This window comes from Pangasianodon hypophthalmus, chromosome 10 (genome assembly GCF_027358585.1).
Source record: "Pangasianodon hypophthalmus isolate fPanHyp1 chromosome 10, fPanHyp1.pri, whole genome shotgun sequence".
Classification (NCBI taxonomy): Eukaryota; Metazoa; Chordata; class Actinopteri; order Siluriformes; family Pangasiidae; genus Pangasianodon; species Pangasianodon hypophthalmus.
The window spans coordinates 14,817,266-14,889,354 of NC_069719.1; the positions used below are offsets into that span (position 1 = coordinate 14,817,266).

At 38.2% G+C, this 72,089-nt stretch overlaps 1 protein-coding gene across 5 annotated transcripts; it reads left to right on the top strand.

Moving 5' to 3' along the window:
* The first annotated feature begins 26,107 nt into the window (after positions 1-26,107).
* Positions 26,108-54,003, top strand: kiz (kizuna centrosomal protein). Of its 5 annotated transcripts, XR_008302542.1 has the most exons (16): positions 26,108-26,326; positions 27,014-27,076; positions 28,062-28,224; positions 30,515-30,595; positions 32,604-33,138; positions 33,327-33,543; positions 36,775-36,894; positions 37,357-37,524; positions 38,067-38,217; positions 39,708-39,873; positions 42,882-42,944; positions 44,984-45,088; positions 45,857-45,911; positions 50,964-51,089; positions 52,366-52,415; positions 53,635-53,709. XR_008302542.1 is itself a non-coding variant. In XM_026934055.3 (15 exons), exons 1-15 carry the CDS (start codon positions 26,262-26,264, stop codon positions 53,736-53,738), a joined length of 2,103 nt encoding a protein of 700 aa, XP_026789856.3. In that variant the 5' UTR covers positions 26,108-26,261; the 3' UTR covers positions 53,739-54,003. The 5 variants fall into 5 exon arrangements, 4 of the variants coding, with proteins under 4 accessions (XP_026789856.3, XP_026789855.3, XP_026789853.3 ...); XM_026934055.3 differs by lacking the exon at positions 50,964-51,089 and having other exon boundaries at positions 52,369-52,415; positions 53,635-54,003; XM_026934054.3 differs by lacking the exon at positions 50,964-51,089 and having other exon boundaries at positions 30,518-30,595; positions 53,635-54,003.
* The last annotated feature ends 18,086 nt before the right edge of the window (positions 54,004-72,089 follow it).

Consider the following 72,089-nt stretch of genomic DNA (forward strand, 5'->3'; position numbering starts at 1 on the left):
TCCTCGCTTAATGAAAGACAAGAAAGAACAGAGTACTGCGTTTCTTCCTTCTTTCTCCTCCTCTGCATTGTCATTGTCTCGGGTGCAGTTAACTCATGCCTGTGTTTTTGCTAGGCTCTGTCCCTTGGCATGAGCAGGCCTGATTTGGCAGAGGAGAGCACTGAGAGTGTGCCTGCCCAGCAGGGGAGGGCCTTTTGATGCAGACCCCTGGGAGCTCACCACTGAGCCAGAACTGTGTGTCACAGATGTGACAGCTTTCATCTAATAGTTAACTTTTTCCTAATTAAGTCACCCAGCTAATTACACTCAGATCTATCTGATCGGAATGGAACAGGATAAGGAAAAAAACGCTTGCCCATGTCGGATAAGATCATATCATAAGATTTTTTAGAGAGGATGATAAGGGTGGGGAGAGGGACAAACAGGACTCACCTGGGTACAAAAACGCATCACACACCAAATGCAGCAAGGCCCATCTCATTTGCGCCAACGCCTTCCTTGAATGCTGAGGCGTAATTATGAAATAACAGGGGGAAGAAAAAATGACAAAAGGAAAAAAAATTCCATAATTAGTAAGGCAACTCCCGGCACAAGAAATGGAAATTAGTCACAGTGTAATAAATTAGCCTATGCATACATTATGTGAGATGAATACCCTTGGGGCTACGAATTAGCGCTTTTGGACTTGCACCCTCATGTATCTAAATAAACCATTCAGTCCTGGCTTATTATAGGCTCACAAAGAGACAGCTCTGAAACCGTCTTTCCTTTCAAATCAGCCACACACACACACACACACACACACAACATTTATAGGAAGGGCTATATGCTTCAGTGGGAGGGGGATGATTGAAAGGAGTGAGTCCGTCATATTCTGGTGTGCTCTCATGCTACCTTCACTTATGCATTTGTAAACTATTGCATATTTCTTCCCCATTTTAGTTTGATTAGTGCTGGCACTTTCTAGGACTATCACATTTTTTCCCTAGACGACAGTAAACAAACACAAAATTAAGCCGAGCTGAGTTGAGCTGGGGAAAATTTGCATCAAAATAATATAGCAGGCTACAAACCAGCAGAATCAGATAGCAGCAACAAAGGCAGGCAAATTACAAATTAAAAGGAATGATGTGAATTGTATTTTGTCACCAAGCTTCACAGGCCATTTGGAGGATAGAGGAAAGAAAGAAAAAAAAAACATGGCAAGCGGCAGCGCCGTGTTTTGATGAGTCTTATCTAGAGCGATTATTCATACTTGTCCTTCTGCTTGAATTAAAGCAAGAGTGCTGGAGCCCGTTAAAGCCAAATACTTGAATGGCTAGTGAACTCTCACCTTTGCGCGCATCCATTTAGCTTGCAAATGAAAGCCAAGTACAGTCGGCGAGAGCCATAATGGGCCTTTCTTCTTGCAGAGTGCGGTCATTACATACTAATTTCTCCTGGAAGCTCTTCAGGAATTGAAATACTTGGCTGTGGCAGCCCTGCCTCGTGCTGAAACGCACAGGCCTACAATGCCAGCACACAAGGTGTTTGTTCAAGGCCTACTCACAGCAGCTGACCACAATCAGGCTCGATTGAAGAGGGCTGATTGCAACTTGATGCAGCACTGCTTTCAGATAGAGGGAAAAAATGAATAAAATACTGGCAGTGTGATTTTCATCATGATTAAATAGATTCTTGATTCTAAAAAAACACTCCAATTTCTCATATTTTAGCGGGACAGCAAGTAATATGTAAATGACACACATAGTGAGGGAAGATTTTAGTGAAGGAATTTAAACAGTAGTCTGTAGAAAATATTGTACCTCCATCATAATGAGCAATATTGCAATTGTTAGCAATGTCATGACGTTAAAAATGATCAAAATCTAAATGAACTAAGAGAGGAATGTAATCTATAATTAAATCGTATAAGTAAATAATCCCAATTGTGTTTGATTGCATATAATAGTTTACTTACACTATATGGAATAAGTTAGAACTGTGTCTAATTGCACACATTCTTATATTAGAGGCCAAAGGGAAAAGAAATAAAACAAAACACCATGAAATTTATATGTTAAAGGTTATTCTGTGAAAATTACTTAATTTGTTTAGTTCCAGGTACACCTCATAAAGACTTAAATGCACTAATTTGGCTTGATCTACTGAGTTGATGAGTTGTACCTGGCAACGTTTCGCTTAGAGTGGGAGGAACATTTGGAACCTGTACAGCAGACTGTTAAGCACACATCAGTTGTTTGGAGGGGCCAGTGATTTAATTAAGCAATTAGGCAGGTGGCTGATTGAAAAGCTTAATTAATAGAGCGAATGATTGGTTTGACCAATGTAATAGCTTACAGTACATACAGTACAGTGTACTTTATGCTTAATGTAACATTTCGTGACAAGTGCTTAAATATAGTAGTAATGCTTTATACAAGCCCGAGGCAATAAAATGACCATGGTCATTTCAATCAAATAAAATAAAAATAATAATTAATTGAAAATAAAATATAAGTATTTAAATATAAGTATTTAAATATAAATTATTAAAACATTTTTAAAATAATGCAGCTAAATATACATAACAATACAGTACATAAATAAATGCTAATATTATTCAAATAAATACATAAATGATTATTTTATTAATTTATTGGCTTGTACAGAGCAATACTACTCCAATCTTCCCCCAAATTCAAAAGTGTTATCTATCTGAGAATTGCTAAAATATTTTCCCAGGAAGTCAGCAGACGGCATGGTGTGTCAGCCTGCCACAGCGTGATTGAGACATCCCACTAATCCATGTTTAACCTGCTGTCCGTCTGTGTTTGTGTGTGGGTTTGGCATGCTGCAAAGAATAGGGTCTCAGAGGACCCAGGAGGTTTTCTACAGTGTTGAAGAGAACGATGTAATACTATATATATAAATAAAATAATAATAATTTTATATATATATATATATATATATATATATATATATATATATATATATATATATATATATATATATATTTGTTTTTAATAAAATGTATATATAATATGTATACATTATATGCACAATATAATATATTAAAATACTATATACTGTGTGTGTGTGTGTTTTATATATATATATATATACACACACACACACAGTATATAGTATTTTAATATATTATATTGTACATATTATGTATACATTTTGTTAAAAACAAATATTATATATGTTAGACTGTAAAGTATTGCATTTCTATGCCCTTTTTCATTTGCGTTATTTCTTGTAAGACTCTCTGTACTAGGTCGGCTTTGACCCACCACAATCCTGACTCCTCTCGTGCTCTGCCTCTCACTGCCTCTCTCCAAAGCTCTCAGTCTTTCTAGCATTCTCACTTTCCCTCTCTCCCACTCTCCTCCCTTCCCTTTCTTCCCCTTTCTCTATCTCCCTCTGCCTCCCTCTCTCCATTGCTTGCTCAGAGAAGCAGCCTGTGTTTACTTGCCCTTATCCGACTGGCTAATCCCTGCAGCAGTGAAAGACTCCACTAAATAGGTGCTGGAGAAAAAAAAATGAGGCGAGAGGGACAGGCAGGGCCATTAGAGGAGAGTTTATCAGAGTCGCTCAATCTGTTATCACCCCTGTCCCTCTGTCCCCCCCTACCAGCTCACCTTCCCCCACTGTCACAGAGCCACTGATTACAGCCCACCACGATGCCTGGCTCCAGGTCTGTGTGTGAGAGAGAGAAAGAGAGGGAAAGAAAGTGAGTGAGAATGAAGAGACTCGCACTCTCGTGAAATGTGTGTGAGGCAGAGACAAGCAGTGCTTCTAAGGGATGCTTGTCTATCTCTGTCTACAGGTAAATGAATATGGAATTTGTTTTCATAATCTTGAAACATAAATATTTCACATAATTTAATATATAATTTAAAGGACAGGCATATTGAATTTTTTATATATTATTGTCTATAATTTCACAGAAGTCTGTATAGTTATAGTAATTTATGTTTCAGGTGTATTTTATCTGTATCAATTAAATTAAATGCATTTTGATAGTTTAAAATATATTGTCTTCTATATTTGTTGATAAAAATACAGCGACAATAATAATCATATTTCTCATTCACTCTATAATAAACCATATTATCAAAAGTGATAATTATCTTATATTTCCATGTCACAACAAGCTTTTAGCACCTCTGTTAGCAGCCCCGCACTGCATTATGGGTTAAGATAAAAGCAACAAACACCACTGAAACCTCATAGTGTAATCCAGCACTGGAGACTCACATGTGTGGTTTTTAGAGGGTCAGTGATCCAATGCCACAGCCATCAGGGCTACTGAGAGAAAAACACATCAGTGCGTATGAAGAGGCCCAGGGTGTTAGCTCCACTTTAGGTCTCAGGCTTTACTGTACTTGACTGCTCCTCTCCACTAAGACTAGGACACAATAAGTATCGTTAAGGGGCATCAACTTAGCACGTCTGTCAGAGCAGAAGCTGAGACCATTTCACTGTCTGTGAGTGTGGAAGACCTTGAGCCAGTCCTTAATATCAATAGTGTACATTGTTTTACATAAAGAAAATACAAATACTGTGTGTTCTGTCAACTAACACACCACACAACCGATGCTGTTTAAGGTGGTTGGTAATACAAATATCTGTTGTTTTTTTGTACAGATTCAACACTGAATGATTCGGAAGCATTTATTTGAAGTAGTCACTGTAAAATATTCTGGTACAGCGTTCATCCATGTTTTGTTTAGTATTGGCACAAAATGTCCTGTTTCTATTATTCAGAGTAATATCCAAAATGTGGCTTATTTGGAACAGCTTTCCCAAGCGGAGCAACAGAGAAATGCCCTGGTCCCTGGCAGCAGCGGGGAGACGGCTTCCAAACGCAGTATACATGGCCATACGCGCCGGCTGCTGTTTAGCCTCTAATGGCTGGTAATGTGGGCTCTATGTTTACCAAGCAGTGGGTCTCCAGCACACAGGCTGTGACAAATTATGAAAGGCGGGCCTGTGTAGCCAGGCTGAATTTCATTAAACTTTAACTGGCCTTATCTGCGGCGCGACAGAGGACAGCATAATAAATGCTGACAGGTATCTAAAGACCTGTGTTTGGCCTGGGGAGAGCGAACAGCGGGAAAGGCGCTGCCAGCTTTGTTACCAAAGAAGGGACATATGTTGTTGGCTATAAAATCCTAAAGCAGATGTCGCCTTTTTTTTAAGCAACTGCTGCCATGTTTAACACATTTCATGTATTCTTGTTCTCCAGTTTTCTGAATATTATATAATTTAGAATTATATATATATATATATATATATATATATATATATATATATATATATATATATATGCAAATTAGATACTAAGTATAAACTGTTCAAACCACAAAGCTAGTTAAATTTCCAGAAATTGCCAGTTAAATTTCTCCAACATAATGTGATATTTCTACCTTGCTTATCCTTTCCAATCACATTAAAATTAACCTCTTCATAGAAGTCTGCTTATAGAGTAAGAAAAGAAAAATGGGTCTCAAATTTCCTAACTAACATCTAAGGAGAGATTTGAGGATGAGCATACAGAGACAGAGAAGGACACAGACAGCAGATTTAGTAGAAGCTCGTCCATAAAGGCTAGCAGGTTAGAGAAATCGTTAAAGCCCTAAGTAGCTGAAGCGAGGCTCTGTTTCAGGCTATGTGCACTTCATAGGGCACTCTAAAACCCTAGCCAAAAGCCACTTCATGTTGCTCTGAATGGGTTTAGCCACAATAACACTACTAGGGGTGCCTGATAAATAAAAAAAATCACAATGCTTCAAGACTTTATCATGGTACAACATGTATTACAATATTTACCAACAAGGTTACCAATTATCTCCCCAATGTTACTCAACACCTGTTCTCACCCTCTGGTTCTTCTCATCCTCTGGGCCTTAGCCAACATTAAGTATGTGTGAATAACAGCTAACGTGAGGGTAATTTCAACCTGCCCCTCTGTTGAAGGGTACGCTGATATACACTGAACTCCCAATCTTATTATTATTATATGCTTCAGATTCAGATTCAGGAAAGTGTTGTGAGAGTATTATTTTTTTCATGATAGATGAAATATTGTCCATGTAAGACATTAAAAGGTTATATATAATGTGGTCACAGTTAAAGGATTTTTAGATCTAATCCTGTAAAAAAAAAGCCACAATAATACAGATACTGATCATTTTGTTTTGAGATTAATACATATTCTAAATCATTTTAGAAAGACATAATCATTGCTGATAACATGCTGTTTGAATTAAAATAATATTTCAATATTTTAGGATATTCTATTTTTGTGACAGTCCATAGTGAGTTCTTGGTTTCAAGGAAGGCTGAAAAAAAATGTTGCTCTATCATGAGCAACATCAGCAAAAGAAGTGTCACCCAGATGAGAGGTCACTCATAGTGGACAAGACCCTCGAGCCAAGCCTAACCCCATACACACACATACAAACATGTGCTGCCACTCAAGTGTCCCTGAGTTAATCCAGTTGGTTGTGTAGTTTTCCAGTTTGCACAGGCACCTAAGACCTTCTACAAACAATCTGAATGAGGACTTCTGCCCTGCTACAGGAATATTTGCCTTCCTCTGACCACTCGGTCCACTCTGACACTTAAAAGGGGTGTGTGTGGGGGAGGGAGGGATGGGGTGGGATGGGGTTGAAGATAGGCTGTCTACAGATTTTAATGGCTGCCTGAGAAAAAAAAAAGTGCAAAAATAACCTCGTCTGAGTATGCTTCAAATTCCATGGCCACTCTTGCTTGTTGTCATGGCTTGTGTGCAAGAGAAAAGGCGATGTAATCAATAACACACAGCCTTGAAAATGTCTCCAAACAGATGGCCCATTGAGAAAAGAATTCCAGCGCCTGTGTGCCTTAAGCTTCAGCATTTACGGGCTTTAATTCATTGACAGGCAACAAATTCTTCTCCATCTCAGGTCTGAGGAAGCTTTAAAAAAACTGGATTGCTTTACAGATACCAGCTTTGTTGTCTCTCTTTCTCTCAAATCTGTGCACTTAGAGATCAAAAATGTATCATTGCAAGCCTCATCAGACAAGTAGCATTTGCTAAACAAGTGACTAGACCATGTACAATGAGACCAATTAAAACACAGTAAAAAAAAAAAAAAGCACTGCCATTTTCCTTTAGTGTCAGACTGTTTCTAGTCTGGGCAAACACTCGCTATGCTCTTTTCTAGCACTGCTACTCAAGCTTTAGTTCCTCCATCCAGAGAGACGAGTCAGCAGCAGACCAAATCCATGCTCTCTATAGACACCTGCTCGGTTCTGGAGAAGCGCGAGATATTGACCTTCAATTCAGCCCGATATTCAGCAGTGATGAAAGGAGATAAGCTCTCTAATCGGCCCTCCATCTCCGGCACCTCTTTATTGACTAACTGACACACACTCTAGCTCTGGTGCAAGCGCCACTGTCGAGACAGCCTGGCAGATGCCACACACACAGTCCAAATAGATATTTGAAAGGGGGCTAATGTGAAAATTGCCACTAAAGGAATACAAATCAATTTGCTCCATCAAAAGGCAATTGTATAGAAATGTGTGCTTATTTATTGGGACACAAAGCAGATCTCCTTTCCAGATAGGTCAGAATGTTCTTTAAACCTTCGCAGCACAAGCTTTTATGGTTCTTTCTTTCACAGGAACACTGCTTTATCAATTGTTTGACAAAGAAAGAAGCCTTGAATAGATGACAGAGACTACTGCGGTTAAAGACATGGCCAAGGATTCATGTTGGATTTAACCTGCGATCGTGTTGTAGTGTTTCTCCCAGCACTCTGGGTTTTGGAGGCTTAAGATACTTGAGGATGAGTAGCGGAGTGAGAAAAGGCGTGATGAGTGCTCTAGTCTAAGATAGAAGTCTGCATGCCCACTCACTCTCAGTTACAGAGCTTCAGTAGGAGCCCACCTAACACTGGGAACCATTTACTACATATACACACACCATATACACATCCCATCCAACCCCTATATTACTCTATATTAAAGATCGTTCCAGCCATTTTTATATTTATATTCACTTGTGCATGAGGGTCTCCATCTACTACAATATAAAGCATGGTGTTTGAATTCCAGCCCAAATCTGTGTTAATACTTGCCTGGCCAGATGCAGTGGTGTATTTATTTGATTGACATTGTCTAAATTGAAGTTTGACACTCTTTACTACTCTAACCTTTATGCAAATGCAAAATCATCCAAATATGATGGACAGAATTCAATTAACTGAGATGACAGAGAATAATCTACTGAACTGAATACATCAGGCAGTTGAAAGGTAACATAATCATCATGCTGGTTTGGTGGTGGCAGGAGTGAGAGAGCACAGGAGAGAGAGAGAGAGAGAGAGGGAGGGAGAGAGAGAGAGGGGTGCCTGAGGATGTAGATATAGCCCATTTCCCTCATCTTATCTAATGGTGCAAGCTCTATTTCTCCAAAGCGGAGTCTTCAGTCCAGTAAACTCTTGATCTCAAATTAGAGGTCTGAAACACTGTTGCTAAGCAATTAGGGGCCTTTATTGAGCAGCTGATTCCTGGCACTCAGTGTCCATCAGTGTGATTTCGCCTCACCTAATAGACTTCTATACTCATGAGCAGAATAGCCCTGTGCTCAAAGAAAATGGCTCAGGATCAGGACTGCAAATGAAAGTGATGTAAGCAGTTTCCCCTTCTTCACATCAGGACTGTCTAAAACAACTGTTGCTCTCTATATAGGTGTTTAAAAACACTCTGTGTGAAATCTATATGGATAAGTGTGGAGACAGGAAGAAGACGGGACAAATCATAAAGGGAAAAAAGAAACCTATGTTATGCTGTTTTATAATTTATCACTCCACCCAACAAAAAGGCATTAATCACTGCTAAGGATAAAATACTTCAGATTTGTCTTTGTGTCTGATTCTAAAAGAGAGTTTTTTTTGGCTGATTTTAAAAAATTCTTGTATACTCTTGTATTTGTCACATGTGCCAACTACTCTCATTAAAAACAAGTGTGTATGCATGAACTGTTGAAGCCAGTCATTCTGCATCAGACACACACTGGACTTGTTGCCAGCTGGGGGCAGCCTTAGCTAAGTTTTAAACTCCTTCACTGCATTTGCTCAGCACAGCCAGGAAACAAAAATCTCAACTCAATAAACATCCATATATGCTGATAATGCTATTAAATAGACATATTTACCCCAGGCACACAAATAAATAGAAAATGTAAATATTCCCATTTAATTCAGGAATAAATCCCGAGATCTTATAATTTTCAAAGCTCACAATTAATTCATAAAAATATTAACTTCTGCAAGATTTTTTTGAAATCCCATTCTGCAAGCTGTACAAGTGAAATACAATGATGGTTTGCTATTCTGAGAGGTATCCCTTAGACATGGATACTTTTAGTACCATTACACATACACTAGATGTCTCTGTTGTGATGTAGAAGTGTTACTGGCTGCTCTTTATTTATGTGCTTTTTCATATCCAGTATGTCTTTTTTGCCATTTGTGGTGTTTTGCAGATGGATTAGTTCTCTTTAAAGTGTCTTGAGTCATGGTAAATTAAATACTCAGTGCCTTTATTTTGAAATTATATGCCATTTCAAAACCACTGACATGAAAATCACTGTATCTGTAAATTCTCAAATGAAAAATATTGTGTAGTATCCTATTCATATTTGTCTATCATTGATCCTTCTTTATTGACATGGTAAGATCGATTTTTTTTCTTGAACTGAACATTAATCAGCATTTCAATAAATGCCATGGCAATTCATCAGTTTATTGATGCGTTAATATCTTCCATTTGCATCCTTAACCTGCTGATTCAGTTAGAGCATGGTTCACAGTCATGTCCTTCTCCTCACTCAGCTTGTTTTTATTCTTAAAATGAACCAGCAAAGAAATGCTGCAAGGCCAAACTGCATCCATTAACGATGGGTAAGTGATTCCCCACCATATCTGTTACATATAATGTAGATTCCATTTACCCTCTAACCTGCTGCAATATGCCATTTAATTAAAGACAGCGCTTGAAAAACCCATGCAAGCAATTTAGAGAGCAACACACTGGAAGCTTGCAGGAGGTTACTAGTGTTTTTAACTACTGGTATGAATGCATTAACTGTTAATTAACACATTTAGAATTAAGTAGATTTGTAATGCACTGATCAGTCCCTAATTGTGTAAGAACTATACACTGGACAGCAATCACAGTTGCAAGGGCCTAAATATTACATAATAGTTAATTAAATTCCACATATTAAATCATTTTAAAAAAATTACACAAAGCTCATAACTGTGATTGAGGGAATAGCTGGGCAAACACTTTTTTTTTTTGCTTCTGAGTGAATTTGTGAGATTGTGCCAAGTACACAGACCTAGGGCATCTGCTCAGATTAGAATTCATGGAAAAATCTTACTGAGAAAGACATACTAGCAGCACCACACTGATACACACACACAATATATATATACATATATATATATATATATATATATATAGAGAGAGAGAGAGAGAGAGAGAGTGGTATATATATATATATATATATATATATATATATATATATATATATATATATATATATATATATATACATATATACATATATAAATATATATATATATATATATATATATATATATATATATATATATATTAATAACTATTCATAAGTGAAAGCCAAGTGCAGGTTCTTGTGTTCTATTGTTCTTGCCAACAGATTTGCACAGATCACATAACCTTAGTAAACCACGTTTGTTGCATGCTTGTAAAGGGGTGACAACTCTTTTCACAGATGGTGATCTACTCAGATCTCTGTGCTGGTAAAGAAAGAGCACATCCTGTCCAGTCCTCTCTTTTCCAATCATATTTCTATTTATTTCCAATAGTCTGTCTAGCATTCTCTGCAACTGAGCTGAACTTTCTTTTTAACAGAGTGGCCCTGGCTTTCGGTTTAAAAGGGCAATTCTTCATTTGCTGCCAAGTCAGCCTTGACCCCTCTGATCTCAGTAACATGGACCAGTATTGACGTGCAGCTGCCCATTGAGCGCTGCAGTCTGCTGAACAGGCCTTACACTAAAACTCTGCTTTTTCTTTATCCAGGTGAGCTTGAGAGACTCATGCAGGGTACTCCTACTATCAAAGCTTTCTTTTCAAAACCACACTCTGTGTAAAAGAGAGAAAATACACCTACCCTTATTGTAAAAGCAACCATGAAGAATAAGTCTACAAGGTAAAATAAAATTCAAAACACGCTTAAATACCAGAGATGATCTGATGCTGGTGGAGGTGAATCATCATATATACATTAAACTACACACATAATGACATTTAGCCATATTCTTTTAGATAAAAAAGAAAGCAGTTTAAGCAGTCCACAGTGCATGATGGAATACAAACCCCTCAGAACACCGCAATGCTGATTATACAGCAAAGCAAGTGAAGCTTATTAATAATGCCTGTGCTGTATTACAAGCACATACTTCAGTGAGATTTACTGAGTGTCCTGCTGGGTTGGATCACGTGCCATAGAATGAATCTGAAACAATGTCAACACACATATGAGCACAGCAGGAGTATGCTTCACTGCAGACCACACACACACACACACACACACACACACACACACCAGCATTTCAACTGAACTGTGCAGCTCTTCTGTAGCTTTGAAGCAGATTCTAATTGAAATGAACTGCTGCAGAGTATCAGAGTGCAGACATACACTTATATTTCAGTTAGAAACTATGAGCCTAATGACTACAATGGAAAAAACAAGACCATATCGAATAGAAGAGTCTTAAGTGTGCCATTAAGTGGCTTCTTCTTCTAAATACGGAGCTTTAGAGAAAAATCAATACACTGCTGTGAGAGTGGTAAGTAATAAATAAAAATTATTAAATGATGTTTGTCACTGACTGTGATTCCTAAATATATAAAATTGCATCAATGTATTTTAATAATAATATGAATATGAAACAGTACATTTTAAATAGGCATATTATTATTATTATTATTATTATTATTATTATTATTATTATTAATAATAAATAAATAAATAAATAAATTACTTTTGCTTTGAAACATTTGACTACTGAGCCCAAGTAACTAAGTTTGTAGGGAAAAACATACACTTTGTCTAGATTTTCATACATTGTCTTTGTTGGTGATGTATAGAATGATTAAGATGGAGGTTTTAATCTTTACATTTTTTATCTTCTACCTCAGTCAGAGTGTCTTTTTTTGAATAATATAATCTGCCTGCAACTTCCACATAAGTTTCAAGGCAAACACATTTGCTCAAAATCTTGACAAAAGAAGGAGGAAACCCTCTGCTCAGATGTGCCAGGTTGGATTTATGTTAGTAGATGTGGAGTAGGTTGTGGAGGCCTGGTATTACCTTTAGAACTCTTCACTTCTCCCTGTTGCTAATAGAGCAGGGTCTGCTTAACACCACTGAGTGTTAAAGGAACATGAGAGCTAATTTGTTTGACTTCCTCTCAGTCTCTGAGACACCAGCAGGGTCTGGTAATGAGTCAGTAAACAGGACTTGCAAGGGACACTATGCCACACATGCGAACTTAACTTCCTCACTTCCCTGAATAACAATGAAAAGGCTCAGGTTGTTGCTAGTTCTGACACAGTTTTACCAAAAGACACTTAACATAATGTGCAATGGGTGTGAAAAGAAGTGTGAGGTAAATCCATTGTTTTATCCAAAACTCTTAGTGAGTTAGCCATACAGCCAGGTGACAAATTAAAGGAAAAATGTATATAAAGTGTATTCAGTTAGGTGTTGCACTACCATAAGCTGCCAGAACAGCTTCAATGTACCTTGTCAGAGATTCTACAAGTCTCTGGAACTGTAATAGAGGGATGAAACCATTCTTTCAAAAGATATTCCGTCAATTGGTATTTTGATGATGGTGGAAGAGAACACTGTCTAACACATCGGTCCAAAATCTCCTGTAGGTGTTCAACTGGGTTGAGATTGGGTGATAGCACAGGAGGGCTCTCTGATTGAAAATGTTTCATCATAGTATAAAGGTGATTGTTATGAATAACTTTGTCTAGATTTGCAGTCATCCTTCCATCTAAGTGGACAAGTGGACCTAGCAAAATGTATTCAACAACACAACAGAACTACTGTTTTTTTCCCCTTTATTTTGTGTGTACATGAACGCCCCCTGAAACAGACATTATTGAGATTCTAGTATGGCTACCTTTTGTTCTATTGTTGTAACATTTGTATTAATTTAGCAAGAGTTAGTCTGGGTGTGGGAATTTTGCTCTTGGTATGTAACTATCTATGGTAACATATGCAACCACAAAGATGTCTTAGCACATTTAAGTTATAAATGGAATCCATGATATTTACAATTTCTTAGTATTTTAGGTATAAGAGAAAGCATTCTTTAACACATGGAAAAAAGATTTCAAAACAAAACCGTATGGCAAATAACAGGTCCAAAAGGAGCTTGTTAAAAATCCTCCCTGTTGGAAAAGGAGCGTTATTGCTCTACCTAAGTACACAAAAACAGATCAAATAGGACTTGGTGCTGTGTGTTAGATGCTTCGGAAAGCTGGTAAGCTGCTGCTTTATTCATGTGCATGAAGGCTCTGCCAGCCGAGAAAACCCCTGCTGTCTCTTCCAGCACATCAAGGTTTCACGCCTGCACACGTCTAGGCCCAGGTTGCCGCTCTGACAAACCATATTAAAAAGCAACAGGGATTAATGCGCCCCAAGTCACTTTGAGGACTGATTGATGGGTCCTCTGCAGCAGCACAGTTACAGCGTAAAACAGAGTCCAGACCACCAGGGTAATCAGAACACACTCATTCTTCTCATGGAGGTGGAATTCAAAAAGACTGGGTTCTAATCTTTTTGGGGGAGGCAGAGTAGGATTTTAGGAAAAGACAGAAATACAGGCAGAGGATGTAAAGGATACAGGCAGCTTATCATCTGCCAATTGCGAACACTGGAAAAGATAGGCTACATCTTCAGAAATAGCTTTGGATATTCAAGACAATGTGAGTTTCAAAGTTTCACCACTCATAGCACAACAACGTGCAGAAATAAAGCTTTATTTTCCATAAGCGCCATATGCTGCATAAGCTGTTCTTTCCTCTGTGTGGATAAATAGAGCTGTGCTTGGGTAATTGCCTCTTTTTAAAACATTTATTACGATCCTGAAATCTGTGTAGTGTTACACAACAGGTGTAAACAATAAGTGTGGAATCATGCTGGCACACTAAAAAACCTGACACACACACAAACACACACACACAAAGATGTGCAAGCAGGCCTGACACTTAATAAGCAGAGAAACAAACACAAATGAGTCACTTTGCCAGTGAGAGGAGAAATAATTGGTCCACTTCCCATTATGTTACTAAGCAAATAATAATGATAAACAAAGTTCTAAGACTGGTACAAAAAAAAGGAGAAATTCCTCAGCAGGTGGACTACTGCACCATCCTCTCCTCCCCTTTCTAAGCAATTACATGTATCTCACAAGGTGAAACAACAATCTAAAGATTTTTTTTCTTCCATCAGCATTTACAGTTTAGAGGACATCCCTTAATTGCCCTCTCTGAATTTACCATCCCAAGGCCCCCTGTCATTATGGCTGCACTGAAGTCCTAATGAGTGGAATTGTCATCCACAAAGACGCCCCCCTTTTTTCCCTGCTGTGTGAGCACATTAGGTCCAGACAGCTCATTTCCATTCCCCTGCCATCTCTCCAGAAATGACGTGCGATGCTCGAAACTGTTTATTTCCAAATTCAGACCTCCTCCGCGGCAGCCATCGGCTTCAATTACCAGTTTTCCTGAGCGCAGCCATCAGGCAGCCTGACACTGAGGTCCAACCTAATTCCCACCTTCTCCAGAGTCAAGAGCATAATGTGCAGATAAAAAAGGTGGAAAATAGCCTGCGCCTCATTAGCATGCAGCGGCTGCCTGTTCATTTGCTCGCTCGCGAATGAAAGTTCTGACACTCGGGTGCCTTCCGCAATATGAGAATGATCCTCTTCAGACAGTGTGCTGTCCTTACTGCAATGGGAGGTCACTGAGGGAGGGGGCTGTACTGACCCCAGCTAGCTGCTCCCTGCTACAAAGGGGCTGGTCAGGAGAGAGCTGGAGAGAGGGGGGTATTGATTCTGGGAGCAGCTCATTACCTGCTGAATCAACACATTACAGCTGTATTTGTAGCGCGTGCAGCCGAATTGTTTACAAGTGTCTTTAGCACAGGCCAAAAGCTAGCACTGGCAGGGCACGATCGCACTCATTAGCTTGTGACCCATGCGATTAGATGTTATCCGATACAGTGCAATCTGCAGCGTCTGTTTGACCAGGTCTCATGCCCTGCATTGGCCTCAGCCTATTACTGCCCCTCACTCTCTATCCCTCTCTGCCTCGCTCTCTTCTACCCTTCACTCACCACTATCCATGAATGTATCCATTAGTCCACCCATGTGTAAATTGTTTTCACCTGCACCGCGGGCAGACAGGGGAGCAGAGGCACTGGACGTGTGATTTGCTATGCATGAGCTTTCTAATCAGCTGCAGAGTAACACAATTCTTCTGCTCCTCACGGATATAGTGGGTGGGGGGAGGGGAAGGGTCTCTCAAATGCACAATCTGCAATCACTATGCATGCTACGATTTGGGGACGCAGGGAGACTGGTGACTGAGTTCATCATATGAACTTGCCTTATATAATGCAGATGGCTTAATGCAAGAGATACAGCGCTCAGCCCGAGCTCATTCACTGGAGCTGGAGGATTGGGTGGTAATTTGACCTAGGAGACACAGCCCACATAAGCACATTTGCCAGTGACAGTGTCAGCAGAAGGTGAGCCACAATGAGTGAGAACGTGTACACACCCTCACACACATAAATAAATGCTGCTTGCTGTCAATCCTCCTTATAACCCCACAGTGTTTTTTAGAGCAGGTCACGGTGTCAAATAGGACCTTTGGGGTGGAACTGATTGACCAGGAAAGGTCAACAGATACTGCACAGAGGCATGGAAAAAGCACATCTATTAGTTCACTAAGTAGGGTCTTGTAACAATGGACCATATACAGAATCTGTAGTGGAAAAGTTACATCAATATTTATGCAGAGAAATTTCTCTGTATTTAGAGTCGGGCTATGCAGCTGCTTAAATTGTTCTCTTCTTCCAGATTATTGAACTTACTGACAGTTTTTTTTCAGGTCAGGAATTTCTCAGCAGCATATAGACCATCCCTTTAAAACACACACTTGTCTTTAAGCCAAGCGAAAAAAAAAAAAAAATCAGTGAAAAACAGTAAGCAATTGTCTATATTTATAGCCAATATAGAGGCTATTGTTTCAGAATAGTTCTAGTCATGATAATACTGTTAGTTTGCTATCACTGCAAATTTCTATTGGCCACCAGCCTATAAAACAGCACTATAAAACACCACAGTAGTATGCAGGTCCTAATAGCATAACAAAAGCAAGCAAATCTACAGCTGGCACACTCATTAATACTATTTATGTGAATGGAAATTGCTGTTGTGTGTGTGTTTGTTGTACTCAATATTGCCATAAAATAATTTTTGATATTGGATTTAATACTGGATTTAATACAAGAAAATTTGACAAGATCAAGGTCATGACAGTTGTGTGACTGAGACACAACTCAATTTACCCAATTTTAATATTAACTCAATAAAAAACTGTACATGAAAAAAGGCCAAGCATGTTTATTGTTTAACCTACCTTTCATGCACACTCATGAATAATGCAGATTTAACCTTCAAACCAACAGACCATGGACTATGGACAAGGCACTGTCACTTAAATAATCAGTTCTCACCTCACAAACAAAAAAAAAAAAATCACTAACAGCCTTCAGTAACACTACCAACCAAATCATCACTGCATGTGCATGTTGCTTGCTCACACTGTTCTTCTCTCACTGTCTCTACTCAGTTCTGACAGTCTGATAAACATGTCTACTGAAATGAGAGTAAGAGACAAACATTGGGACAGAAATGGAATGTACTCATACCATTTTAACACACAATGCACATGTTATTATCATCTTTAAAATGATCCGCTGATCCCATTGAGACATAATAACAGAATCAATAAAATCACAAGGCCTGGAAATGTTTGTCTCATGCTTTAGAAATGTTCAGCAGAAAATTATGAGCCTTTAAAATTCTTAAGCCTCATGCAATTCTAATAATTGGTTGCTATCAGTGAGCACAGCAGCAAGCTGTATTCAGCAGGTCAACCTTTATTTTACTCGCTGATGTCTGAAAAGGCAACTTTTAGCTCACCTCTAGCTAACTGCCTATATATCTATTTAGACCCTGAGGTGTGTCCACTTCTCAGATGTTCCGCAACACTTCCAGGCTTTTTGAATTTGTTGGTAGGTTTGGCAACAGTGTCGTGTGAGACGTGCTTGCCATCTTTCCTGTTAAAGTTTATGCGGGTTAATTGGTTACCAGTTCATTTTTAACTATTATTATCTGTATTGCAGGTTTCAAATGGTGTCATATTAAAGAATCTGCTGTACTGGAATATAGATCATGAGATAAGATGAACATCATGCATGTAAAGGGTGTGACACCTCACAAAGTCAGACTGGTTATGTCTAGCTAGGCAAAGAAAGTAAACATTGATGTTAACAGAAACATTGATATTTAAGTACAAATATTTCCGAAGCACACTTAGGTACATTAACAAAGTATTTCTTTTCTTACTGTGTGTCACTACCAAAAGACATGTTGAAGCACGAGTTACTCTTCTTTTGTACATGGTGCATAGAACTAATCAGTCTGTTCACTTAATTCTGCAGGAAATAATCCTAGTCCTAATTACCACTTCATGGTAGATGGAAGAAAAGCTTTACTCTGGGAAATTAAAATTGCTTCCTTGAACACTCATGTACACTCACAGCAAACTAGTGTATTTTAAAACTGGAATAATTATGCACCTTTATGGATTGTAATTAGCTTCAGAAACTCAAAGAAACAACTGTTAATGGTTTAACGCTTCAGATTGTGTCCTTGAATTTAAAAGAGAAATGAATCTCGTTCTCTCACTCATTCACTTTCAGTAACTGCTTCATCCTGGCCAGGGTCACAGTAAATCCGGAGCCTATCCTTAGGACACTGTGCGTGAGGTGGGAATGCATTGTGAATGGAATGCCAGTCCATTAGAGGGTACAATGTACACACTTTCACACACTCATTCACATTTAAGGGGCAAATTATCTTAGCCAGTCCACCTACTGGCGTGTTTTTGGGAGGTGGGAGGAAACAGGAGAACCTGGAGGAAACCCAAAAGGAGAACATGTTCAGAAACTCCGCACAGACAGTAACCCAAGCTCAGGCATGAACCTGGAGATGTGAAGTGGCAACACTACCTGTTGCATCACCGTGCTGCCCCGATTCCTGTCCTGTACATGTTGAGTAATACCTCAACATGTCATTTCAGGACCAAGGAGAGCAACTGTTTACAAAAACATCAGCTATCCAGCATTGGACATGGGCCAAGTGGGAAGAGACCAACAGGAAATAGCACTGAAACATGGTGGGTGGCTCCTTGCAGACTGTCCACTTCAGTTCCAGCTACATCAAACCGAGTCAGCTTGTTTGGGACTAGACAGGGGGAGAACTACCAAAATTTACGTACCCATTTTGTGTTTCCAAAACAGTGAGAATACATGGATCCAGATTTACAACACCTGCTGGACACCATCATTAGTAACAACATGTTACCCAGAATTCAGGCCTCATAACTTACTTTCCATCGTCAAGATGAGAGAAGCGTCAAGTGGTGCATTCTCTCCTTACTATCTTACACTAGATGATGCAGAAGCCTATCTGAATTCATTTAAACAGGATAATTACTACACATGTGATGGACAGGGTAGCTGCCAACTGCTACTTGGTTCAGTCCCATAGTCACTGTACTGATTACGTTTCTACAATCACCTTTGGAAGCTCTTCAAGGTCTAGGAGTTTGAGAACCACCCTACCCTTGCATTTCATGTGATGTCACATGAAAATTACTGACTGCCCTAATACACTTGACCGCATACAACACATCTTCAACAAACGGCACTGCAGCAGATCCTCCCTGTCATGCTGCCTCATAGGTACCTTAGCTAGTTAGCTTGTTTATGGGACAGCTATGATGTTTTTCTTGGCAGCAAGTATTGCTAACATTAGCAAAAGTTAGTTAGTTAGCCAATATCCCTATAATAAAGAGTTTTTTCTTTCAATCTGGTCAAGCATCTGTAGGCTTTGAGGTTGTCTCCAGAATAGGGATAGAGTTTATGTATGAGATAATCAGGAAATATATCGGGAAAACACAAATTTGGTAAATTTTAAGTGGAATCAGTAGTTCTGGGGAAAGTACGCAAAGATCACAATCTATTTCATCATTTGTCAAAGTACCCTTTATTATCTCTTAAATAAGTTGAGTAATTTTTTGCCATAAATTTTTCGCCTCTAGTTATGTTCTCATTGTGCAGCGAAGCAAAAAAAAAAAAAATCCAAATATGGAGAACACAACAAAAAAATCACATGACTGTAATGCTAGAATACAAGTGTACATATTGTCTTCCCATTCCCTTTGTGATTCCAGACTAAGGGGTAGAACATATACTGGGACAAAATCTTGTAACGCTTGTTTCACCACACAATTTCAATTCCTTTTGACAGTTGAAAAGCACTAAACATTGTGAGCGTTTTTGTTTTGATTTATTTATTTTTTTTATACTTAAAGGGAAAAATTACTGAATAAGAGTGATATTAGCAGCATGCCCTTTTGTGAAATGTATCCTAAATGAATCAGATGTAATTGATGGATTTAGGCTATTTGCTTCGAATAAATGACATTTGTCCACACGTTAGTCAGTGATTTTTTTATTTTTTGCATTTCTCCAGTAATGGACAGCTTTCACACCTAGGTGTTACTGGGCAGAGTCTATGTTACCTTATTGTGACATTGTCTGCTTTTAGCAGAGTCCTCTCCATTCTAATCAATTTGGCCCAATTAAAATGCTTTACATTCACAAGCGCATGTTTTTCAGCAGCATTTCAAATTATCTCTCATAATTAGACACAATGACTTCTCCAATCTACACAAGCCTTTGTTTAGCTTTATACCACAGCAATTCAAAATGAGAGAGCTTCTATTTTGCAAGTCTATTCTACAAGTCAACGAATTCTTCTATTGCCAATTGTCCAAGGACAATTACTGCCACTGGCATGGGTGTCATAATGTCTTGACATTTGTTCAGGAGACAGGCTGTGACCAATTCCTTCTTAATCTTGGGTTTTGAAGAAAAGCTTTCAGAGAATCAAGCGTCTTCTCATGAAGCACCAATCCATTTTAGTTCATTGATGTTTCAACCATTAATTTAAAAAAGAAGGCTTTTGCACCTTTTTATCCACTTGACAGTACCTCACTAATTGCTTCTACACCTCTTTTCCTCTCACTCGCAAATACACAGACAGAAATTGTTACATGAGTATATAGGACTTATAATTGCACACATGTCTGCACACATACTTTCTGCATATTAAAAAATATATTATGTACAGAAATGTATGTACACATATTGATTTTGAAGCGTTCAAAAAAACTTTTTTGGTGTGGTAAAACCACACCATATTTTAATTTTTGTCAAAAAGGTACAAGATCTTTAACTAGGCATTTTAGAGGATGTTTATTATTGCAGGTGTTTACTCTTATTCCACATTACATCACTAAGACATCCTAGTATATGGTAAAATAAAGCAAGCTTAATATAGCTTAATATAGAGTTATGTTTAGATAATGACAAACATACTGAAAAGGAAACTTGAGGCCATGCAGATGAATGAATGAATGAATGAATGAATGAATGAATATATTAGAATTGTATGTTTTATACTAGGAACTCAAATCATTACTTGCTAATTACGTATTCAACCTTTTTGATATAGCTATGTCAAAATGATACCTCAATGGTGCTAACCACAAGTGTCCATTTACTGGAACAATGATAAAAGCCTGGTCAAATTCACTTTCCTGATGGCATAAACCTATTATGAAACAAGTGACCATTGAATTAACACAGAGAACTTGAAAGCTTTTATACTCGGATGTAGAATACATTCAGAGCAAAAATTAATTCACCTTATTTGCAATTGCTCTGGGACTCTCTTGAGCTTCATGGAGACAATTTACTCAGATACAGAATAAAAGAAAAATCTTCATTGTGTGCTTACAAAAAAAAAATTGTATTGTAGCACACACGGATGTACACACATTTATATCCATTATTTCTCACTAAAAAAATATTCCTGCTGCAAAGAATTTTCATTTAAATGACCAATGATAAATTGTACGATGCAGCCCATTTTGTATTCTTTAACAATAGAACATGTTTGAATTTTTCCTTATATACAGGGTTTTCAATGAAATCTAGTTTACATTCAGCCCTGGACCCCCTTTAGGATCAGTCCCAATTGTGTGAAAAGTGACCAAGAGTGACAGCCCTGAGCATCAACACTGAAAAATCAGTTGGATATACAGATAAAGCTAAGGCATTCAACTGAGCTTCACTGGAGACAAATTTTTCACTGGAGACAAATGAAAGCCTTTAACAGAGACAAGTTAAAGACTATTTGCACATCCTGGTTGCACATCGACAGCCAGATGTTTCTGACGCCTTCATTCTTGCACCCTAGACAGAGAAACAAAGGTGTCAAGGAATCATGTGTTACGTGCCTGAAACATAAACTCAGTTTATACTATACACAGTGTCTGGGGAAAAAGAATGGATTGATAACGAATACATCAAATAGACAAACTGCAATGAAACGCAGGAGAAAAGTTTCAAGGTCCCCAGTAAACTCTAAATATGAAGGTACTATTGATGTCTAGGATTACAGATTTTTATCACTGACAGTAATATGTGTAAAAAGTCAAGTCAAGAGGGTTTTTATTGTCAGTTCACTATATAGCGTATACATTGGAACAAAATGTCACTTGTCAAGGACCATGGTGCAACACTTAACATTACACAAGACTACATAAAGTGCAAATACACAACAGTGTTAGATGAGTGCAGGACAAAAAAATACACAGAACAATATGCTCAGAACAATAAATACACAGGACAATAAATACACAGAACATGGGCAACAAACTGTAAACTATTGAGTATTGTAGCAGCAATAAGTAAATCAACAATACTGGCAGCAAAAGGAGTTCCATAAATAAAAAGTGTCTGATGCAGCTTTGTAAGGTGCAGGTGTGCAACGTTTTTGAGTTGTACTGGGTTAGGTGTTTGACTAGCCCGGGTGAGTGTTGGGTGGCAGCAGGGTGTTGAGTAATCTGACTGCCTCAGGGATGAAACTGTTGCGGAGTCTGGTGGTGGTGGCACGGATGCTCCTGCACCTTCTGCCAGACCCCCATGATCTTTTTAGCTGTTCTTACAATTTGCTGTAGGGTTTTGAGGTCGGAGACGGTGCAGTTCCTGTACCACGTGGTGAGACAGCTGGTCAGGATGCTCTCTATTGTCCCTCTGGAGGAGGGAAATTTAAGTAATAAGTAATATATTTAATATAGGCAAGATTCAGAGTTTTAATAAATGTACCATAACAAAAAATAAAATCATTTTCTATAACTCCCTCATCTATGGTCCAACTTAAATATAGGGAGTACAGTTAGCTTTCAACCACTTAAATGTGATTTCTACTTTTTATTTTTCAGTATTGTCAGTATTTTAACTTTCTACTTACTTTAGTCAGTTCTAGTTTTCAGGTCTGCTTAGTTTTAAAGCCTCACTCTAATAAGCAGTATATAAATCTGTATCAGTCATGAGTGCTTGCTTAATGAGTGATACATTTGTTAAGGATTGGTTGTTTTGAATCTCACTTGAAGCTGTGCTTGCTCTCAGAGAAAGAGCAGCTCTCAAATCTCACGGTTGTCATCTCCAATATAACGCCTTTCAGCCTTTCCTTGTGCAAACAAAGAGCTATGCAACGATATCAATTATACATGCAGGAAGTAAACAAGAGGATTTATTATGCTCAGAGTGACCATGAATAGGACAGATTAGCATGTAAAAAGCCCAACAAACCTCTAAAGAGCAATTAGATGGGGCAGGAATTATAGAAACTGCTTGGGTGGAGCACACACTGGAAGGAGACAAGAATAGATCACCTCCTTTCTCTGTTTGAGAAATATAAATCACATGGGCATCAAAACTAAAATATCTGTTTTTGTTCTTTTTGTGCACATTTTAGAGCACATTCTATAGACACTGGTCAGAAAGGTGACCCTTAATTTGGGAAGTCTGAAGTAATGATAAACAATGCCCTAATAAACTGATATCATAATTTTATCCGTGAACTTGCATCTCATCATACAAGATAATTGTGTGTGGCTATTCAACAGTGTTAACATGACTCTGACTGATTTCTGTTTTAGAAATGACATTATACATAATGCAACAACAATCAGCATCAAACTCTTATCAGCACCAAACTGTCAAAATGCCAATCAACAGGATTGTTCTTTTAAACAGGAGAACAATATGTTTGAACACTTTCGTCCAACTCTTCTCTTACAGTTCTACCACCATTATGAATAAACTCAAGTAACATGCAGCAGTAACCCAAGTGATTTCAGTGTAGCCTTTCTGATGAGAAATCTATTATAGGAACACATCCTAGCTGAGAAATGGAAAAAGCCACAACCATATATTATTAGATGCCAGAATAGCAGAGCAATTTACAGTAAGTGGGTTCAAATTCTTTCTATCTCGTCTTGGTGAAACTGAAAAGTTCAGAAGATTACTAGCTAAACTGAATCATGACAGGCAGTCCATAGAGTCACCTTCCTATCAGCACTCCTCAATCCCTTCTATTGACTTAAGAGACACTTACTTTCATAACACCCAGTTGCTTGGCCCTGCTCTGATAGAACTGAGCTCCTTCTTCCTCCACACTGTAAATATGTGAGAAAAACAGTGGTATTTATTAATAATGGTCAGCCTCTTCAGTAACTCTTCAGTAAGTTATTTCTCTGTGCTATGGTTTTAAGGGAATTGGACTGTTTACCTACTGTATGGACACAGGGCCAGGAAGGTTTAAGTGTGAATGGGCTCTTAGAGTGGCTTACAGGGCAAATGATTGAAAAGGATATGGTGAAATGGAACTCATGAAGTAGAGCTTACATCAGTAGCTGACGCACCTTATCTCTCTCTGTATAGCTTCAGTATAGAACAAGGAAGGAAAGGCCAATGGTCTATTGGGGCAAGTCATTGTTGACACTGTAGGTGGCAAGGGTGATTGTGTTGCAATACACCTACTATACAAATACTAATAATAATATTACAATAATACTCTAGGGTTTAAGCCCCAGCACTTCCAAGCTGCCACTGTTGGACCCTTGAGTAAGGCCCTTAAACCTCTCTGCTCCGGGGGCACCGTATCGTGGCTGACTCTGTGCTCTGACCCCAACTTCCCAACAATTGGGGATATGTGAAGAAAAGAATTTCACTATATATGTGTGAATAAAAAAATATGATTTTATATATGTAACATATCTGTGAATAAAAAAATAAAGGCTTTTAATAATAATAATAATAATAATAATAATAATAATAATCAGTAGAAAAAGAAGAAGAACTACAGCAACATCGTTGTTATAATTCAATGTGTCAGTAGTGTCATTCTACAATAGAAAAATGTTTTGTACACATTACAAAAGTACTCGAGCAGTTTATTTTGGCATTTATGGATAATCACACAATGAGGCTGCTGGTGAAAACCTTACATTAAAAAACACATAATTTTAGTTTAAAATGTTAAAGGAAAGTATCTTCAGAGCATGTGATTTACCGAGCTACTAATTTAGTAAGTAATGTTATTACATTGGTTCTTTCTTTCTAACATTATGGAAACTTTAAACTTGAGTTTATGGGTTTTAAAGCAATGATAGAATATAAAAACCATGCTATTACAAGGACAGTGTCAGTAGAGTAACTGAATTAAAAAGCACTGAGACATTTACCAAGTGGAGTTTTGACCAGGCGGAAAACACACACGGAACCCCATCCTTCTGCAACGTTCTGGGCGGCTGTTTATTTATTTATTCATGCATTCATCAATCTATCCATCCATCCATTCTCTGTACCACTTGTCCTACACAGGGTAATGAGGCAGCCTGGAGCCTATCCCAGGGTAGGTACTCAGGGCACAAGGCAGAGGACACCATGGACACCCTGTGCCATCACAGGGCACAATCACACACACTCACAAACTACGGACAATTTGGAAATGCCAATCAGCCTACAAAGCATGTCTTTGGACTGGGAAGGAAACTGGAGTACCTGGAGGAAGCCCCCAAAGCACGGGGAGAACATGCAACTCCACGCACACAGGGCGGAGGCAGGATTTGAGCCCCAACCCTGGAGGTGTGGAGCAACAGTGCTAAGCACTGAGCCACAATGCCCCCTGCCTTATTTGTTTGTTTGTTTATATTAAATTCAACTGATAAGTAAACAACAACAACAACAACAAAAACATGTGTGCAAAATACAACTTCCCATTAGAGCAAGTGTGGAAATCTTATAAAAGCCCTTTTCTTTTCATTTTTGGAAATACATGACCGTTGTTTGGAAGATGCATACACAGCACATCTGCATGATAAATGGTGTATATTCTTGAAAAACACTTCCTATATAATCCTTTAATATAAAGTCAGTTCACTGGGTCATTTTTAAGAAACATAAACTTTAGAAAGAAAAGAAACTTTAGAAATATACTCCAATATTGAGAAATCTTCTATTTTTGGAGGGTGATAAAAAGCTAAATTGTAATAAATTACAATGGTATATGCTTGTGAATGACTGTATATACTATGCGCTCGCTTAATATGAATCAGTTCACTGGGTCATTTTTAAGACATATAAAAGCTAACTGGAGAACTGTAAGGTTTTTATTCTGCCAAGCGCCTGGTGGTTACCGTAAAACCCCGTATATAATCGCATGTTAGTTTTTACGGGACGGGACGGTTTTTTTTGTGTGTGTGTGTGTGTGTGTGTGTGTGTGTGTGTGTGTGTGTGTGTGTGTGTGTGTGTGTGTGTGTGTCGCAGTACACATGGCAACCGCTGCTAACACAAGCTTAGATGCACTGTTTAGCTGCAGTTTGGGGCATAGCTAACGCTACTGTGCTAGCTCTCTTACGGGGGTTTCAGCTAACCTGTAATGGCTTTTTGCACTTCTGAATACTTCGAAACTGTTGGATCTATTCAGAAGAGTATACACGAAAGGTAAGAAGGTTCATACATTATTTCAGCTAGCGAACGAAGCTGTTGAAGAAGAAAGGAAGAGTCAAGCCCTGATTGAGAAGTCAGTGTGTGATACAGCAGAGAAGGACACTAGCCTGCTCGTGCTAACTGAACAGCTGGAAAGCAGATACTGTAGCGTACAGCTTTGCTAAATGGCTTTAATGCCGTTGCTTAGCAATGTGCATCTGTACCGCTAGCTAGCTAACGTTAGTTTGGGAAAGTGACTTTGCTAGGCTGTTAGCTAACTAGCTTCCTATAGAGTGTATAGCTACAGTTCGAGTTTGCAGTGGATAGAGTTTACTGACTTAACTAGTAGAACTATAAACAAGTGTTTTAAACGTGAGAAGGTAGAAAATACTAAACTAGCTAGTTTTTTTTTTTAGCTAGCTAGGCGCACATTATTAGGCGCTTATTAAGAGAGGTGGGTGTTGTTTACAGGTTCTCTCTATAGCAGCGTGTTTGGTGTGACAGCTCTACTGTAGCTCACTGCGAGCTGCCTGACTTACTGCTTTATAACATCTGAATATCATGAGTGTTTATAGTCAGGCACTGGACTAGCTAATACTACTGTCTTGCAAGAACTCTGAAGAGAATGGCCAGAGAAACGCCTCTTAAAGCTCCAAACGTACATGAATTAATTAATGAAGAGCATGATTTTTTTTATTTCAGGGAAAAAAGAAGGCATGAGTTGGAGGAAGAGTTGTTCACCTACTCAAGATCAGAAGAAAGGCTGTGAGTGCCTTGTTTTGCTTTTGCTTGTGTGTGTGTGTGTGAGAGAGAGAGAGAGAGAGAGAGAGAGAGAGAGAGAGAGAACATGGATATATATTTTGATGGACCAAATGCCCCCATACAGATAGAAAGATCAGACAGTTTTGACCTTCTGGAGACTTTTCTGTAAAATAAAAACTGAATGTTTTATTTTAAAACAAACAAATAAATAACTCCACTAAAAGGGCCAGAAGGTTTTCATTTGGATACTGAGGTTAAGGTTAGGTTTAGGTGTAGGCATAACAATAATTAGCTGCATTAATAATCGTCAGTGGAAGATAGTAAAATAAACGTGCTTGTGATCCCTATATAAACCATTCTCTGCTGATTATACAACTAAAAAAAATAGTTGTTTAGTTAAAACATCATGAAGAGAGCTAAATCCTGATCAGGTGAATGACCCATGTGTTATGTTGTATGAATTGGACTTCACACAGAAACTTTTGTTTTAGGACAATTAGATAACTAGCCTCTTCTCACTCATGTATGATATGATGGCTCTTAACACAAGTGCTGGAGACCTATTTGTTTTTGTGAGTCTCTACTAAATTCATGGACGCAAACAAACATTTTTGCAATGGTGTTTGGGCAGGAAATATGCAAGAGGTTAGTGAATCAGCCTTCATGATCTAAATACAGACTTTTTCCGTAATTTTCCCTTTTTGACCTTTTTTTAAGCAAAAAGCATTTTTGCCATTGAGTAGCAATTAAATGTCCAAAGCCATTAGCAGGAATTTGTAGTTAGTCTTCAATTAATTTGAGCACCATTTTAGTTCATTATCACTCTTGCAATGATTGGCAGAAGCTGCTATTAGTTTTTGATCAGGTATATATACTGGCTAACTGATACAGCTTGACACCAAATGCAAACCTATGTAATAGGATTTTTATAAAATCAGCTCCAGAATTACTGGCACCCTTGTTATGTTGTGTTTTTCCTTCCCCTCAGGGCCAGGCTAAAATGCACCAAGATGCGGCAGTATCATAAGGAGCTGTGTAAGAGAGAGCAGCAAGCAAAGACTCGTAACCTTGAGCTTCTGAGAAGTGCCGAGAGCCTTGTATTAAAAGCAAAGGAATTCTCTGTAGACTATACTGTACTGCATCACTTGAAGGTATTTTTCTTGCCAACTGTTCTGCAGAGTTCTGATTATGAATTACATTATAAGAGCTGGTATTTATCTTATTCACTGTCGGGGGTTTGAATTTCGCATTTGATTAAGATCAGACACTATTTGCAAACCAATGGGTCATTGTGTGACCCAAGGATTTTCTGATAGTCTGTCCTTCAAAAAAACGAAATTTTTTTGATCTAGTTGTCCAAATGCAGATGTAATGCATGTCTGTTGGATGTTCTATGATCCTTTCATAGGTTTTCATACACGTAAAGCTGTTTGGTTTGAAAGGTGCATGGTATGTTGACCTAGTATAAAAATATCATGGTCTTAATAGACCATTTAAAAAAAATGCACAAACTGGTAGTGAAAATTTAAGGAAATATTTTTGTGAAATATTTGTAGAAAAGTCTTTTTGCACTTATATTTTTTTTTATATAACAAAAACCAAAAATCTTTCTGTAGGATAAAATTTCCAGTCTGTTAAGTAATCTTCCAGGAGGATGTCTGTAGTAGTTGTGATTGATTTGCATGGGATAGATGGGCGTGTCTTCGCTATGTACACATGGTTGTCACACATTTCCATGCATACTACATTCACCTCATTTTAATACAATTTTTGACTTTTATTATGATTGCTTTTTTGTAAACATGTTGCACCATTAGTAGGTCACGTGATCATAACATGTATGTAGGAAATACCGCTGCTAGAAACTCAGTAACTTACCTGAACCACTTGGAATTATGTCTATATTTAATTGTTCTGCATTTTAAATTCAGTTTTTGTTTTGGTTTTGTTTCTGTAAAACTTTGTTTTGTTTTGGTGGGAGATAATAGAAAAACATGACCCCCCCCACCCACACACACACACACATACACACACACACACAGGATCCGATGGAATCTTTTTACTAAATGCTAATTTTGAGAATGACCTTTCCATAAAATCGCTTACATTGTCAGAATTTATCACTTTTTAATTATAAGATAAAATAAAGAGTGGCTGTGAGGACAAGAGGTGCGGTGAGCAAAAAAAAAAGATGGAAACAACATGGAAATGCATTTTACACAGTCTGATCATACACTGTAACAGCCCTACATGCAAACTGTTTTTGCAACATGAGCAGTAATATTTCTCAGCTTCAGTTAACCTGCTGCTTATAATCCAGTATCACTGTCTGATTCTCATTCGCATTTGTCTAATTCATAAACTCTGTACACTTTAAGAAGAGTAAACACTCCAACACTACCATTTATCACGTCAAGGAAAATGAGAAAAAGAAAACAATAGCTGTGGTCGATTATCACTTAAAACTGAACAGTGCTCAACAGCTTAATAGCAAATTTGCCAAATTGTTTAATTATACCACCCCAAATTAATTGCCCACTATTTAGATGCTAAAGTACCTCTGGAAATCCTCTTCTCTAAAAAAAAAAAAAAAGAAAGACAGTCTTTGTTTTAATGTGTCTAGATTATATTTGTGGATTTTTAATTAAGGAGAGCACTGGATTTCTGAAGGTTGTTGATCATTATTGATAGTTAAAAGCACAAATTGCTACAGATACCTGGTTAAATGTAGCTTGGATTATTTGCTCAATTGAAAAATAGTTGAATCCTTTGTTACAAGGATACCACAGTTGTACAGCACTGATGTATACAAATCTGTCCTGTCTTCCTCCTTCTGTCTCTGTACACTCGTATGTCTATAGTGCTGTTATTTGTGTGTAATTATTTAGGAAGTTATTGCGAAAATGTAACGAATTGTGCTTGTTTGTGGAGCCGCTATTGTCTTAGGCAAATGAAGTGGCAGGCTGGAGGTAATCCCAGTGTCCTCACTGCTGCCATTAGGCTTTTTAATTGAAATTTGGATTAAGACAGTCATTCTGACTAACCACAGGATTGATGAAGAGCCCTGGCAGGCAGTGTTAAGGGCACTCAGAGGGGAATATCCACACCAAGTGACTACACTTCCAGAGATAAACCTAATTCTCCTCTTTCTCCTCGTTTTTTCAAGTTAACGCTGTACGGCTTTAAGTATGTGTTGAAGTGAGGAGTAAACATGTGCTCCACTGAAGTTGAGTTATACTCATCTATAACGTATATGAATTATGCAAGACATGTATACTGTAGGTCTTCATGTAAAAGGTTGCCACTGCATTGATACAAATTACAGTATTAAAGCTTGCTCATATGTAGGTGTTTTTAAAAAAGCCTTTTTAAATTATTGTTGTTGACTTGGATGAGCTGGAACATCTTGGTTAATTGCTAAATAGATTAAATTTTATACAGCAGGAATGTAAAAATCGCATTGCAAGGCTTCCAGAGGAGGGGAAGATGAGGGAACGCAAAAAAGGTCTTGAAACACAAAAGGTAAGAGCTTTCCTAAACCATTATTGGGCATTTCCAGCTTTGAAAGTTTACAAAGCTATCTCTGCATTTGATGAGAGATATCACCATTTCACTTTTTTTAGTGAAAAGAAAAGAGAATGAGAGAGAAAAATAATATAAGCTAGCATATCCATTACTCTGCAGTTCTTCTTCAGTAGACACTTTTATTTTTACATTTTATGTAGCATATTGGTGTTCAAAGGCTGCAATTAATTTACGATCAAAAGGTATTTGGGAAGTGCTTGAGCTAATTACTGTGATGTTCTTGGAGCTGAAATGATTCTTTTTAATTTTATAAAGCAGTATTGCAGGCTTTAAACCAAAATGTTACACATTTTTATGGAGCTCTTGAAAGCAGGACTTGTAGTGACTACCTTTATGCAAAGAGCATTGACTGTCTGCTGTCTTTTTTAGCCTCAGTATTTTGCTGCTTACTGCTTAGCAGTAAACAGTTATATTAGCCATCTGTGATTACGACCAATTAAACTACGCTTCAGTCTGTAGTCCTGCAGAACCAAAATAGCTGGTATGTAGACGCTATGGTTTTGTCACCATATCTGTGGTAGCACAGGTGTCTAATCCAGCATGCTGTGCTTGGGCCACAAATGTAGTTGAATCCTGCGGCTGCTTCTTTCCGTCACTTCAAGCGATTTGAGCGCTTTCAGATGAAATGTGGAAGACGGCTCATAATGACTTGGAGCATGTTGTCTCAAGCAGTCACTTGTGACTGTGTGTCCTCCCTCCCCCCCTCAAGCCTGGCAATATTACAATGAGCAGAGACGGGAGGAATCACTCCATTATGCATACACGCCACTGCTGGCTGCGCGCATGTCCCCGAGGCAGCAGTATTCATTAGGGGAGCTTACCAGCCTGAAAGCTGGGAAGCCATGATAACGGGATATGATTTTCATATTTAATACTTTCCTTGGAAGAGCAGGCGCGTGCCACAGATTGATAGAAGAATCAATTGCTACTTTAGCAAAACACTTTCTACTTTGCCCTGCAGCTAGCGATGAAATCACTCAGCCAAGAAATTAACTTTTCCTTCCTCTCTCACTCTCTCTTTTTTCTTTTTTTTTTTTATACCACTGGATCTGCCGGGCAGGCCTTGCGGTTTACAGTGGATGTTATTAAGCAGCTAACTGTTTGGTATTTAAGACCCTTATCAGAAAAGACACAGAAGCCATGCGTTTTGTTATTTTGTGTTGCAGATTTTTCTCCATAGTGCCATAGTACCATTGCAGGCATGAATCAGAGCGTGGGAGTAAAACATTTCTGAAGATTAAAAGTTAAGACAGAGATCTCACTACACTCAGCTGAAAAGATGATTGGAGAAGAAATCTAACCTTTACCCAAATTGAATGTCTTAAAAATGGCCCTTTGAAACCCTTTGGTTTTGAATTTATTGGGAAAGGAGCCAGCGTAACCTGAATTATTTTCTTAATGATTGTTAAGGAAGCAAAGCTATTAGGCTTGGATTAGTAAATTTAAGAAAGAAAGGAAAAAAGCTAAATCTTTATGTCTGGAACAACACCCTGTTGACAACATAGGGCCCTCTTTGGGGAGTCTATCAATGTTAAAATAATAGTAAATTATATTCAGTGCATGCCTGAGATCCCACACTATACTACAGTAGGTGGTGTTCCTGTATGTTTATGTCTTCATGATCTACAGACAATGCTAGAATTATTGGAAGATCCTGTGAAAAAGATGAATACCACATGCAATAAGTGATATCTTAAAAATATGGGTATAAAGTATAGATTTATTTTAACACTCTACTGTTTCAAGAATAAAGGTTTTTGTTAAGGGCAAATTTTTATACACAATACTGCTTTCAAAATTATCACACACATGTGTATGTAAGTAATGTAAAAATTATTTAGGGATGTCAGTAATTCTTCCCACACATTTTTGAGAGAAGTTCTTCCAGAGTTCATTAATGCATTTTGAGTCATTCCTATTTTTCTCTCTCTCTCCAAATAATTAGCAGGAACAAAGCAGGTCTCTTTCTCTCAGCACCGGGCGAACATCGTCTCAACCTGCTATCACCTTAATGGGTTGGCAACCCCTCAAAGACACTTTGGTGGAGGATGGCATCATGAGCTCACATTCACTGATAGAGCCAAAACCTAATCACCCTTCATCTTCTTTGCTACAAAGCAGCCCTTTGATGAACGCCCCAATTTCAAAACCCAGCGGCAACAAATCTTTATCTGATGACATTCTAAACTCCAATGATTTCCCTGAAAGGCAGCTGGTGTGTGATTGTGATTCATGTGTGAGAAAAGTAGAGGTGTGTGGGTCAGAACAGCTGGCTTCTACTCACGTGACCTTGAAGGCATCTGGAGTGTGCTCTCATCACGGAAACGCGAGCAGGCCACAGAGCAGCGTGTCATTGCAGCACCATCCCAGCCAGTGCGCCTCACCAGATACCACTCACACAGCAGGCTCCTCTGTGAGCAGGAACAATAGAGAGCAGGCAGAACCTGAGTCGGCACAACAACGTCATACACCCATTCCAGGTTAGACATTTTGACTTATTTATGCTATACTTGTTTTAATGTGCATAAGAGGGCAATGTTCTGTTGTTATCGCAAACCATTACATCACAAACAGAATTTTAGTAGGTTGAGCTGGTGTTTTTACCAGTTGTTTGATCTCTTGTTAGATGTTGAATGTTGAAATGTTGAGTATGTTTGTGTGCTTTCAGATCAGAGTAAAAGCAGAAGCTCCAGTATTGGTAGCTCTGATGCAGAGGTCACACCTGAACTTTCACTTAACTCCAGCAGAGATGTTTCAGTTTCACTTGGTGATAGCCTCCATGAGCAGCACAAACCCATCAAGAGTGTCACACCCATTCATGAGAGAGAAAAGTCAAAAACTGGAGTGGAGACTGGAGAACCTCTTTTCCCAAAGCCAGAACATAGGTAGTACTTTATGAAATTTCTCAAAAAAATTGCTTTACAATGGTCTGTAATAGCAGTACAAGACAGATTTTATGCAGTATACTCATTTTCTTACCTTTACCCAAATATCAGTTTCAGGGAATGATCTTAGAGTTTTAAATCATACGTTTTACTGCAGTAGAACAGTACAGAGCAGCAGCTGAAGGAGCCAAAACGTTTATTATTAGTGACTGAGAAGTCCACAAGAGAGTTCTTTGAAGAATCAGGCAAAGCACAACAATTGCCAGCACTTTTTACTGTTTCAGTGCTGTGAGTGTCTATATGTGTGAATTCAGGTTAGTGTGTGTGTGTGTGTGTGAGTGTGTGCGCGCTCCTCTGTATGTCTGTCTGTGGGAATTTGATGAACTAGGGTCATGCTTCATAGGGCTTCACTCATTGCAACTCAGTGGCAGCTCCAGGACATCATGTAGGGAAGGCTTAGACCCCGAGTCCAACATTATTGCCCTAATCCCTGATAATGCTATAACAGAGCAATTTTCTGCTCGGGAGAGTTGCTCGCAGTAGAGTCGACAATTTCTTGACACTTTCCGAGTGTTCAGAGGAATGGGAGTGTGGGCAGCACTTTAGGAAGAGAGCCCATGAGATGATGTCCACCAGTTTAAATAATGTGATTGTAGAGAATTGCTCGGCAGTGTATTTGATTCCAGATTGATACTTCTGTTTTCTGTGTGTATTACCAGCTGAGCTGCTTTATGTTCATTGTGGACAGCTTTTTATTGACCATGGAATTTAGCAGGAAATATTATATTTGATAGATAAATAAGGTTTTTTTATTCATAAAAAATTTAATCTGATAGTAACCATTTTGGAATTCTTCAAAAAACATTCACTTAGTTTATAAGTCACTGTAGCCCATCTGTTGCGATGCATAATTTGGCAACCTCTCCTCCCACATCCATCAGTGGAAACAGACCACTGCTGACCAGATGTTATTTGGGTGGTATTTATCAGCACAGAACTGACACTCTCCTTCCAGCACCACACACACTACAAAGCCAGTGTCAGATACAATGGAGGTACTGGCTTTTTTAACCCCCAGCTTATCACTAATGGATTGAGTATAATGCAACATACCAAAACTACACATTTACCCTTCACTGATGAAGGGTCAATGGTGACTAACAGAAATTGTGCATGGAAAAAAATCATCTATAAACTGTACATAATTATAACATGCATGGTGGAGCTTTTCAGGTTGGTGTGCCTAATAACAGTAAAAAATGTTTAAAAACAAGGCAGGTGTATCTACAGGATATCAGCTCTTGGATTGCTCAGTATATCTGTGATATTCCGCTCAAAAAAAAAAAAAAATATATATATATATATATATAAAAAAAAAAAAAAAAATTATATATATATATATATATATATATATATATTTTTTTTTTTTCCCTATAGTGAAATGTGTAGCAAACTGACTAGTAAGGGTGTAATGATACATCATATTTTATCATAATCTTTCCTCACTGATTCTTTCTGGGCTAAAGAAATTACACCTATTGGGAAGTTCATATTTGGTAGTGGCGAATGCAGGATTGAAAACAAATCTAGCACTGCAGAGAGCTGTGTGACTCTGACAGCACAAATTGCTAACAGCAGAATGGACAAAGCCCTGTGCTTCAGACACACCACCCAGAAACATGCCAGTGATTGCTTAGCCATATTTAATTTTGTTATATTCTTTTGTTTTTGTATATACTGCTAAGAATCTGAATGGATCACACAAACACTGTGTCATTAAGTTTCAGTTACTGAAAATGGAAACCTAAGGCACATATTCAGGCTATGCTTATTTTTGTATTGAACATGTGTCAAGGCATCATCATATCATATCTTTGTGTACATCGTTACAACCCCTCCTGACTAGCCCATGTTTTGATGCATTTGGCTGAACTGGAGTCTTTTTTTACAAACTGCTACAATTTTCACATGAATATTTCCACATACAATTTCTTTGACATCAGAGGTCTCTTTTCAGTTTCAGATAATTTTATCTGTGTGCACTTTATTTCACCTTGTAATAAATGAATTCTGACCAAGCAACAGCTTCAGATTTTACTAATGTAACTAATGTGTAAGTATGAATATGTGGCCTTGTGAAGAGATAAGTATTAGGCTCTTTTCTATACCCCTTTTCTTCTCCTAGCTTAGTGAGTGCAAGCCATAAGTGTGAGTCTGAGCATATCCTGGCCTTTACAGCAGCCTGCATGTTCTCTTTTTGTTTTGCTAGTGCTTGCTTTTTAAGTCGTACAAAGAGGTAATACAAATGTATCGGCTAGTCCAGTAAATATTAGATAAAAATTTGATGCACCTGCATGACAGATAAAGAAGAAAGATATCTGATATTCATACAGACTGCAGCACATTGCAGAAAAAAACCCTAAAGGCTAAGCTAGCACATAATCACAGCAGGTTTGTTAGAAAAGGTCATGTTTGAATGGCTCTGCCAAATAAAACACAGAAACACAGACGATCTGTCCGTTGCTGAAGGAGATAGAGAGTTAGTAAAAACAGATTTTCCTCCCATGCTGCAGCAGTCTCTCTGAAGTGGGTTTGGCCAGATGGCTTGTGCTCTGCACAGCATCATGGATGTAACTCGTATGGATGGCTTACTCGGGATGTTACCAGGAAACAACTGTCAAAGAGAGGCAGCGGATTGTTTGGTGGCCTCTGACCTCTGAACCAGTTATAGACTGTCATTAATTCTTTTTGCGTCTTTCATGTGGGAAGGGCTCAGGATTTGGGCCTGGCTAATGATCCACAAAGACAGATATAAGATACTATATATAGTAGTTATTTCCACCAGCACCTGTGATTAATATAATGAAGATTTGTTGACATTAAAAAAAAAGAGCAAAAAGCAGGTGCTGAGTTTTGAATTTGCTTACCATGTAATTTTTCATAGTTTGCATGAAATATGCATTTTCAAATTTCAACATACAATATTCACAACTTTATTAGCTGTAACTGTATATTCTTATAAGACTGTTTCATAAGAACTGTCTGCTGTCCTAATTAGTTATGAATTATAGATTTTTTTTTCCCCAAAAAAATGCTCTTTTTCGATGTTCAATTTTTTTTCTTCTGTTTTAGTGAACTGAAATGCTCATGTGCGCACGCACACACGCACACGTAGATAATACATAAAATGTGGTGTGGTTTGCTCATCTGGCATTTTGTTTTTACTTTCAGACTGTCAATGGAGGAATTCTTTTATCTGCTAGACAGCATTGAGGAGCGACTCCCTGCTAGAGACACCGAGCTGTACAGTAGCTCTGCAGTCAGTGAACAGAAGCTCGGAGAGATTATTAGGTACAATTCGCTGCTTTGCTCGAGTCTTCTTCTCTTCATCTCTGTGTAGTGTTTATACCTCCAGTGGAAATTGCATTATCCTGTCTTTAAGAGCACTCACTTTAAATTAAGTGCCATTACTTGGAACCAGCATCATTCTATCAATAAATCCTGGCTTCTAAAGGGTTTCAGATCACAGTGAATTGTCATAGTAACTCCCTTCTAGCTGTTGAGTCAGGGGCTGATAATTAGGATGTGTGTCAGCAAACGAATGTGCATGGCATCTTAAAATGATCTATTTTCTTATTTTGCTTATTTTGATAGATTTGTAAAGTTGTGTATAATTAATTATTATAAATAGATTGCACTTTCATGTGTGTGCATGTACAAAAAAAGAATCAATACACGTAAATGTGTGTGTGTGTGTGTGTGTGTTTCAGCCTGTGTGTATGTAGGCTCATTATAACTGTATGTATTCCGCAGCCTGTGTAGTCAGCGTGGAGAGTTGAGAGGAGAGGAGCTGAGTGTGTGTGGAGCCGTGGTTCTGCAACAGTTGCCCTGGTTATTATGGAACACACCTCATGGCTGCCTGCTACACAGCGACCTGGTCAACATACACTGGTTCACTGCAGTAGATCCAGCACACATCAGGTAGTTTACACCCTGCTGCTGTAGCGGGCTGCCGTAGCATGGCTGTGTAGTGTCTGCTGCTTGGCTTTTCTTTTTTCTGTGCAGTGGGAAGTTATAAACATCTGTGGTAATTTGACTGTTTAGATAAATAGTAGCAGATTGCCACCAGTGTCGTTCATCAGAACACTGAGCCCAATTGAACAAAGGTGTAAAAAAAATAATTTATGATCTGCATATTAATGTGCAGATTAAGCCACGGAATGAGCATTCATTTCATTTATATAGTCCACTAAATAATAATATGAAAAGGAATATTAGTACAGGTTGTACTGAGTAGTATCCTCTCTTGTTGTTATTGTTACTTATGTCTCTTTCTGCATTCTTTTGTGAAATAAATGTGTTGGATGCGTTTTTATGGTATATCTTTTGTTTGATAAATTATTACCTTGTAATTATCTGTAATTTTATAACAATGGTTTGATGTCAAATGCTGGCCGGTTATACATATGATAATGATGTGGGAAGTGCTATTATCCTGTGTGTTTGTGTGTATGTGCGTTCAGGTCATGTCTGTCTGGTGATAGTGTTGCTCTGTGGGAGCGCTGGTTCACACACGCCCTTCAGCTGCTGCAGCAGGAGGTTCTTTCCCTCAACAGCATCGTGCAGCTCTTCACTCCGCTCCTAGTGCACTACAGTGCCTCCTACGCAGACAAGGTAGCGCTTCTATCCACTCAACCTTAAATAGGTGTAGACTCGTGTTCTTTCTGAATGGTGTTGTGTCTTTTGTTATTGACAATAAAGCTCAATACCAGTGTTGCACTAAAATACCACAAGTGTTTAATACAGATGGAGTTTTACCTGGCATCTCTTAGGGTCTGAGTGATGAATTATTTTTATTATAGGTATCATCTGTAATAGGAATTAACATTAAGGGAAATCTGAGTCTATACTAGGCTCGTGCGATATAATCGCTTTCTGCAAAGGTCAGTGGAGAATGGAGTTTTGAGTTCATTAATATGAAATAAAATCTAATGTATGTTCAACTTAGTTAAAATCAATTAAGTATTTATGATTAGTTCCTGACTGCACAGCTGATATTATTATTATTATTAAGTCCTCCCCTACTGTCCTTAAACCTGAAATGGTAGAAATGCTGATTGTTTATCACCATGTTTGAAAATGGTAAATCACTATATAGTGGCCATGATGGCCTTAGTGTTTTTAATTTTAATTGTTATTAATTTTAGTGATTTTAATGATCACTGCAAAAATGAAACCCCAGAAACATGCACCTTTAGCTTACGATAATTTCACCTTCTCTTTTTTTCATATGTATGAATTGTATGGGATGATATTTTTACATTAGTATGTTGAGGAGAATTATTAGTGTACTAGCTGTTGTGAATGTGAAGAGGATGTGCAAACACAAGAAAGAGAAAGACTAGAGCTCTCAAGAGTGTGATCCAAAAGCTCTCCCATCCTCGTGGCCAAGAGTAGCATGAAGATTAGTGCTTTTCCCTCTCTCTGCCTTGTTTGCTCTGAGAGAACAGAAAATGTTTTGCATGAATGTCACGTTGCAAGACTAAATATTCAAATTTAAAATGCACCAGTTCCCTGAAATCTTTTTTTGGCATTCTGCAATTAACTAATATACAGCTTTATGTTAATAAGCTTCAGGACCGTAATATAAACCCAGATGCATGTGCCTGAGTCTGTTCTGGTAATCTGGGTTCCTGATCTACAGATTGGAGCTAAAATGCTAGAATTACATAAAATATTTGAAGTGCTTGAGTTTTCAGATTAAAGCTCATTAAATGTTACGAACAGCACTCTTGATTTGACAGTTAGGATTTGAAGAATAAAGAGAGAGACGTCTTTATTAGATAAGAGTGATTCGTTTGGAGAGATATTCAAAGTCACCATCAACTGTCATGCTACTGCTTTCTTGTAACTTGTTCGCTGCATTTCCTGTGAAGAGATGTCATAGTGAGATGAGGCAGGCAGGATATCCTCAGCTGATAACATCCCAATTATTTGAATGTGTTATCAGTTACACAGTTGGAGACAATTGTGAATTTGGTATAATTTATGTCACTCTAGATATCTCTATCTGTAAGGAATGCTAAATCGAGTAGACGAGTATATTCTCTGCTGTTGGGTTACAGGTGTGTGTGTGTGTGTGTGTGTGTGTGGTTGGGATACAGGCCGAAGTGCTGCTGAAGAGGCTTTTGACCCATGTGGCTGAGACTCATCACTCAGCGGAGAGTGAGGACTCCTCATCCTGCAGCTTACCCTCGCTTTTAAATGACAGCGCGGAGATCAAACTGGCCAGACCCTCCAAGAAATCCATCAGCTCCGCTGGAACGCGCGGTCAGTGCACGCCCACAGCTACTCACACTTTTGCTAGCCATACACTGCCATTTTCTCCTCCACTAGGTTATACAGAAAATGTAGTTATGCTCAGAACACTGTTGAATACTGAATACTGATTTCTAACAAAAAACAAGTCTGTTGCAGATGCATTGGAATTAAAACACTTATGCTAGAAGTTAAAATGTGACAATTAAAAAAACATTTATTATTTAAAAAAAATATATATATTTATTTGGCAAATAGACATCTTGAGAGAATATATATTCCACTATGTGGAATTTTTCTAGTGGTTCTGAACCACTGGTATGGCTTGCTATAGAACCATTCTCATATTTTCTGGACTATAAGACATGTTTTGCCACTACCATTGTTTTGCTACGACTTGGAATCCAAAGTGCTGTATACAGTCTCCTCTGAAAGTATTGGAACGGGAAGGCCACGTTTTTTCCCTCTATACAAGAAGATGTTTGGGTTTTAAATTAAAAAAAAAAATTAATGCTAGATGATGGATCTGAATTTAGCTTTCATTTCCTGATATTTACATCTAGATGTGTTAAACATGGCACCTCTGATGGCAGACGACCCAGTTTCTAGGTGAGCAAAGTATTGGAATAGATAGTCTTAAAGTAAATAACAGTTAATATTTGGTTGCAGATCCCTTGCTTACAACAACTGCATCATGTCGGTGACCCACTGACATCACTAAACTGTCAGTGGGACACCGGCATTCTTCTTTTGTGATGCATCTCTGTGTTTCTTTGCGAATTCCAGTCTGGCTTTCCAATTCTTACGGATGATGAGAGGTTTGCATCTTGTGGTATGGCCTCTATTTTTCTACTCCGAAGTCTTCTTTGAACAGTGGATTGTGATACCTTCACCCCTGTCCTGTGGAGGTTGTTGGTGATGTCACTGACTGTTTTTGGGTTTTTCTTCACAGCTCTCAGAATGTTTCTCTCATCAGCTGCTGTTGTTTTCCTTGGCCAACTTGTTTGATGTCTGGTTGTTAGTAGACCAGTGGGTTCTTCCTTTTTCAGCACATTCCAAATAGTTGGTTATGCTCATTGCAGTGGCTCTGATTGATTTTCCCACTTTTGGCTCCCTTTTCTCCCATAGACATCTCTCTGGCCTTTGTGTTGGTTTATCCTTTTTAACAACAAATGCAGTCTTCACAGGAGGAACCCAGGACACAAACCAAGACATTCAAAGCTATTAATTGGTTAAACAATGATTCGAACAGGGTACACCTGGGCAACAAAAAACACCTGTCAGTCATATGTTCCAACCTTTTTGATCATTTGGGATCACAAATGGGTTGGTTCAAACAAAAGGAGTCATGTTCTAAATTATTTAACACATCTAGATGTAAATATCAGAAAATTAAAGTTGAAATTCTGATTTATTGTCTCATATTAATCTTTTGATCTCAGACCCAAATATCTTCAGTGTTTAACAAAAACAGAAGAATTGGGCTTCCAGTTCCAATACTATTTTTAGGGGCCTGTATGTCATACTTTTTGCATTTTTGCCTAATTGTACCATTCTTGTTTGTCAGAGATTACCATGTAGTAATGCTACACTAGCATGTGCAATATTTTGCCACCAACACATGAAGTAAATTTATTCACTTCAGTAATTATCAGAACTAGCAACAGGAATCACAAAACGTTAGCTACATTGAAGCTTTTGTTCTCGGAGCACCATACAGCTATGAGATATGCTAATAGCGGAAGTGAGCAAGCTTAGCACTTTATATGTAGATTTTTCGTAGACGTTTCATTTGCAAACTGTAACAAATAAAGAGTGTGATATGGATGTCAGTTCATGGTATGTATGTCTATATCTTAAGCTGGAGGTACCATGCGTATTAACTCGGTGTGTGTGACAGTACACTGTTTTTGCTATTATCACTTTGTGCTATTATAGCTTTGTCATTGCAGGACTCTTTAAACAAGCAAAAAAACTGTCTTTGTAAAGATGAGGCCTTTATTTTCCTCACTGTAGCCAGTAACTCATCTCATCAAATAGGCATCACTAAGAGGCACAAAACAAGCTACACAGTACCAGTAGGTGGCTCTGAGGTGCTGTTTTAAAGGCCTTATGCAAAAAAAAAAAAATAATAAAAAAAAATGCTGGGTACATTAATATTATTTGAACAAAGAAGTTAAGCTTAGGAGTTATGCATCTTATAGTCCAGAGCGACTTATTGCCTGGAAAATACAGTAATTGTTTGATGCGCATTCCCTATCTAGAGATGTAATATAGTCTGTACATCAGATCTATCAGATTATTTTGTTCATAAACTGCAGTGGTATATGATGCCCTTTCTTGATAAAATGCCTATCTCATTTGTTAATTCCATATGTCATAGTACATAGTACAGCAACAGAAGGATGGGGGAAAATATCAGTCAGAATTGAATGCTCATTATCAACTGATGGACATAAAAACATAAAAATAGAATAGGAAACACTTTTACAAACAAAAGTTACATAATATTAATTGTATTAATAAAGGCTGATCAACTCTGTTCTGGTATGAGCGAAGTTAAAAAGCATCCTGCTTAACACGGAAATTGAGTGAGCTGGTTACGGCTCTTGATGCCCACTCAGGTTAGAGAGGGAATCTGCAGGTATTTCAGAGGCAGACAAGGTCACGCTTGTAAGCGTTGATCTGTAGTGTTTTATGATGGAAAGTCTCAATATAGTGACTCCATTCTGCTAGAAGATTGGAAGAAGAGCAGGGTGCTAGGGCTTTGTGGTCCTCATGAGAAAACGCTGTGTCAGAATTCGATTTCTTTACCCCAATAATGCCTAGTGGACCTTCAATTCTCCATTTAAACCCATCCCAGTCCCTGTCCCCATCAGTCCTGCTGTTCAGATACACAAAGACTGCACAACAACCCCCCCCCCCCAACCCTGGTCCTAGTCCTCTCTCTCCATCTTCCTCTCTCTTTCCTGCTCTCCCCCTCTCACCATGATTTTCTTTTTCTCATTTCTTTTTTCCAGGAGAACAAAGTGATGAAGAGGACAGTACCAACCAAAGCCCTGTGGAAAGTATTCCTATTAGAGGTAAAAAGTCAGTACAGAAATCCCGCCCAGTTGGAAGTTCTTTCTCTTGGTCAGTGAATAACGGGGGGGCTGACTCCCCCCCCCCCAAGAAAAAAAATAGACAGTTGTGGAAAGATGATCGAGGTGAAAGTTCCAGCTGAAGAGCTTAACAGGTCCTCTAATTATCACAAGAGAAAACAAGCTCATCTTCCCCTTCTTCTGTCATTGGTAGACATTAAACTGAGATTCTCGGGCAGCATAATGCGGCCGTTTAATTGTCCTCTGGCCAGCTGGGGGGTGCCGTACAAGATCTGGCATTGGTTCTCATTATCTTCTACAGCTAGAGGCAGACTTGAAAAGATTGGATGTGAAGGCATGTCTTTAAGAGTTCAGAGTAGCAAGCGCCCAGCACCAGGCTCAGAAATGTAAAACTGTCCATTATTCCACTTGGCTATCTGATTTCATACTGTGCCTTTCATCTGCTGGCTTCCCTAAAGAAAGAAGTCCAGCATCTTACTGCCACTAATCAAAGGCACGGCAGTACAAAAAACACCTCTGTTATCCCTGCCCGTGTCGGAGATATTTACAGGCAGACACTAGGGTCTTTTGTTTGCAGTCATCACAGTAAACACCCAAATCATCTAAATAAATCCTTTTTAATGTGTGTTTATTTCTATGTGTGCGCAATGATGTTTTTGTAGACTTTGCAGCACACATAAAAGCAACCTTTAGATTTAGCACATGGTTATCTTTCTTAGTGAATAAAATAGGAAGGAAAGGCACTGTTCATCTGCTGGCAGTTGCATTTCAACAGTTCTAGTAATATCAGTGAGGTAATGAGGCATTGCAGTGTATTATGTCCTTTTTGCATGTTATAGATTGATTTTAAGAGCCAGTCAGTTGGTGATCCTTTTGGGGTTTACAATTAGTGATTGGCTTATAATGATCTTATTCTCCTTTACTGACCACTTATTGGTCACAGAGTGCAAATCAGAAATAGACTCTGGAAGGAAGTCAAGTCCATCACAGTGTCAACACTTTTTCTTTGGATGGAATTCAGATCATTGTAATTGTCATTCTGTTATCATCATTATCCCATCACCTTTTTTTCTGCCTTATTTTTATTTTTATTTTTATTTTTATTATAAATATGAGAAGAAAAAACATGTGGAGTCACAACATTAGTTTGGCTCGTAGGCTCAGATGATATTTAATTAATTCAGATGTTGACAGGAAAGAAAATCCTCATATAACCATTGACATCTAGGGACAATTTAGAGTAGCCAATCCACCTATCAGATATTTTTGGAAGGTGAGCTCCAACTGGATTACGTTGATGAAAAACTACATGCATATAGGAAGAAGATGCACATTTCTGGATCAGACATATCCCAGATCCTGAAGTTGTTAGGTACCGGCTGTGCTTGTTATTATAAATCATTGAAGGCATTAAATAATTATCATTATTAAGTATTATTGGTAAGTGAGTGACACTCATCACTGTAGTTTAAAACGTAGTGTAGCTAATCGGGATGTTACAGTGAGCTAACTTTCTAAAGTTGTCAGTAGTCAGAATGAAAGTGATACTGTGTTTTGTAAGTTTGAAAAATAAAAGTAAAACAGTAAGACATATACTCACAATAATTTAATTCAACATCAGTGACCGGGAGGCAAATGGGCACATTATATAGTTCCCATAATGTAAATTCTAATTAAAAGAATACCAAGGTAAAGCTGTACTACCATTATCATTATTTCATTCAAAGGTTATGGAGACTGAAGCACAATTTGACTGATTTGAGGTCTACCAGATAAATGATAACACAAAAGGATGGGGCGCTTGTTGTTGCGTGGCGACAGCCGGCTGCCTGCGTGTCTGCACTAAATCAATAGTTTAGTGTTCGTCTTTCTGTCCTTCCACCTCCACTCTTTCCTCGTCAGAGCTCTCAAAGGCTTCTGCTGGTTCATCAAACATGGAGGCTCTGCAAAGTTGGAAACCCAGGTCTTGGGCAAATATTTGATCAGCCTGTTTTGTGTGTGTTTTTATCTTTTTTTTGTAGAGACAAAAGCATATCAGCTGCTTAAACAATCAGTCACACAAGAGAAGCAGTGGCAGAACACACAGAAGGAGGAGGAGGAGGATGGTTCTGACTTAGAGCCATCAGGTAAGTGATCTAGAAGTGCTCTTTTGGAAGACCACAGAGATCATTTACACAATCCTAAGCAATGATTCCCACACCTTTGTGATTCTTGGGTTCCTCAGGTGCTGAAAGAAATAGTATGACTCTTAAAACTATAAAAACAGACTATCAGGTCCTCCATCTAGCCCTAAAAGTATATTTCAGATCTGTGGGAAACACTGCTAAGAATATTTGAATTGTTTATTCTATGTATGATAGCATACTAGGTAGGGCTGGGCAATATGACGCTATCATATCGATATTGTGATATAATTTATCACAGTAGGCTTTTCTAAGATATCGTGGATATTGTGATGCCTTTTTTATTAAACATTTTCATGCTTTTTTAAAATAATTATAAACTGATTGGAAGCAGGTGATGTAATGTTAAAATAAATCTTAAACATTTTAAATTATATTATAAATTATATAATTTTAAGATTAATATTTTAGTTTTTTTGATTTTTTAGCTTTTTTTTCTCATTTTCAGAAAAAATATTTTATTTAAAACCAAAATTATATTTTTTAATTTATAAATAATAAAAATTAAAATAAAAAAATGTATATATTTAGAGGTATGTGACTAGACTGTTTTGCTACCAGATACATATTGTGCTTTGTAGTAATATTTTCAAGAATCATATTATATTTTTGTCATATCACCCAAGTGTTTTATGTTATGACTACCTTACTTTCATAAGTAATATAATACGTTTGCTTGTAATGCACATGATTTTCCTTTTACATTCTAAGGTTTATCAGATAATGAAAAAACGGGGAGCAGCAAGAGGCTTATTCAAGACTTGCGGTAAGAAACTGTATGGGCAAATAATAATTTACATGATATTGTATGTGTTTTTATAAATAGAGCAACTGTGATGAATTTTTATCAGTCAAACTGAACACTTTTTTTATACCATGCATCTTCACACAGCAAGTAGTATATTTGATTGCCTTTCCAAATCAGAGCTTTAAATCACAGAAAAGCTTGAGTGTAGAATATTTTAACTTGCACATCAATAAATCTACGTACAATCAGCTATGAAATGCAGAGGAGCAGGCTCTCCGTGCTGATGTGCCTCTTCACTGTGGATGTATTAGGGCAGGTAATGGGTGGGCAAACATTATGAGGAGTAATCGTCTTTGATTTCATGTGATTACTGGGCGCCGTGCTGACACAAGGGCCAGGAGTCTGTTGGCCCAGGCTCTCCCTCTGTACTGCCTTTTTTTGTTTAGGGTTTTTTCTAGTCCACTCCTTCTCTGTCACTCTCTCTCTCTCTCTCTCTCTCTCTCTCTCTTTTCCCTGGCTAGCATACACTATTAGCCAAGGGAAGGGCATAATGGCCACACTCGATCAGAGCTCTCTGATGGATGCCATGGCCTGCCCAATGAATGGCTGCATTAATAAACATGAGCCATCTCCAGGGCGAGATGCTTTCAGATCATAAAAAAATCCCCCAACCCACCCTGCATAACCCCCCGAGCTTCAGCTTCAAGTTATAGCGCACACCTCAGAATCTGTTGGGCAAGACGCACAGAGAGACCTCAGGATGGCTGTTTCAGTGATGAGGTTTCAGTGTTTTTGTTTGCTTGGTCTGGTTGTAAATCAGTACAATATGAAGTTGCACTTTAAAGGCAGAAGATTTTCAGTGTTGTGTAGTTTTCCAGTGAACGCTTTCATTTTTTTTTTTTCCTGTTTAAGAACGCCTCTTACCATAGCAATTTCTTGCGCTTTATTGCTTCCACAAGTGCCCTACACTTGAACATTACAAAACATGTGCTCATCTCTCTCTCTCTCTCTCTCTCTCGCTCTCTGTCTGTTTATTTCTCTCTCTCTCTCTCACACACACTTATTGCTGTTATTTTGTTACTGAGATGATGAGCAACATCAAAAGACATGTTGGCTGGGCCCAAAGTTGAAAAAAAAAAAATTATGCCTGTCTCTCTGTTGTCTTAGCCATAATTACGATGTGGCAGTTAAGCCGACGCTACAGCTGAGGGATTGGAGTTTAAAGCAGGGCTTTGGTGCAAAAAATGCATTTATGGGCCTTTGTGCTGCTCCTCATTATGTGTGGGGCTGATTCATTAAGTAATTGGTTTGCAGTTGTTTACATGAGTATTAAGGCCCCCTATTCAGTAGCCTTTGAGAGATACATTGTGCAAATGTTGCATGTTATGAATGCCCAATGGGAGGCGGGGGGCCAGGCCTATTGGCCAAATACTGCACTCGGCTGAAAGGAGCAGAGAAAAGCGTCGAGCGCTTCTTTGCATAGCAATGACTCGCTCTTAATAAGCTTTCCAGATTAAATGCATGCAGTCCATACAAGATGCAAGAGATACTCTTAACACATTTATATCTGCTCATTTCACTATTATGGCACTAGAGAGAATTGGGGTCTTTCTTATTTTACCTGCTCTCCCTCTCTCTCTCTCTCTCTCTCTCTCTCTCTCTCTCTCTCTCTCTCTCTCTCTCTCTCTCTTGCTCTCTTCCCCCCCTTGCTGTAAGATAGTTTTATACACTTTCCATGTCATTAATATTAATGACATGGAAAGCAAACAGATCAGCCACAGTTTATTAAAGATGAGCCATACTAAATCTTTTGCTGGCATTGTGGTGTGTAAATCGGCAATGCTTTGTGCTCCAGTAGGGATGAAACGCACGGTGCAGGATAGTAAAGTAGCTGCACTCCATGTAAAGACCACTTGTTCCCTTCCTTTGTTTAGGGGTGCATGCCACAGCTTCCTCCTCTCCTGCTGCTATTGTGTCCTCTTCTACTGTAGGCATGTGCTGTGACTCTGAGCGCCACATCATGGATTATTTAGTTATGTTATTATTTAGTAGCAAACTCCACATGAATGAGTAACAGTGAATGCAGAGAGAGGTTATGTCCTGAAGTTTCTTATATGTTAATTTGCCATGCAAACAGCGTGAGACACATGCTTGATAATTCATTGTCTGTTGGCAACGAAGCAGGAGGTAATTCCTACATACACACACACTCACAATAGTCTGCCTGGCCTGTCAGCTAGGCACTTGTGAAGTGGTGTGTGTGTGTGTGTGTGTGTGTGAGTGAGAGAGAGCCAGAGAGAGAGAGAGAGGGGGAGCTGTTTGTTGCAGCATTAAGCTCTAGCAGCCACTGGGGGTCACTCTGCTTTTTTGTGACTCGGAACAAGCCAGTCAAATTAAAAGTCAAATCCTCGCCATTGCATAATTTCACATCGTTTTATGTTGTTTTAAAATATGTTTACTCATTATTTATGTCCCAACACATTGCTTATTGTGCTTTTCAGTTATTTTATTTTTCATGTTTGCTCCTCCCATATCACATTGTCTATTTTAGCATTTAATTTCAGGCATCACCTCATATTTCACTGCCTAATTCAGGATGTCACATTTCACATTTCTGACACGAGGTGATCCTGTAATTACACGAGCAAAAAAAAAGGTCTTGCAGCTCGACTGCCCCAGCAAGCTTCCTCTTCAGTGTATTAAAAAAAAAAAAAAAAAAATATATATATATATATATATATATATATATATATATATATATATATATATATATATATATAAAAATAACAGTCCTGCAGTTCTTGTACTCAGCCAATAGAGAGCAGTCCTATTTAGGCTTACTGGATAAACATGTCATTTCCAGACAGTGGCCTGTAGAGGTCGCTGCTGCTGCTCTTCACTGAGTCATTACCTCATTGTGACACTCCTCATTCCCCCACCCACCTCCTCTGGCCGCAGTGCAGTGCAGAGGTCTAATCAATCCGAAATCAGCCTTGCTGCAGGTCAGTGCTGCGATGAGTGTAGGAGGAGGTGAGAATGGCGGCACTGCCTCATTTTCGCACCCTTACACAAACATTGTTTCAGAGTGCATGTGCTATTAGCATTTCTGTGTGGGTGGTACATTTTTTTTAACCCAGGCAAATAAGCAGAATTTTCTTTAACCACATGGGACTAATTACAATACATAATTGATGTCAGTTTAGAATGATTCTTGACATATATAATACTTTACAAATTCTTCAGTTCAAGAAATTAATTTGATTAGATTTTTTTTTCATTGTCTTTTTTTTTCCCATCCTTATTTCTATTCTACCTGCATGTGTTCCATCATACATTTTGCTTGATCTCTTAGGAGAGAGATATTGTTAAGTGACATGAATGATGGATAATAATAAACACAGTAGTTCAGGGACTTTGACCGCATGTTTGTTTCTTTTCAAAAACAATTTCAGAGCAGAGAAACGGTCTCGTCTCCCAGACCCTTTTATTATGTTTAATCACACAACTATAATGATGTGAGATCATTGTTATTATGAAAATGACTGCCCAGATGCCAAGCATGGAACAGTAGCAGTCTGTTTACCTGTAGCACAGTGAATACAGCGAGTCGTCTGCCTTTTTATTCTCGGTTCAAATTCATAACAGCAACCCACACATATATTATGTCCCATATATTAATGTATCAAATGCTTGCATGGAAATGAACTGGGGCACTCTGCATCCAACATTGCAAATATGTCCTAATGCCCAAAACAATGTGCAACAGAGAGGATGGAGAAAAAAAAAAAAAAAAAAAAACACACACACAAGCACTGCAGCGGAGGTAAAACAGAGGTTTCCGTCAAAGTGGTAATTTGCATCATTTTACACATTACATTCACCTCCGTGTATGAGACACAGCCAAACAGTTGCCGGTCCAGTCTTACATATTCAGATTCGTTGCCTCAATTAAGTGAACCTCAGCACAAGATGAACTGGCATAAATGTTTATGGAAATGGAATATTAGATTGGAGGGGTCAGTGGCATCCGCAGCTCTCTATGGTAATCATGTCTTGAAATCAGACCCGTCCCTGTCTGAAGAGGAGCATTTGATGGAGCGTTCCCATGGCATGCAAGTCATATAGAAGAATAGCCCAATTTTACTCACTGAAATTGTGCTTGTTCTAGTTATAGATAAAAAGAACGCAATGTTGTTGATGTAACAGTTAAAAATAAATACTGCTTCATATTTTGCAATACACTTGCAATCTTTTTTCCTCCTTATTTTGTTAATGTCTATTCTTCAACATTACTAGAGAAAGAATGAATGAATATAACGTATTCTATATAGGCTTGCATACAGAAATTTGATTCAGAAATTTGATACTTCAGTTATCAAACACAGCAGTGTTTTTTTCAGGGCCACAAGAGACAATATTTCCACATTTCTAGTTTTGTAATTTGTGTGTGACATTTGGTCTAAATCAGTGCAGTTATTATGTGATTACATGATTAATGAGAACATTTGATATACCATTGTGCTCATCAAGGCTACATCTACATGTATCTGCATTAAAACAACTACTTTTCTTCTTTTTCTTTGCTTCTCTTGAGTTTAGTAAATTGTAAAAGAAGGGTATATTCAGGTAGGCTAGTCAGCCATCTCAAATAGTTCATAATCATTTCACCTTGCAGAACATTTCTAACAGAAGCTATGTCGTGCTTCATTTGTGAAATACATTACTGCAGCTAGTAGAAAAAAAAAGCATTAAAGTACATGCTTTGTGTCCTGTTAATTTAATGTTGCATGATTTCATAAAAATATGTGTAGTGAAACTATTTAGCAAACCATATTTGATTATTCTTGTAATAGATAACACATACTATAAAGTGTGTTTGAATACACACATTTAAACAAAATGACCAGTGCCAACAGTGCCAAGAATGAGTACAAATAATTAAGGTTGTTTAAGCAATATGACTGAAACGTGAATGTGGATGGATGCAAATCACTCCTCTGCTGACCTGGATAGTTCAGGGAATAACCCAGAATTTCTCTTTCTTTCTTTCTTTCTTTCTGAGACAAAAAGAGAAAGCAGCAGAATAAACAATATGGGTATATGATAACGCTGAGAACACTGATAAAGATGAAGACGAAGACGACATTGTTAGGACCTGAATAGACCCTGCGCTGATGGAAATTGAAGAGGAAGCCTGTATGAAAAGTAGCTTGGGCTCTTGCATATGCATTGCTACAGATCAAAGGCTTGCCAGGGGTCACTCATTTACATAGAGATATCACTGATGCTATGGGAACCCAGCAACCCTCTGCTCAGAACACTTATGAATAAAGAGGGCCTTGACTGGGTCCTTCAGCACAATTAGAAAAGGAGTCAAGGAAGTTTATTTGGCCACTCGGATCGTTTGCAAACAGCCTTAGCAGTGAAATGGCAGCTCTCTCGATTTGGTCAGGTTTCCAAAAATATATATTTATATTGTTTAGTTTTTTATCAGAAATGTACATCCTTAGTGTTATCTTTAGTTTTTAATAGAATTTTCCAAATTTCTGGGTCCTTTTGTGTGGAAAAACATTACTGCATTGTTTTATCTCCTTTTCATTAGAAAATGGTTAGTTAAAACCTGCTAACAGTGGCAGAGTGAATTTTTAAGAAATACCTGCTTTCCTCTTATTTCTTGTATCCTGTATAAAAGAAAATACAATGCTGTATAAAAGAAAAGTCCTGTAATATTTTTTTAAAAATATTTAATATTTTATATTTTAAAAATGTCTTGCCTGGGAGGATTGGGGGACAGTCAAAATATTCAATTGTAAATTTTTGCGGCTGCTGTCCAACATCTGTCTCACCAAAGGATGGATTCTCATTAGTTTATAGTGGTCATAATAAACTGAATATTAAATGATAATTCAAGGATTCAAGTGGGTTGTTACTGTTGATGGGGTTTTGAGGATCTGGTCCTTACATAACATCTGTGTGATATGTGCAAGTCATACATATGGCCTAAGTAGTGCCTTTGTGGGTTGGTGCATAGGTGTGTATAATTGCATATACAGTACAGTGTTTAAATTAAAAAAAGCTTTTAAATAGGTTAACCTATCTCATTTGATAATCATTGCAGTGAAAAGACTGTAGGCGTAGCTGTCAGTATGTCTTATAATGCAATTAACAGCTTCAAGGCAAAAAAAAAAACCTAATTCTGTCAGCTAGAAATTTGCAGTGTATAGACATTACCATCAGTCTTGATTGCTATGCTGCATGACTGACAACAACAAGCTAAAGATTTGTGCTATTGAGTGCCTTTCTTTTAAGAGCATGACAAAAAGGAGCAGGATTTTTTACTAGGACTCTGGATGGTTAAGTTTGCTTTGACATGATCAAAATTGCTCTCTAGGACAGTTTGGGATAGATCTTGGGGAAAAAAATCAGTTCTAGGCCTACCTATTATTAACTTTCTTTTTTTTTTTCTTTACAGCAGTGATTCAAAGAAGAAAACCCAGGCTTTTTCTGCTGTTCAGTCAAAAGGTAAGACAAAATTGTAGCAGTTACCAGGGGGATTGAAGGTCTAAATTACACTGCATTGTGCAATTACTGAAGCAAACCCATAATTGTTCTTGCATATGACCATTTAAAAATGTTGCTTTTTGATAAAAAGTTTTTGAAAGTTATTATACCAGCGCTGTTGAATTCACAAATCTGACTGGTCAGATGGGGTTGATTCATTTTCTATAACAGCATGGCTCTGACATTAGTGCTGCCTGCAGAGTTTATATTAATGGACTTGTTCTAATACATTATTGTTTCTATAGTAACAGCTTACTGACCGGGACTTCACTGGCAAACACTTCACATAATCAAAGCCTACTAATAAACAAATGAAAGCCATGTTGTTAAATTGTCGATATGGAGACGGTTGTAGGAAGATAATTATATAACGTTTATGGAAGGAGTCTCCAGTGTCAAGGTTGTGTAATAGTCAGCATGTTTTCCAAAGTGGGAAAGTCTTCAGGATAGAGGATTTTGTGCTTTCTCAATACTCTGTAACAAAAGAGGGAAAAAAGAGAGACTGGTCAGGGACTGTTGTTTATAGCTGCTATAACACAAAGTTCCACAACATAAAATATTCCGCAACATTAAATGTAACTTAACTGATTTAAAAATATGGTGTTCTTTAATAAATAAAAATAAATGTAATCATAGAAGAGGAACAAAACACTTCAGGATGTGCTGTTATTGGAAAATAAATAAATTTTCCTTCATGTTGGGCTGCATCACGTTGTTGATTGCTTTCTTATAACAGCATGCCACACTGTGTTTTATTCCTTACTTATTTACATCTTGAAAACAGTCTATATTATATAGCAGTTATCAATGCATACACATTGAGTAGTAAGGCTTTCTGTATTTTGTTGAGAAGCACCAGGAGACATCCAGAGAACGGTCAATAAGCATATATATAGAACTTTTATTTTTATTGAAACATATTATTAGTTACTATAACAGTTACTTGGCTGAACCAGATTCTATCTGTACCATAATCGTTAGTATATAAGATATAAGATTATTATCACTTCATTCATACACACTAATTCATACTAATAGATGAGGACATGTAATGATTCTAAATGCTGATAAATGGAAGTTTAATATTACTCCTTCATGTGCTTGCTTGAATGTTTTGAGATTGTAAATACTGAAGTGATTACGTATTAATTTTGTTCATATATTTTAATTTTGTTCTCAGCTTTTTGGGGCGAATCCGATGACACCAACTCTGACATTGAAATGGCCTTGCGTCCTCAGTCCCGCAACACTAACAACAGTGACTTTGATGACTTTTATGATTAGGTTTTATTTGTACCAAGAGAGCATACTATCTCGTTTGTTTTTCACCTGACACTATGCTGTAACTGCCCTTTTCGTTAAATAAAAACAAGTCTTTTACTGAGGAACATTAACAGTTCATGAAAACAAGGAAGGGGAGACCCTCTTTATTGTGGGCAAAGAATGTGGAGAGTGTTCAAAACAGACTGGTGTTAACCCTGCTTGAGTCTCTTTAACTGAACAACACTTGGGCCTGGTTAAAATAGATTAAACTTGGTTTTTAAAGTGATTCCTTTGCTCTGTGGTGAATATTATGCATTTCAGAACTCAACACATTGCAAGCATCTCAACACATTTTAGCTTCAGAGCTGGAGTGGAATGTTGTGAGTCAACTCCTGTGAAAAGCTGGTACACAATGGCCTCTCTGGATGCTGCTGAAATACCTTTGAACTCACTCAAGTACCTATGGCCCATTTAGAAGGACAAAATGTGCTGCACTCATCTGAATATAGAAACAAATGCTCTCTATATTTGCACTGCCACAAGAACAAAATCAGATGGCTTAATGTGACGTGGTATCCCTGTCTGCATTGCATACTTTACCTTGAACTAAATATGAACATGCATACTTTGTGAAAGGTTTACAAATAATATTTTACATGCTTTAGGGATTTAGTCCTTAATCTATTCATGGTCCTCTTTCCAGGGTTGAAAACCAGCCTTGAAGAAATGTTAAAAAAAAACAGCCTGATGGAGAATTTGTATTTTTCAGCATTTATCCTAGATTATTTATGTAGGCTATTAAACAGCAACACAAATGGATATGCTGTGAGTGATATTTGCTAAACTGTCAGTTGTTTACTGTGCTTTCTTCATTTGTGGATGTACCTCTCTCTTTTTTTTTTTTTAACTGATGTACCAGTAATTTTGGGATTCAGAAATATACATTTATAATACAATAGAAATATTAACAGCTAATCCAACACAACAGTGTCATATTTGTATAATAGGTGTTTTTTTCTGAGACAGCTAATCAGTGATAATAACCGCAGCCATTTTAATGGACCTAAAATAACAGTACACACTAAAATTGCCACATATTGATATCCAGAACCGTTTCCACTACCATCAATATTCCTCATCACCTGTGACTTGCATCTGCATGAGTAGGACTATGTTGCCTGCTTCGCAATACGTTTCTGCCTCGAAGTTAATTTGGTCTTGTGTTAATATAATTAGCATACGCAAAGGCTTAGAATCCTGTAATAATATAAAAGCACCGGCATTCAGTCCATCAGTAGGATTCCATTAGTCAGTTTTTAGATGACCTTATGATGCTGAACCTGCTAAAGTAGGACTCCACACTCATTAGCAGTAATGGCTGTAGGTAGCCTTGACCCTCGAGTGCTGCACATACCAAAAGCTGCATGCATCATTTGGAGTTTGCCAAAAAGCTCCCCTCACATAATATCTGAGTTAAGGATCATGTCAACAGATACTTGTGTGCTGAAAGATAGCACTGGGTGAGAGTAACATTGTGCTGATCTCTAAAAACACAATCAGCTTTTAATGGACCTTTCCCTCCAAGCAGTTTAGTCTTCATTTGCTATAACCTTCCTCCACCGAACAGTCGGAGACACAAGGATGAAGTATGACTGTGCCGTCACAGATACACGTCAGCATTTTTGTGAGTCCTTGAAGAGCCCAAAAACTAGGGCTAGTATTCATCTATTCTTTAATGCAATTATGTTTGTGAATGAGTTTACTATATTTATTTTTGTTTCATAATGACAAAAAAAAAAACAACAAAAAAAAAACATTCATTTCTTCCATAGCTTCTTTACTGCTTAGGGGCTTATGGGCATTGAAAGATGAAAAGGAACAAGGCATGGCAATTTTACCAGAAGCACCTTTAATAGGAATGTACAAATCAATGTGAGCTAGCTAGCTGAAGTGCTATAAAGTGATTGTAGCTTCTTCAGGATCTATTTACACTAGCGGAAAAAAAAATAAACAGAATATTTGGCCATATTGTGTCTGAAAGGTCACTTATATGATATTAATTTCTTGTTTATAGAACTGTTGTATAAAAGCAATATCGTACTGATTATGTGGCTATACTGAATTCAGTATAACCGCACTCTTGATCATTAAGCGATATTGCTTAATTGTGTTATAAATACAGAAGGCCCAATGTCAACTATCTCTATCCTTAATGTTTCACTGACACTGTTGTGCGTTTGGACCTTAGTTTGTTTGTTAATATAAATTAAACAGTGGTACAGATGGAGTGTATGCATTTGTGGTATGTGGTGTATATGATATGATGGTATTACTGTAGAATGAACTTCTTCAAGGGTTCTTTAAAGGTTCATTGGATAATTAAGGGTTTTTGGCTTCCAACAAGGATTCTACTTGGAATCCTTTCTGATAAGGGAAATACTCTGTAGTATTCTACGTAGAACATTTAAGGGTTCAAACAGGGGGACAACTGAAGAATCCTTAAAGGTTTCTAAAAGTGTATGGACAGTTTGGTTCCAGGGCAGAGCTTGAGTTTTCTCTCAGAAATAAAAGGTACCAGATTGTACTTTCCCTTGTGGCTGAAGTGGTGCCATCAAGGGTATATCTTTTGTACCTTTAGTACTTCCCAGTATCTTTTATCTGGGAAGCTGCATGTGGTGTATCTTTAATTAGCTTTTAGAGTAAAGCTTTAAAGGTACATTGATGGTCCTTAAAGTCCAATTTATGTACCTTAAATTACCTTTAAAGGTATGCTATATTTGTGTTTTCAGGTGAAAGATACATACTACGGTTAGAAAAGACAGTACCACCCAAGAAAAAAGAAAATTGCAGTTAACAAATAGCTTGTGTTGGTTTATACAAGATCCATTAAAAAAAAACAACAACAACAACGGAAGCTTATTTGCTCATGGCCCAAAGCACTTTGTTTGGTTCTATAGTGGTGTGTAAGTGTGTGCTCCAATTATGTGAAATTTCCAAAGATTTAGTCTAGCCTTGATGTATGTGGAGGGCTCGACCAGTGGGAAGAAAGGATGACAAATATACACTGAGGCTCATATGACAATGAGCTTTAGCTGGGACAAATTTTAATTCAAATTTGATAGCATCTCTGCTGCATGCACTCCTTTGTGTCCCTTTGCAATGAAAACCAAGCATTTTGGTCTTTAGCAGCAGCAACTCGTACAATGAAAGAAAGGAAGACCCAGATGAAAGCAAGTAGGGAAGTTAAAGACTCTCATTAACAATGATATGCCAGCATTGTGCCATTTGCATATTGCATGTTTATGTAATTTATTCTCGCTTGTTGGGCAAGTTGAAGTTTGAAGTGTGTACCTTCCATTCTTCCCCTCTCCACTTTTATTTTTTACCAAGGAATAATGATTTAAAACAAGGTCATTTGATCTTCTGTTTCAATGGGCCTTAATTAAATATTCATTCATGCAGCTATGGTTTCTCTGACAGTGTTTCTGATGGAGTGTAGTGAAGACACAAAAGCACAGCTTTTTGTTATTCAAGCCCTTATGAGGTTTTGGAAGACTTAGACATGTAGACAGTAAAACTGTTTCCTTCACAAATGTAACTCAGACTCTGAAAAGTTTGCTAAGTCAGATGATTTGATGTGATGAATGAATGAATGTGTTACTTATTTTTAATCATGTTTACAAGAATGCATATACTGAGTTTACTTGTGATCTATATATTGTATGATGACATATTGTATGAAGACACCAAATCTGGCTTTAAAGAAGTAGCACTCAGACATGCGGTGAGACTGGTGCATAAAGACAGAAGACTGAAATGCTGAAGCAAAAAGATGAGAGAATATTTTAGAGAATATTTTAGCCTGTGTAAGTTGTGTTCCATAATTAAGACACTATGTCCAATCTCATATCCGAACAGTAAAATATTACCTGATTCAGGAAGAATCTGAACGAGCCAGAGGACAAAAGATACATTTGCACATGAATGTTTCATGTGAAAGCAGAGGGAGGGTGGAGGAAGGCCTACACGCTTTCTGTGAGCAAAACAGTCTGCTCTATTCTGTGTCCAAGTGAGACTCAAAGGACACGCTGTGACCCGAGATTCAGTACACATGCTGATTACGGACATGGTTGAGACTTTCTGACCCAGAGAAGGTACACAAACCACCTGATGCCCCATATTTTAATGTAATCATGTTTAGCATAGAGCTACATTTTTGGTTTCATTAATTCATCAAGTACACTCACTTTCCACTTTATTAGGAACATCTGTCCATCTGTTCATTCATGCAGTTATCCAATCTGCCAATCGTGTGGCAGTAGTGTAGTGTATATAATCATGCAGATACAGATCAAGAGCATTCAAAAAAGCATCTCAGAATGCACAGCATGCCAAACCTTGAGGCAGATCACATTGGGTTTCATTCCTATCAGCCAAGAATGGGAATCTGAGGCTACAGTGGGCACAGGTTGACCAAAACTGGACAACTGAAGATTGGAACAATATCACCTGAAAAAATCTGCATGGTCTGAGTAAGAGCTTTCATTATGGAACAAGTTCTAATTTTCAGCAAGTTGCAAAGATAAACTACGGGTCCAAGCAAACTGTTCGTGATGACACATTGCATAGATCATGTAAGGCAGCTCCACTCCACACCTCTGGGCCCCAGTGTCTAATGCACAAAATCAAATTATAATTAACCACATTTAAGTTGGAGCAGCAAGTCCCTCCTTATAGGTTTTCCTGTGATCTCTCCATGTTTTTCCCTCTCATGCCCATGGAGTAATTAATATGGGGAGGCATCATGCTCAGCAAATTCCTGTGAGATGGGCTTGCTAAAGCTGTTAAGGCCAAGAGGCTGAATTAGTATTCATGCAGGTTTTCCTGCTACAAGTCTCCTCTCCCACTGGGACTGTGGGCTAGATTGGGTAGACAGACAGTGTTCATCCTTGATTATGTGAGCAGAATGCCACTGAGAAGCATGAACATAGAGGGGGAAAAACATTCCTTGGGCAGCAAATCAATTTCTGTGATATGCTAAATGGAATAGTAGTGTGATTCTTTAACCCCACAGACATCAGGGAAAAATGAGAGGCAGATTCAGAGTTTGAGTGTCCATTTACCTATAGCAAAGTTTCTACATCTTTCTACATCAAAGTATTCAGACCTCTTCATTTTTTTACATTTTATGTTGCAGCCTTATGCTAAAATGCTTTAAATTTTTTTTCCCCTACATCAATCTACACTCCATACCCCATAATCACAAAGCAAAAACCAGATTTGTGGTAACTTTGCAAATTTATTAAAAAAAAACAAAAAAAAAACAAAAAACTGAAATATCACATTGACGTAAGTATTCAGACCCTTTGCTATGATACATGAAATTTAGCTCGGGTGCATCCCATTTCTGGATCTTCTTTGAGATGATTCTACACTTTGATTGGAATCCATCTGTGGCAGATTCAATTTATTGGACATGATTTGGAAAGGTACACACCTGTCTATATAAAGGTCTAACAGCTGAAAATGCATCAGAGCAAAAACCAAACCATGAGGTCAAAGGACGTGCCTGCAGAGCTCAGAGACAGGATTGTGTTGAGGCACAGATCTGGGGAAGGCTACAGAAAAATTTCTGCTGCTTTGAAGGTTCCCAAGGGCACAGTGGCCTCCATAAATCTTAAATGGAAGAACTTTGGAACAACCAGGACTCTTCCTAGAGCTGGCCACCTGGCCAAACTGAGCAATCAGAGAAGGGCCTTGGTAAGAGAGGTGACCAAGAACCTGATGGTCACTTTGGTTGAGCTCCAGAGATCATGTGTGGAGATGGGAAAAGCTTGCAAAAAGTCAACCATCGCTGCAAAACTCCACCGATCTGGGCTTTATGGCGGAGTGCCCAGACGGAAGCCTCTCCTCAGTACAAGACACATGAAAGCCTGCTTGGAATTCGCAAAAAAAAAAAAAAAAAATCAAATTTCATGTTTTCATGTGTCAGTTCTTTGACATCATGGCTTGGTTTTTGCTCTGATGCCTTTTCCGCTGCTAGACCTTAGACAGGCCTGTGCCCTTCCAAATCATGTCCAATCAACTGAATTTGCCACAGGTGGCCTCCAATCACAGTGTAGAAACATCTCAAAGATGATCCAGAGAAATGGGATGCACCTGAACTAAATTTCAAGTGTCATAGCAAAGGGTCTGAATACTTATGTCAACATGATATTTCAGGTTTTCTTATCAATAAATTTGCAGCGGTGAGCGTTGCCACACTGACCGATCTGCGGCTACACAGCCCCATACGCAGCAAGCTGCGATGGACTGTGTGTTCTGACACCTTTCTGTCATAGCCAGCATTAATTTTTTCAACAATTTGTGCTATAATAGCTCTTCTATGGGCTCACAGGGTGGGACCAAATGGGCTAGCCTTCGCTCTCCATGCACATCAGTGAGCCGGTTGTCCTTCCTTGGACCACTTTTGGTAGGTATTAACCACTGCACGCTGGGAGCACCCCACAAGATCTGCCGTTTTGGAGATGCTCTGACCCAGTCGTCCCATCACAATTTGGCCTCGCTCAGATCCTTACACTTGCCAATTTTTCCTGCTTCCAATATATCCCACTCCTTGACAGGTGCCATTGTAATGAGATACTCAATGTTATTCACTTCAGCTGTCAGTGGTTTTAATGTTATGGCTGTAATAATCAATAACTTTAATCTTATTCTTGAAATTATTTTATTGCAAATGAAATTATATTAAATTATATTATTGCAAATGAAAAATGCAATGGTGTACCAAAAACTTTTGTTTACTACCTGACTGCTGAATGTACTACACTATAACAGCACTTGTTTTTTGATGATGATCTTCACCTCAGCTATATGCAACTAGAGCATACGTGCTATGATTTAATGTATACTAGTGCACACTCTCTATTTAGATGTCTGCAATTCTAAATGTCTGAAATGTTTAGCTTTTAAATTCCATACCTTTTATACTAATAGTCTGCATTATTCATGTACCTACATTATTCACATACATTAGATGCTCAGTTTGCTTGTTTTCTAGAAAAACTGGCCAGTTGTGCCCGTGGACTTCCACTTATTATGCTAAATATGCAACGCAGACAGAGAAAATATGAAAATGGACAAAATGCCTAACTACTGTAGTTATCTGTGCCATTTTGAATTATAGCTTCACCTGTAGCTAATCCTTAACTCTGGTGTAATTTCAGCATATACATGTGGTTTTAACAAGTTTAATGATTATATACACTCAGCCATAACATTAAAACCACTGACTGGTGAAGTGAATAACTTGTTACAGTGGCATCTGTCAAGGGGTGGGATATTTTAGGTAGCAAGTGAACAGTCAGTTCTCAAAGTTGATCTGTTAGAAGCAGGAAAAATGGGCAAGTGTAAGGATCTGAGCAACTTTGACAAGGGCCAAATTGTGATGGCTAGACGACTGGGTCAGAACATCTCTAATACGGAAGGTCTTGTGGGGTGTTCCCAGTATGCAGTGGTTAGTACCTAACAGAAGTAGTCCAAGGAAGGACAACCGGTGAACCAGCAACAGAGCAGCCAGAGAGCCCATGCTGACCCTGTCCACCACAGAAATTGCCTACAATGGGCATGTAAGCATCAGAACTGGACCACGGAGCAATGGAAGAAGGTGACCTTGTCTGAAGCATCACGTTTTCTTTTACATCGTATGGATGGCCGGGTGCATGTGCGTCACTTACCTGGGGAAGAGATGACACCAGGATGCACTATGGGAAGAAGCCAAGTCGGCAGAGGCAGTGTGATGCTCTGGGCAATGTTCTGCAGGGAAACCTTGGGTCCTGGCATTCATGTGGATGTTACTTTGACACATACCACCTACCTAAACATTGTTACAAACCAAGTACACTCCTTCATGACAACGCTATTCCCTAATGGCAGTGGCCTCTTTCAGCAGGTTAGTGAGCCCTGCCATACTGCAAAAATTGTTCAGGAATAGTTTGCGGAACATGACAAAGAGTTCAAGGTGTTGACTTGGCCTTCAAATTCTCCAGATCTCAATCCGATCGAGCATCTGTGGGATGTGCTGGACAAACAAGTCTGATCCATGGAGGCCCCACCTTGCATTTATAGGACTTAAAGGATCTGCTGTTAACGTCTTGGTGCCAGATACCACAGCACACCTTCAGAGGTCTAGTGGAGTCCATGCCTCAATGGGTCAGAGCTGATTTGATGGCACAATGGGGACCTACACAATATTAGGCAGGTGATTTTAATGTTATGGCTGATCGGTGTATAAGAGCTTAATACAACTGATGAAAGACTGCAGGCTGACCTAAATAAGTTTCTGTGTCTTCTCAAATTCTCTTCTGCTGGCATTGTTTTTCATTTGCCCCTAGCTGCTCTCCTGTCAAGAAGCCCAACCCCAGATTGTGAGTTCTGACTTGCCATCAAATAATTAAGCTAGTGCAGTGCCTTATTAGAGCCTGTTCGGCAATCTGTCAGAAACTAATTCACTACTCGCTGCACGCAGGGCTACAGCACTGGCACCTTATGCTCTATGATTGAAGGCAATCTCGAGGGATGGACAGAATTATTCATCATCTTGTCCTGCGGATAGAGGCAAAAATCATCTGTCTTGTTTCTCTCTGCCTGCCACATATCCACTGACTTGTTGCTTAAACAGCATTAAAATGATCTGAACATGTCAAACTTCTCACCCAGAAGAGAAGCCCAAACTATTTCCTCCCATTGCCTATGTGTGTCTATCTCTCCTTTGCTTCCAGTGCCTATGTGTCTGTCTTCCTAATCTACATGTTCACATATTCAAACTCAGTTCATAACCTGCTGTTACCTCCATAACATTTCACTTCATCCCACTTTGTCTGTCTTACCTCCGGGAATACAAATGTTTATAGACTGTTGGCTGCAGGCTCCATCTGGGCCAGCAGAAGTCACATTACGGTAATCTCTGCCTGGATTAAATCTGTTGTTCATGGAGATGTTAACAAAGGTGATAAAACAAGATTAGTCAAGACACACAGTGTGGGAATTGTAGAGTGTGTTCTTATTAGCATGCACTGTGCTCTGAAGAGGAGAGCAGGCGCAGAGCTCCTCATGGGGGGAACAGGGTTCAGCCATTAGCATGAATGGGAAATGCTAATGCTGAGCCTCAGACACCTGCTCCCCAACAGCAGCCCTGTTTAGATATTGATGAGGCAAGGGAAGACATTCCAAGTCAGATCAACACTAGGATATAAAGCAGTAATGATATTTAAAGTGGCAGATGACATTTCAGCAACTGCAACAGTTCACTCAGTTGGCTTAAAAAGGCTGTACTTAATTACTGAGCTCTAAAATCCTTAGTCATGTTTTACTGTTGACTCAAAATGTAGAATCAGTCATGGGAATTTGGTAACACTTTACAGTAAGGTTCATTGGTAACGTAGAATCTATGCAAATCATGAACAAATGTACATTTATTCATTTACTCATTTACATTTATTATTTTGACAGATACTTTCATCCAAAGTGACTTACAGTTGAGCTGAGCAGATGATATATATATATATATATGTGTGTGTGTATAGTAGACCAAGCATTGTTTGTAAGCCCACACCTATTGAGACGAAAACCATAGCATACGGTTATAATATTTGTGTAATTGTGTAAAAGGAAGGCAGTGAAAAACAAAAGATAGACCTCCAAAGGGAAGTTCAAAATAAAGAGCAAATGAATAAATAGAATGATATGTTCCTAGTTAATAATGATTTAGTTATAAGCCTAGCCTTCTAGGAAAAGGGTAGTCTTAGACATTCAAAGCAAAAGAATACATTATTAACACAGTAATTCACCATTCAAAGACTATTTGTTTTTCCATGAAGGCAGCCATACTGGTTCTGAATTTGTAGCCTATCCATAAAAACTATATACAAATAAAAAAAAATACATAAAAGTTAGTACACCTGTTCCTGGAAGGCCCCAGATTTTGTCAGAGAGCATACCTTAACAAACAGCATCATAAGAATCTATCAAAACAAGTCCAGGACAAAGTGTCCATCAGGGTTTGGTTATAAAAAATATATATCCCAAACTCTGTACATCCTGCAGAGCACCATAAAATTTGAAAGAATATGGCATAACTGCAACTCTTCCTACCCACCAAAAGTCAATGACCAGGTAAGGAGTTCAGCAGCCAATGGTAATGCTGAAGTAACTACAGAGAGCCACAACTCAGATGGTCAACACTGTTCACAAGGCATGCCACAAAGCCTTGTAGAAGAGTGGCGAGAAGAAAGCCATTGTTGGGAAAAAAAGCCATATGAAATCCTTTTTTTAAACACATGTAAACTCAGATTCTCTTGGAACTTTTTGGCAGAAAGTGCTACGAACACAACACGTCTCAGCAAAAACACAATACTTCTCAGCAACCTGAAATCACCATTCACACAGTGTTGAAACATGGTGTTGCATGCTTTTCATCAGCAAGGACTGGGAAACTGGTCAGGGCAATCCTAGAAGAAAACCTGTTGCAGTGTGCAAGAGACTTTGGACTGGGGCAAAGTTTCACCTTCTGACCCTTATGAAACCAAAAATATTTGCTTTTTTATTTAATTAATTAACCTTGGCATCACAATAAAAAATTATTTTGCACCTTCAAATATTAGACACATTGTGCAAATCAAATGGTAAACATCCCAAATCAGTTCATTTCAATTCTAGGTTGTAACATTATAAAATGTGCAAGGCACTGTACATAGGCATTTTATGGATCATAATATGGACTTTCATTAATTACTAATATTCTATTTCTAATTGGTATACAAGTATATTGTGTCATTTTAAGGTACTATTTCCACAGTTATTCATGAGGTATCAGTATGGCTGTTCATAGCTGTTCTATGTTAGTTTATCCATCTGTTTCATAAGTGTACTTTATCCAATGTTGATTACTTGGGGAACAAATTCTTTTTTATTCATTAGCTTTTAGGCATAACACATTATTCATTTTAAATGAGTAACTACATTTGTTCATGATTTGCCCTTCCAGCTACTGGGTTACTAAGGATCATTATTATAAAGTGTTACTGGAAATTTTTAAATATGATACTAATTTTGGAAGAAGAATTTTGCACTATATTACCAAAATCTTTACCATTATTTGACAGTACTTATTTCACAGGTCATTACACCTTATTCCATCTTATATCTTTGATAGTTCTTGATGTGTCATGCTTTGTTAATTGTGTATATATAATTTTATACCTTTGCTGTAATTAATGTTGTTAGAGAACTTATACTGTAACTAGCCAGGCATCATGACAACCACAGCCACTGTAAGCCATATCACTCAGGTTATGGAGGTTTTGTTGTTGTTCTTTAAGTGCTACTCTCCTCTCCCACCTCTTGTGTTGCATTATAAAGCAATGTAGTCATTGACCCTGCTCCCTGTTGACTTAGAGACTTTGTTCATCAAAAGGGGAAAACTCACTCATAAAGGTGTGTGAAGAGCATGTGACCACTCCAGAGCTTGCCATGCTGTTTTGCTGTATTGTGCTTTCAAAAAGAGGAACAAGTACTCTCAAGTTTCATACCAGTCTGAATGTATGGTATATAAACTGTTTGGATAATTAGTGTTTTGTCAACTTCTCACACTCAATGATGGAAAAGCCATCAATTTCCATCAGAAGGATTCTTATTGCCTCTCTTTAGGGAATGATATCTGCATGTCCCACTGACTACTGAGGAGAAGGAGAACAGTGTAGCAGTAAGGATCTAAAAGATACTACTAATCAAACTGTCTGTTATTTTTTCACCAGAATCTGATACCAGTTAGTTCCAGCCTCTTTCTAAAGAGTTACTTATCACATATACAATTTAGTTTCTCCTCCTGAATACTTCAGTTGACAAAGTGGTGCTTAATTAGGGATAGTAATGAAGCGTTTAGGTAGCTCTTTATTTAAGAGCAGAATTGCAGAGAAAGTATATAAACAAACAATTTATTTTAGCTTTACAAGTGATCACATCACAAATTTTGTAAGATTTTAGAATTGGAAAGTCATAGAATTTGTCCTATAAAAAATAAAAGTCATGCATCAAAAGTATAATTTATAGCTTGCAGGCTTGCTTTAACCATTGTTGTGTCCAACTGGAATTTCAAAAGGTAATAAACACCAGTCATGTCTCGCCTATTGTAAAACAGTTACTAACCGGGGAGGAAGAAGGCTAACATGTGCTACCTCAGATACACACGAAGCCAGCCAATCACATCTTTTCGAACTGCTGCTCATGCTGTGTCACAGTGTGCTTTGGAGGAAAGAACTATCTTTCCTTTTCCGCATGCATATGTATGAGCCACCAGACACCCATGATTGGCTAGCGTGTCTGTGATTGACAGGGGAAGAGTATGCCACTACTCCCACCCAGAGAACATGGCCAATTTGCTCTCTTGGTCTCCTGGCCATTGATGACTGTGGCATTAGTTCAAACTTGCAAACTCCAGATGATACGGCAAACGCTTTTCTGTTGCGCCATTCAGGAGCCCTAATGTAGAATTCTTTAGTGAAGTCAGACAGCGTTGTAAATGTAATGTGTTACCTTCTGCTCCTCCAGAATTTGAATTTGCTTAAATTTTTGTACCTGGCATTTCTCTCATATTACGTGTTGCTGCCCACTTGGTGACTCCACATGGAAAGATGAATCTGACTTGGTTAGTTGATAGAAGTAATGGCTATCAGTATCAGGCATCAAAATCAGCCAACTGGCCACAGTGCTATGAATAAGTTACTCAAGGAATAAAACCTAGTTAATTTTGTGCTTGAAAGAAACTATAGCCTTGCGAATGTACCTTTCCCAGGAGTCATTACAGTGGTTGTTGATCATTGTTAACCTGGTTCAGAAAGACTCATTTCATATTGGACCTCTTGAACACAGTGATTTCTCAACATCAAATGACAACCCAAGCCCAAGCTTCCATAAACCACTGAGGCTTTTAGACTACTATGGATTTGCTTTAATTGGCTAATGTAGACTATGATTTTTTGTTGTTGTTGTTTACATGTGAACCAGTGTTACACAATCATGAACGTTCACTAATAGTGGAGATTTAGGAATCTAGTTGCATTTGATAGACACAAATTGAAAAAAATCAAAGACACCAACCACAAAACAAAGATGGTGAAGATATACTATTAGCATTGGGTGTTGTTAAGATTGGTCAAACTGGTGAAGGACCCTGTTTCCATGTAGGTAAATCATATAGACCATATGCTAAGGATCTCCCTCCCCTCCAAAATTTTATTGTTTGACTGGCTGAAATGAATATTCAATTCATTGAAATGGACAGCATGAAAGAACTGAAGTTCCATCAGTACTGCAGTTGACTTACCTGGAAAAAGTGGAATTAAAGAGGAAAGAGACCAAAAATCACTCTAATTTGAGACAAATTGCTCCGTATTCATCTGCAACCCCATCTACATAAAACTGCTCCAAGGCCATTCATTTTGATCTGTAATGCATGTTTATATTATGCTGGGTGTCCTAGAGTGCAGTGTTTTGAAGCGTTTCCTTTATGACCAGTGCTGAATAGGGACTTGTATGGTTTGTTTTACTTGGCAGTGAGAAAAAAAATTGGGAATAGCTTGGTCCTCGAGTGTGAGTGTCTGTCTGTTCATGCAAGCATCTCCACCTTTTATTAATGTAGGACACATTTACAAGTGCAGCAATATGTGCTATTCAGCTGATTCAAAAGACCATCAAGCGGTGTTGAAGCAAAGGAAGGCCAAACCACATTCATTTAGTTGCTGCTCTGACTACCTGCTGTTCAGATTTCTACATAATATAGGATTAATCCTTTTCAACATTATGTGTGTGTGTGTGTGTGTCTGTGTGTTTGTGTAGTGTAAAATCTGAACAGCTTCTCTCTTCTTTCATTTCGTCTTCCATTTTTTGTGAAATTCTAACCCACCATTCTCACACTTTGTTTTAAACTTAGCAAAGTGCTCTTTCCCTTGCACTCTTGATGAGCTTAATCAGTCTTAACGGAGACTCTCATATTTAGTCAGATGTCTTAATGAGGAAACTGTGTGAACCTCTATGAGAGAGAGAGAGAGAGAGAGAGAGAGATGTGTGCAATCACTGAAATTCTGCTCTGGTCTCCCAAGTTCCCTAAAGGTAAGGCCACAACTTCTCTTTAATGAAAATCGAGTGAATTAAATTGTGCCAGTCCTGATCTGTAGATAATCGGCAAAATGCTTTTCCTGTTGGGAGTGCAGCAGTCTGGGCAACCAGAAATCACATTTTGTCTTCTTGTGAAGTGTAAAATTCCTCTGCACTAATCTATGTACATACCATGGTTTTTACTTAAATATCAAGCATGCATTTGTGTCTATTAAGTAAAGTTCTACTGCTTCTGACTGATTTTCTCTCTACATAGTTTCACACTTGAATTCGAGTCACACTTGTATATCTCCCAAAAACCCAATTTTCTTGAGTTATGAATTTGTTGAGCTGTCCAAACCCCCTGATGTGCCATTATGTCTTGATTTCATGAGATGGGGGAAAAAAAAAGCCAAATTCCATTTATCTACCTAAATGGCCATTATCTGAGTTTAGCACTTGTCCAGAGGTCAGATCAGGCTCAGTGGGGAATTAAACATGGTAATGTGGGCGATGGCTCTGGAAGGGCAATGCGGTCAATCAAAGGCTACCTTACATCTCTCAGTGCCGACATTGGGTGTTCCTCTCCATAATACCCTGATTTGACTTTGATGTGCCAATTTGTGCCTGATGAATAATTGTCTGGTTTGCTGATAACTTGTGGGAGTCAAGAGCATTCTGGTGGCACTCAATGCAAATGGGATTTTTGGGTTAGGCGAATCATGACAGTGTCCTCCATATATCTGCCATGTGATTCTGTGGATAAACTTACCAATTAGAGCTGTTTGAAGAAGCCATTTTTGATTAGTGCAATCAGTAAACAGCATAGCCTCTCCATGATTGTCCTTGTGATTAGATGAGTTGTCACTTGAGAAGTTGCTGGAGATTTTAATTTATGGCCTTATAGTCCTGAAAAGTACAGTAATTACCGTATGCGTATTCTGCAGCTCCGATTAGCTGCAAAAAAAAAAAGAAAGAAGAGGAAGAGGAAGAAGAAGAGGAAAGAGACTTGAGGAAGGCTGTAAGACTTAAAAAAAAAATTCTGCATGCGGTAGAGATGAAGAAAAGAAAATATTGATGTTAATGTTCTTTTTTCACTTGTAATTTAAGATATAACACAGCCAATGTGGCCTTTGTGTTAATTAAAGATGTACATCGAATGTACCTGAGATATACATAATTCTGTAAATTAAGTAGATTTAATTCACAAAGTGGAATAGCCATTCCATGAGAAATGTGTGAAAAAGAAAGAAAAAAACTAGCTTATGGAACCTAATCCCGAAATAATACCATGTTTGTTACCAAAAGACTGGGATTCACTTAAAATTCAGTGTAGCAATGCAGGATGTTTTCTTCAAATATAATTTTTATGCTAATTCTCAAGTAAAATCACTAAAGATGAGAACAACCAGAATGGTAAGCAATAATGATACATCATTTGTTCAGGTAAAATGATTGATTTTTGCTAGGGATTTCCAATCAGTGAGTATCCAACACCTACTTCTGATTGATTCTAATCAATACTGTTAGGGACTCTGCATCTTGTGAAAGTAAGGGAGAGTGAGCAAGAGCACAGATCCAGGATTAGGCCTGGCTGATTAGGGCAGCTTTAATGTGCTGTTGTTATTATGTTGCTGTCTAAAGAATGCTAATTAACCATGAAGTGTGGCTGGACTGAGGACTTTTGGGAAAACATGAGGAACTGGCTGCAATGCATCTTGTCCCTGTTTCCCTGTATCTTCATCTAACCCTACAAAAGGTTCCAGGAGGGATGTCATGAAGAGGGAACTAAAACTGAGTTAACTTTCTCTTTCAGTGTGTCAGTAACCCCCTGTGGGGCAGGATGAATGTGTCCTTTCTCTCTTTCGCCAGAACTAACCTCTGTGACCAGCTGCTTAAATCAGGCCAAACAAACACTCCAGCGTCTGCTGTGACCAAGAGGCCAGCCAGCTGTAACACACCTTTGTCCCATGTGCTTCCTAGCCTAATTGGTTACATTTGCATAATGTACATGCATCATATTAAGCAGGTTATGTGTAATGCTTCAGGGAACAGGCATAAAAAATTATATGGTGGATCAAGTGCACAGACATGAGATTCAGGCAAACATGAAAAGACAGACACCTACAACTGCGTATACATGATAGATGGACAGACGGAGGGACTGACAGATGGAAGAATACATAAACAGATACATAGATGTGAACTCAGAGTGTACCATAGATTGCACTGTCTCTTCAAGTCTATTGCACACATACTAGCTCTGAGTGTCTGACCCCCTGGTAACACAGGAGGGGAGCAGGACGTGGGATTTGGGGTGTAATCCTGTTTGTCTTCGGGGGAACATGGACTGCAGGCTATTGATTCTAAGCAACAGTCTAGAAATTTATTAAGATGAACAACAGGCATCTAATTGTAATGCCTTCCTTGGAGTACCATGTCCATTGATGAATGGTGAAGAGGAGACAGGTTGCCACAAGATGATAATTGGAAAGAAAGTGGGTGGTCTTTCTCTGCTCTTTGGGTTTGTGTAGTTTGTGTATTAGGTTTGCTCTGCCCAGTTTGTATACAGGGATAGCACAATGACAAACGCGCTGAAATGCTTAGGTTCATCTGCACTTAATGAAGCAAGTGTTTGTCACTTAATTTTTCAGTCTTAATTAGGCTGATTAAACTTATTAGAGGACTGATCCCTTGGGTAAATGTAAGGACATTACTGTGATATTAACAACGTATGTTAACCTGTTTATCCCTAGGCTAATATACATATGTTCACAAACTAAAGCGATATAATGAGCAGGGAAAAATTGAACATTTTATTTGCTATCCTCTCCATAAACCTTCATTATGGTAATATTTTTCATGCAGTTGTTATTCATTTCTGTAATGGCTTCTGTATGTCAGATTATAATTATTGGTGCTTGAATACACATGGCATTTTTAGCATTGTTTCCGCGAATGTTTATAATTGTGCATGTGTGCATATATGCATGTGTGTTTGCGCATGTGAAAGTGTGCATCTGTGAGCGTGTCCCAGCAAGCACCTAAGCGTGGACATATAATGGGTGCACATAATGAAGCAGAACCTGAACATATGCAACTTCATTCATTCCTCTCACATGTCTGAAGTGGTCACACACAAACAATCCATGCTTTTGGCCGGATCCATTTGAACCACCATCCAGCCTGGCTCCTATAAACAAACAAGGCCCAGCCTTGCAGCTGGCCATTGCCTTGGCAACATGGGATTGGGACGGAGCTGTGGACTAGTTAGAAAGTGTAGCATTGTGAAGGCATAGCAGAGACCTGAAATACTTGAGCACTTTACAATGCAGCCCATTCAAGACTGATTTCAATTTTGTGGAGTGAATACAACTTAGGCACTTGTGTCTCTTGAGAATGCTATTGTTATCTGGAGCATTTTGTCAAGGTGGACAAATGTTCCTGGTTGTTTTATTAAAATTGAATGCAAAGCCTGTGCATAGATATCAAAGGTAGATGGCTTATAAAATATTTCGCTCTTCATTGAAAACCAGTTTGAAAGAAACGGAATGGTTAATAACATTCTTTAACTCTGCTTATAGGAAGCCCAGGGTATAAATAAAACCAAACACTGTATTTAACCGGAAACGCGTATTTATTTTTGATATTTTCAGTGCATTCTTCTACTTTGCAGTGTGATTTGTTGCTTGCAAAATCGTTGGAAAAAAATAATGGATTTTCCTGTCATCACCCCATCTTTAAAACCCAGCAACAGCTACTATCTAACATTATATCTTCCTTTAGCCAGGTGTGCAGGTAGTGATGAATTGGTCAGGAATTTAGACCTACTTTTGGAAATGATTAAGGTTAGGCTATACTTTTGTGAAATCATCGGAACTGAAAAATAAGGTCATTAACTGGTTATTGACCTTATTTGTTAAAATAATGTTTTCACTCTGCAACAATTTAAATTTTGTCTGCATTTTCGATTATGTTCAGTGAAAATTTTCCTCACTATTTGTTTTTCATTTTTATTCCCTGTAACATTTCCAATCCCTGATTAACAGAATGATTAGCTAAAGCCAAAGGTCTGAGCTTCTGACAGTGTGTTCTTTGGAATAGTATGGTAAGAGAAGTGGATTCTTCATTCTTCTCAAAAAGTAGTCAAAACAGCAATGTTGTAACCAAAGTAGTAATATCTGGTACAGAGGAGTACAGTGTATACTCCCATGCTCCTAT

Excerpts from the sequence above, each read along its gene's own strand:
- kiz (XM_026934052.3), top strand. The coding sequence starts at position 26,262 with ATGGCTTTTTGCACTTCTGAATACTTCGAAACTGTTGGATCTATTCAG. Across the intron at positions 26,327-27,013 it reads CAGAAGAGTATACACGAAAG|GGAAAAAAGAAGGCATGAGT; the intron begins GTAAGAAGGTTC and ends TTTTTATTTCAG. Across the intron at positions 28,225-30,514 it reads CTGTACTGCATCACTTGAAG|CAGGAATGTAAAAATCGCAT; the intron begins GTATTTTTCTTG and ends AATTTTATACAG.